General features: G+C 37.1%; 1 protein-coding gene and 1 long non-coding RNA gene across 2 annotated transcripts; one reads left to right on the top strand and one right to left on the bottom strand.

Moving 5' to 3' along the window:
* Positions 21,929-22,753, bottom strand: LOC109842387. Its single transcript, XR_002247316.1, has 2 exons — positions 22,715-22,753; positions 21,929-22,157 (listed from the first exon to the last, which is right to left on the bottom strand). It is a non-coding gene; the product is annotated as an uncharacterized LOC109842387 (long non-coding RNA).
* Positions 32,851-35,493, top strand: LOC109834239 (putative receptor-like protein kinase At3g47110). Its single transcript, XM_020402221.1, has one exon. It carries the CDS (start codon positions 32,851-32,853, stop codon positions 35,491-35,493), a length of 2,643 nt encoding a protein of 880 aa, XP_020257810.1.

Consider the following 72,089-nt stretch of genomic DNA (forward strand, 5'->3'; position numbering starts at 1 on the left):
CCGCATGCCATGGACCACTCTGTTCCCTTACTACAGCTGCTTGAGAATGGCGAGTGGGAAGGCCGAGGATTCTCTGATATCAGGAGGCAGCTACAGGTCCACAAGTGCTGGGCGTTCTCTACTTGTTTTCCAAAAGGTTACGTGAAGAAATTTCAGATTTAAATTCCTCTACTTATACTAATTCTCAATTAGTTGAATTAAAAGAAGAAAATTTTTCTTTACTAAAAGAAAATGATAATTTATCTAATGAAAATAAATATTTAAAATCAGAATGTAATAAGTTAAATATTCGAATTAATAGTTTAGATAAAGATATTTCTTCTTTTAAATCAAGATATGAAGATATATGTTTAAATGTAAGCAAATTTAATAAAGGAAAAGAAAATCTTAATAATATTCTTTCTTTTCAAAGAGAATCACAAAAGACAAAAGGATTAGGTTTTCAAATTAATAAAAACAAATCAAAGAATACAATTTTTGTAAAACCTTCTTGTGATTTGCATGATTATAAATATGAAAATTTGTATAAAAAGAAATCAAAATTCTTTTCTATTTGGGTTCCAAAAGAATTATCTTCTTTTAATAAGAATTTTTATATTTCTGATTTTATTAAAAATATTTGTTTATCATCTAATTATTTAAGTAAATCAAACTCTTCATGGGTTTGGTTTCCTAAAGGCTAATTTAAAGGACCCAACATAGTATGGGTACCAAAATGTAAATGTTTATTTTTTCAGGTACCCAAGAAAGATAGGTGGATTTTAGATAGTGGTTGCTCTAAACATATGACTGGAAATATTCAATTGTTGTCATCTTTTCAAAACAAGGATGGAGGTACCGTTACTTTTGGAGATAACAACAAAGGAAAAGTCATCGGTATTGGTTCCGTAGGTAATCCAAACAAACCTATCATTGATAATGTTTTATTAGTTAATGGTCTTAAACATAATTTACTAAGTATTAGTCAACTTTGTGATAAAGGTTATAAAATTGTTTTTGAAAAAGAATCATGCTTAATTTATGATATTGATTTAATAACCATTATTTTTAAAGGTTATAGAAAAAATAACATATATGTGTTATCAATGAATAATATTTCAAATGAACATTGTCTTATTGCATCATCTAATGATTCTATTTTATGGCATAAACGTTTTGGACATGTTAACTTTAAACATATGTCTAAGATTTCTAAAAATGATTCAGTAAATGGTTTGCCTAAGATGTCATTTAAAAATAATTTTTGTGATGCATGTCAACAAGGAAAAATGCACAAATCTTCTTTTAAATCTAAAAACATAATATCTACAAATAGACCATTAGAATTAATTCATATAGATCTTTTTGGTCCATCTAGAGTAGCATCTTTAAATGGAAGTAGATATGCATTTGTTCTTGTTGATGATTTTTCTAGATTCACTTGGGTAATTTTTCTTAAACATAAAAATGATGCTTTTAATGAGTTTTCTATATTTTGCAAGAAAATTCAAAATCAAAAATCAACTTCTATTATCTCTATACGTAGTGATCATGGAGGTGAATTTGAAAATGAATTATTTGCAAATTATTGTGATCAACATGGTATATCACACACATTCTCTTTTCCTCGAGCTGCTCCACAAAATGGAGTTGTAGAAAGGAAAAATAGAACCTTACAAGAATGTGCTAGAACCATGTTATGTGATAGTAATTTACCTAAATATTTTTGGGCAGAAGCCGTATCAACAGCATGTTATGTATTAAATAGAGTTTTATTACGACCTATTTTAAAGAAAACATCTTATGAATTATTTTATAACAAAATTCCTAAAGTATCTTACTTTAAAGTTTTTGGTTGTAAATGTTTTATCTTAAATACAAAGGATAACTTAGATAAATTTGATTCAAAATCCGATGAAGGAATTTTTGTTGGATATTCTAATCACAGTAAAGCATATAGAATTTATAACAAAAGAACACAAGTTATTGAAGAATCTTTACATGTTTCTTTTAATGAAAGTTTTTCAAAAATACCTATTATACTAAATAATGATGATGATGTAATTGATACCATACAAGATACTCCTATGATAGATATTACAAAAGATGATAATCTACAAAATGATTTACCTAAAGATTTTGTAGAAGTTAAAAATCATCCACATGATTTAGTTATAGGAAATATATCTGACAAAGTAACTACTAGATCACATTTTAATTTGATTGCTCATAATGCTTTTATTTCAACTATTGAACCTAAAAATATAAAAGAAGCACTTCTTGATGATTCATGGATAATTGCTATGCAAGATGAACTTAATCAATTTACTAGAAATAATGTTTGGGATCTTATACCTAGACCTCAAAATAAATCCATTATTGGAACAAAATGGATTTTTAGAAACAAATTAGATGAATTTGGTCAAGTTGTTAGAAACAAAGCTAGATTAGTTGCTCAAGGTTATAATCAAGAAGAAGGAATTGATTATGATGAAACTTATGCACCAGTTGCACGATTAGAATCAATTAGGATTTTACTTGCATTTGCATGTTTTATGAATTTTAAATTATTTCAAATGGATGTTAAAAGTGCTTTTTTAAATGGTTTTATAAATGAAGAAGTTTTTGTAGAACAACCTCCAGGTTTTGAACATGAAAGTTTTCCAAATCATGTTTTTAAACTTAAGAAAGCATTATATGGTCTTAAACAAGCACCTCGTGCATGGTATGATAGATTAAAGAAATTTCTTTTAACTTCAGGTTTTGATATTGGAAAAGTTGATTCAACATTGTTTATTAAGAAAATAAATAAAGATATTTTACTAATTCAAATATATGTAGATGATATTATTTTTGGTTCTACTAACAATAATCTTTGTCAAGAATTTGCTAAGAATATGCAGGATGAATTTGAAATGAGTCACATGGGTGAACTAAATTTCTTTCTTGGACTTCAAATTAAACAATTGAAAGAAGGAATTTTCATCAATCAAAGCAAGTACGCAAAAGATTTACTTAAAAGATTCGGATTGGAAAATTCAACAAGCAAACCAACACCTATGAGCACTACAACATCTCTTGACAAAGATGAAAATGGTAAGAATGTTGATCAAAAGCTCTATCGAGGTATGATTGGATCACTTCTTTACATTACTGCTAGTAGACCTGATATTATGTTTAGTGTATGTTTATGTGCAAGATTTCAATCAAATCCTAAAGTTTCACATCTTAAAGCAGTAAAAAGAATATTTAGATATATTAAAGATACTACAAATTATGGTTTATTTTATCCAAAACATAGTTCTTTTGATTTAATATCATATAGTGATGCTGATTTTGCCGGATGTAAATCTGATAGAAAAAGTACAAGTGGAACATGTCATTTCTTAGGACATTCACTTGTATCTTGGTTTAGTAAGAAACAAAATTCAGTATCATTATCAACAACTGAAGCTGAATATATTGCTGCAAGTCTTGCATGTGCACAAATATTATGGATGAAACAAACTTTAACTGATTATGGCATAAATTGTCCCATATCATCTATTATGTGTGATAATTCTAGTGCAATTAATTTATCTAAAAATCCTATTCAACACTCACGTACAAAACACATTGATATTAGACATCATTTTTTACGTGATCATGTTCTTAAAGGTGACATATCATTAGAGTTTATACCTACAGATAAACAAATTGCAGATATATTAACAAAACCACTAAAAGAAGAAGTTTATGTTAAATTAAGAAGGGAATTAGGTATATGTTCAATTGAAGATTTAAATTAATTTTTAAAACAAAAATACATAAATTTAAACCTTAAGTAGTCGATTAATCTAACTTATAGTCGACTACATGCACAATTCTTACAAACTATTTTTCTGAAAAATCAGATTATAGTCGACTACTTACCTTTATAGTCGACTACTCAATGTAAAATCTTAAAAATACTCTCTGTTGATTACAGTGTAGTCGACTAATTCACATATTGGTCGACTACTCAGAGTTAAAAACTAAAACTTAACCTTCTATCTTTTACAGTATAGTCGACTATTTTGACTATTAGTCGACTACTAATTCTGAACCTTTAGTTTATTAAGAAAAGTGGATTTTTTATGTTTTAAACCCAATATCCAATAACCCTACCCGTTTTACTTTAGTAAAAATCATCTAAACCATTCATTTTTAACTGCACCAATCCTAACCATTCATCTAAAATTTAATCTTGACCCTACATTCTATTTACCATCTAATCTAAACCTTACATTATTAAAAGATAAATTAAAAAGCAAAAATAACCCACTAACTCTACCCAAAACCGAAAACCCATCTTCCCCATCTTCTTCTCTTCAGTTTCACCGATTCCAGGTTAGGGCTTTTCTTGTTTCTAAAATTTCCTCATCAATTTCTTTATTTGTCTTTCAATCTTGTCAAGCTATCAGGCTCATTAGTCGACTAATCCAGGCTATAGTCGGCTATTCTAGGGTTTCTACTGTTTGGGGTATACTTCTAAACTTGATCTTTCATTCTCTTGTTATTTATCTAGTTCATCATGTTTAGATCTAAGAAAGCTAAGCAAACTCACAGTTCTCTCAATGATGAAATCATTGTTTATTTAAGAAGTCCTGAATTATTGGAAGAATTTAACAGACTTTCAACTTTAGAAATTCTTACAGGACGATTTGTGAAGTTCGATGATTTCATCCCATGGAACTTTAGTTCTTATTTTGAAAATGTGGGCTTGCTTGAGTTATTTTCTGCTGAAAATAAGAAACCATCATACCCATTTCTTGTGCAACTGTTCTATACCAATATAGAACGTGTGGGTACAATTGGTGGTTCTGAAAAAATTAAAACCCTTGTTAAAGGAATGGAGATTGAATTAACTACTAAAACAATTGGTAAAATATTCAACATTCCTTATCAAGGAGTTTCTCTTAGCTCTGTTAGGATGAATGATTCAGACTTGCTATCCAATCACATATTTCTTCCAGGACATGGAAAACCTTTGAACAATTCAAACAAACTTCGTCCATTTCCTAGGTTCATTGCTCGTATCCTAGCCTATAACTTATTTCCAAAAACTGGAAGTTTTCATTTCATTTCCCTAGAATTAGCAAAAGCTATATATGCTATTATGGGAAATATTCAAGTTAATTGGGCTGAGGTTTATTTTGATAATTTTCTGACCATTCCTAGAGGATTTCTTCCTTATGGTGCATTCCTGACTAAGATCTTTGATAAATTCCATGTTGATCTCAAATCTGAAAAATCTGTTGTCCGTTCAATTGAATTTTTTGATTCAAATGCCCTAACTAGGATGAAATTGACAAATTTTGAAATCCAAGATCACAATCCTCAAAATGAACCTGTTCAAAATGAACCTGAACTTCAACAAGAAGATATTCCACAAACCTCAACTCAAGCTGGAGCCTCTTCAAGTCAACCACCACCATTTCCTACTGAACCTTCATGTTTTTCAGACGTGCAATACAATACTTTGAGTGCACGTATCCTAGAACTGGAAACTGGTCAAAGAGCTATATATGCACAGAACAGATATATCATCAGTAATCAAGAAGACTTAATCAAAAAGTTTGAAGACTTGGACTCAAAGCTTAATTCATATTTTCAAGGCCATCAACCTCCTCCAGCACCTTAGGTTTTGTTTCTGTTTTTTTGTTAAAACAATTATGTTATTATGTTTAAAACTATGTGGTTGTCATTATGTTTAAAACTATGTGGTTTTGTTGCTATTATGTCAAGTTTGCTACAATATGACTGTATGTTAAGTTTGCTATTATGTCAAGATTGCTATTATGTGTTAAGTTTTCTACTATTTTGGTTAGTTAATATAACTGCTATATATATTTTAAACAGATCATGGTGATGAACATTATGGAACTTGTGGTCTTTATGGCAAGTCTTTGCCTACCAATTTGGATGGGTGAAGTTATGGACTATGTTCATAACCTTGATGATTTGTTTGAAGTGTTAACTCATGTTGACGAAATTATGTTATGTTTAGGTTCTTCTTCTTTTTGTTGATAACAAAGGGGGAGAAATAGTTAAGTTTTATATTATTTATTATGTATGTTAAAAAACTTTGCATATATGCAGGGGGAGTAAGTATTACATGTTTTAAAATTTAATATGATGCATAAATTATTTGTTATCATCAAAAAGGGGGAGAATGTTGAATATCATTTCTCCATGATAATGTTTTGATGATAACAATTTATATTGTGTGTATACTAACTTTCATATGCAGATTTCAATATCAGAATATGTACAAGTGCAAGTGAATATCAAGGCATTTTGAAGTGAAGAAAATGAAGAACAAAAGATAATGTATTTGAATTTTTCTTTGCTTAGAATATTTGTACAAGCCTTGATCACACACACGCACACACACACATTTTTAGAATACACTAACACAGGCTTAGTGTGTTGGTTAACTATAGAAATCCCCTATGTTAACCATTAGAATAATAGTTAAAACTTAATTATAAAAACTCATTATTTCTGAATTTTTGATCTTAATAGTCGACTAATTAGGATAGTAGTCGATTACTCATGTATATAACTCAAATACAAGTTTCTGTCTTTTTACAGTATAGTCGACTAATAGAGATTATAGTCGACTACTGAGATGTTTGACAGAAACATAAGTTTCTGTCTTTTTACAGTGTAGTCGACTAATGACTACAGTAGTCGACTACTGAAGAAAAATATAAATTTTCAAGTTTCTGTCTGAACTCAGTGTAGTCGACTAATTATCATTATAGTCGACTACTGAGAACATTTTCCGAAAACACAGAGTCTGTCTGAACTCAGTGTAGTCGACTAATGACTACAGTAGTCGACTACAAGAGACAGTTTTTCAGTTTTCAGAATTTGAATATCTGACAGTTTTTGGCCGTTTTTAAACGTTTTCAAACTTTAAAAACTTGTCTTTTCAAGGGGTATATATAGGTTATTTGTTCAGAAAAATTGGAAAAATATACATACCCATAAGCTTTGATTCCACTCCGCATGTAAGCCCGATTCAAACGGTAATCGGTAAAAGCATGTCAAATCCGTTGAGGGCTGAGGATTTGCCAAAAATCCTAAGTCAACGTCTGATACACGTTGCTGTTTAGTCTTTTCACAGGAGAAAGACGAAGCTACGTATTCAATATCATAGCACTAAAATGGTTAACTCTTTTAGCACAACGTCACATGCAGAACGGATTTAGACAATCTGTATGCTAGCCCGATTCAAACGGTAGTCAGTAAAGGCTTATCAAACCTGTTGAAGGCTGGGGGTTAGCCAAAAATCCTAAAGTCAACGCCTAACACGCGTCGCCGGGTAGTCTATTCCCGTGAGAAAGACGAAGTCTACGTATTCAATATCGTAGCACTAAGAGCGTTAACTCTCTTAGCACAACGTCACATGCGGAACGGATTTAGATAATCCGCATGCTAGCCCGACTCAAACGGTAGTCGGTAAAGGCTCATCAAACCCGTTGATGGCTGAGGGTTTGCCAAAAATCCTATAAATACGAGAGTCACTGACGTATCAGCTTCATTAGTTGGTCTCGTGACTTGAGCATCCAACGACATTCGAAACCCTAGGGTCAACGCCGGTCAACGCGTAACCCTAGGTCAACGCCGATCAATGCGTTGCAACGAAAGAATCAATACTCCGAAAAGTATACGAGTATAAACTGCTTCTTAATACTCCGATCACTTGGGACCACCATGCTCCAATACCTTAAGAGCTTAAACTGTGTATACTCCAATAAGGTATACGAGTATAAACTATTCCTTATTTTTGCTTGAGAAGTTTCTGGAGAATATTTTTCTAAAAATATTCTTAAGGATAACTCAACAACACTACGCCGGACAACGCGTCGCAAATAAAGACTCAGAGCCAACAATCGATGGTCAGTTCTATGTTGAACCAGCAAACACGAGCTAAAAGATAAAAAAAATCAGGAATCAACTTCAAGTTCAAATTTCCGACAACGGTCAGATAATAAATGCAGCACCGGAACTCTTACAGACATTCGACAAAGCACCGAATAGCCTGAAGGATTGAAGGAATCAAGAACAGAAGCCATTCTAAAGTCCCGTTACACCGACTGAAGGTTGGGACAATCATATCCAAAGCATTCCAGACTCTTCTATAAAAGAACGAGACTGAAATACTTTGGAGGGGGTATCTGTAGGCGTATAAAATTACTTATAGGTCCCTTAGCTCAGCTCGACACAAACCGACGAACCATCGGGTGACATATCCAAACACGAGCGTCAGTCCACAACGCCAAAGCCAAGTGACACGCAACGAAGCGGATTAACGAGGCGACGAGGCTAACGAACCGCACGCAAACAATGGAATACATCCATTCGCATGTGGAATCAAGCAAACAGTTCGGTGAGTCAACGAGTCATCCAACCATAGAACGGATTTGAACTCAAATACCGAGGCGGATTTACTGCCATATTGGGATTCGGACTGTCAAATCAGAGTCCGGATCAACAACGAAGCGGGTTTACTGCCAAATCAGGATTCAGATTAACAAATCAGAGTCCAAATCAACCACGAGACCAGAAAAAACGTCAAAAACCCAAACACCAAGGGGACTCGGCCAAAACCGAGCCACCTATAGGTGGCTCGGCCAAAGCCTAGCCACCTATAGGTGGCTAGGTGGTCGAGCCACCTATGGGTGGCCGGCCAGATCTGTGCCCGGGCACAGTGAGGGTAGCCTATAAATAGGCCCCCCTTGGTTCATTTTCAGAGGTTGGAATTTTTGGAGGCGAAGCTCTGCTGGATTCAAGGCTCAGAACTCAGAAAGATTTAAGCTTTGGGACTTTGAGGACTTGCTCTTCCAGATCCGGTGCTCGGCGATTGTCAACGCCAAATAAGGCAAGAGTTCGAGAGGAACCGGATCTCAGATCTACGTAGTCATCCTCCGGATCAAAGCTTGGCCTTTGATCCCGAGAACTAGGACGATTATTTCCTTGGTGAATTAATCCCCCCGGCTATTATTTCCTTTGCGAAATAATACCCGTCATACTGCGTAGATCCGATCGGATCTAGATCATGCGGTGGTCCACGGATTAACCCCGGCGCAGGCAAAGAACCCACACAAGCGAGTGACCGCAAAACAGGAGGTCGCGATTCGTTCGACAAATAAGGAAAGAATTGTAATTTTCTTTTTCTTTTGATCTCGTTGTAACCAGATCTTATAAAAAGACCGGATTTTTTGTAATCGATAAACTATTACAAGAGTGTGCAATGGAATCAATGAAATCTACGATTTTTCCTGCGAACAACCGACATTGCCATTTCTCAGGAGACTGAGACCACCATATTTCAAAGGAGCAAAAAGGCAAACTTTAAAGCAGGACAATCACAATAATAACAACATAGTTCTTGTCAGAAGGGACCACAACAAGATCAGAGAGCGCCGCAGCAGTGCAGGATTTAGGGTGCTTGCCATAACTGTAACAAGATCAGTCATAGAGCAAAGGATTGCTGCAAAGCACCACTAAGAGGCCAGTAGGGCAGAGGCCAGGGCCAGCAGCAGGGTCGTGGGCATGGCCAGTAGCAGAGAATTTAGGCACCACCATCATTTCCGAGGATCGAGGGTCAGGTGCATGCTATTTAGGAGTTACCACAAGCATAGATGGTTCCATTTGTTCCAGAGCACACAGTGGTCTACCGTTACAAGTAGAGTGTATGTAGTGGTACCACGAGATCATTATGTTAATGGGGCTACGATGGAAGGTACGTTCCTTGTGAACTCCTTCCCAGCCTAGATTCTTTTTAATTCAGGAGCTTCACATTCATTCATATCTCTTGCATTCATGGATAGGCTTCATCTAGTTGCAGAGCCTCTAGATATTTCTTTGTTAGTTTCTACTCCTTTAGGTGATGTGTCCTTATTAGAGAATATCTGAAAGAGGTGTGTTGTCAGCCTAGATGGGTCTGAGTTCATAGTTGATTTGATCATCTTGTGCATGTCTGAGTTTGATGTGATCCTTGGTATAAATTGGTTATCTTCCTACCATGTCAGCATCGACTGTTTTACAAAAAATAGTCAGTTTGCGAGCATCCGATGAGACTGTGTTGGTTGTAGCAACCCCACAGGGGAACCAGTTTGCAGAGTCATTTCTAGCACATATCGAGGAGGCATTGTAGCGGGATCAGGGTGTCGTTTTGTACAAGAGAAGAGTAGTCTCAGAGTATCAGGATGTCTTTCAGGATATATTTGGATTGCCTCCAGTGAGAGAGGTAGAGTTCTGCATAGAGTTGTAGTTGGGCACTGTACCGATATCTCATGAACCCTATCGTATGCTACCTGCCGAGATAAAGGAGTTACAGACTCAGTTAGAGGAGCTCAATCCTCAGGGATTTATTCGCCAGAGCCATTCTCTGTGTGAAGCACCGGTCCTTTTAATGAAGAAGAAGGATGATAGTCTTCACCTTTGTATTGATTACCGTGAGTTGAATAAGGTCATCATCCGTAACAGGTATCTATTGCCGAGGATTGATGGCTTATTCGACTAGTTACAGGGAGCAAGATATTTCTTGAAGATTGATCTTCGATCTGGTTATCAGGAGTTACACGTTTGGGAGATGGATATTCCCAAAACCGTATTTTTGACTCGATATGGGTCCTTTAAGTTTCTTGTCATACCATTTGGTTTGACTAATGCACCTGCAGTGTTCATGGATTTGATGAACCGGGTTTTTCATCTGTAACCAGACCAGTTCATGATTGTTTCCATCGATGACATCCTTATCTACTTGAGATCAGAGGCCGAGCATGAACAGCATCTTTGTTTGGCATTGCAGACTTTGTGAGAGCATCGGTTGTATGTGAAGTTTAGCAAATGTGAGTTTTGGCTTACAGAGGTCAAATTCTTGGGTCACATTTTTACCAAGGAGGGTATTGCAATTGATCCATCTAAGGTTGACGTAGTTCTTGATTGGGAGCCAACGAAGGCAGTTACAGAGATTCGTAGCTTCTTGGGGCTTGCCGGTTACTACAGGAAATTTATCTAAGATTTTTCAAAGATAACTATCCCACTGACACGCCCTACGAAGATGGGTGTTCAATTTGTTTGTAGGTTGGAGTGTCAAAATACCTTTGAGATTCTAAAGGCCAAGTTGACTACAGCACCAGTGTTGATTATTCCGATCAGTGATAAGACTTTTGTTGTATGCACGGATGCATCATTGTCGGGATTAGGAGGTGTTTTGATGTCTACTCAGTGAGTGGTTGCTTATATACCATGACAATTGAGGACTCATGAGCAGAATTATCTCACTTATGACTTAGAGTTGGTAGCGGTGGTCTTCGCACTTAAAGTGTGGAGGTATTATCTTTATGGAGTTCAATTTTAGTTGTTTACAGATCATCAGAGCCTGAAATATCTCTTTTCTCAGACGGAACTCAACCAGAGGCATAGGTGATGGGTGGAATTCATTAAAGATAATGAGTTCACACTTCAGTACTATTCAGGGAAGGTGAACGTTGTAACAGATGCTTTGAGCAAGAAGCGTTGTTACAAGCTTACAGCTTTGAGGTGCTCGTTGTATCGAGACCTTGTTACCCTTAGTCAGTTTGATTTCAGACCAGAGGTTGGTGTACGCAGTGCATTCTTGGGAGCATTGGTAGTACAACCATCATAGGTTGATAGACTGGTCAGTGCTCAATTGGAGGACTCTTGGATTCAAACTCGAAAGGAGGATATTTCCAAAGATCTTGTGATGTCCCAGGGTTCCACAAGGTTGCAGTCTAAGGTGAAACCCAGATTGTCAAACCTACCATGCACCAACACCGTGTAATAACATGTTTCACCATCATAATTACTATCTCTCTAGTAGACTCAACAAACAGGTGAAGGTATAAACATGCAAGATTCAAAAGAAAAAAAATAATCACAGAGGAATTATAGATAAACAACATCATCAGGGCCCAACTATAAATAGATAAGGTATCTTCGAAACTAAAATAAATGTAGTGTGTCTCATCACAAGATTCAAATAAAATCTCTCTAAGGAACTCAACCTCTACAAAATAGAATAACAATCTCTAGAGTCTGAAAATAAACAATTAACTATAGAGCTCTGAAATAACTACAAATGTAAATAACTAGATGGAATCTAAGATACAATCCCATCAACCTACGACTCTTCGCGCACCAGACTCACTACCAGAAAGGGGGGAAACAACGAGCGTCAAAGCAAACGCAAGCGTTATCATCTCCATCGCCCCTAGGGGGAACGGGTAGGAGTATATAAGAAAATACTGTTAGTGCATTGTAAAACCCCGATAATTTATGAATAATATAATTAATATGTGATAAATTATGATATGTGGATATTTAGTATGATAAATATCATTTAATGGTATATGAGTATAATACCATGTGTTTTGAGTATGAACGAGTTCATACATGAGAGAGAGAAGAGTTGAAACATACACAAATGGCAAAACACATGAGTATTTGGAAATGCCCAGTCCGGTCGACCGCCACGGTTGATCGTAGTCCGCTCAAGCTGCACGTCTACGCAAACCTGGCAGAGTGTTTTGTCCTGTTTTGAGTTTGTTTCGGATTTCTAAAACCCATATTCGTTTTCCCCTGATATATAATATATATATATTAATATAAGATATATATATTGAGTTTTTATGATTTTCTCAGTATTCCAAAGAAACCCTAACAGCGCCCACCAACGTTCCCCAAAACCCTAATTTGATTCTTAGAGAAGATTGAAGGCTTTTAGCAGGATTTCTCGTCCCTACAACCTCAGGCGAGTATCGTCTCTGCTAATCCCCCTCCTAGTTTTCAAAACGTTTTTTTAAAGAGTTTTAAACATGTTTTGTAGAGCCTAAATGACTAATTTATGAATAAAGTCAAATTCTTTTGTATTATATGTATAAAGACTAGGTCTTTGCATGCTAAAAATGTTAAGAACAATTTTACAGATGTATTTAAGATCTATAAATGATTTTAAAACATGATTAATATAAAGAAATAAGTTTGATTCATTGTTTTGAGCTTTTATGCATGTTTTAGGGTTTTGAATATAAATCTAATGCATAAAATCATGGTTATACATGTTAAGTTTGTTTCCAGATGTTCCTATCTGCTGTGGCATGTTTGCATACAAGTTTCATGAAGTTTTAAATATGTTTATATCAAGAAAACACAACGTGAACACGACACACACACAAATCTGTGAAAAACTAGAATTTGGGTTCACGGTCAACCGCCACGGTTGACCGCGTGCAGGACAGAGACTTGGGTACACGGTCGACCGCCAGTCTGTTTCGGCTTGTGCATGTTTAATTGGTTTAGTTTTTGTTTTTCGAGCGAATCTCTCAACCTTATGATGATAGACTACGAGATTAGTGGTTGTTAAATAGCTGGATTGATGGTGAATATCAGATGTGGTCACGCACACCGAGATTGGTGCATGTATGCTTAGATTGTGTTAGATTGACACACTTTTGACACAAGTTAAATTGATAAACACATATGAATAGTGTTGTTTTAGATGTACCCGGAAATAGAGAGATGAAACCTATTTGCCGCAGAACGATTGAGTAAGAGTATTATAAAAGTATCGTTATTACACGTATCAGGAATAGGGAGATAATAAATCCTATTGCTGCAGAGTGATTGAGTAAGAGCATTACAAGAGTATCGCTATAGCACAAGATGATGCACACATAGATGATAGATTACCTATGAGTAGGGTATTTACTTTGAGATTTTGGTACACCCGTTATGGACGACAAGTATATTTCGTTTTGGTTTGGTTGGCATCCTCTTATATTAGAGCAGGCTATTCGGATGTACTTTAAGATGAGATATTTATTCTTTATGTTGGAGATTGGAGTATGTTTCCTTGACTATTTGTTTTTCATTCATAGAGAGCTATATGAATGATTTGATATATGTATGTACTGACTCTATTTTCTTATATACTCCTACCCCTTCCCCTGGGAAGAGGTAGTGATGATCTTGCTAGCGCTTTGATGCTCGTTGTTTCCCCTCTTTCAGGCAGCGAGTCTGGCGCACGGAGAGTCAGACATCTTAGTTGTCTGTTTAGCTATTTATTATATTTTGTAGTTATTGCATAACTCCACATGTAGTTGATTATTTTCAGACTCTAGATTGGTATTTTACTTCATAGAGTTGAGAGCTATTGTGAGACTTTGTTTATTTGACTCGTTGTATTTGAGATTTAGTTTAGACTCAGAGATATATCTACTTCATTCCAGTTAGGCTCATTATTAATATTTCTTATGTTTCTTCTGTGTATATTTTCAGTGTTGTTCGATTTTGATTATTTACATGTCTGTACCTTCATCTATTTATTGTTTCCACTAGAGAGATAGTAATTGTGATGGTGAAACATGTCGTAGTATGGTGTTTGGTATTTGGTAGGTTTGACAATATGGGTTTCACCTAGGACTACAGCCTTGTGTGAACCCTACGGCGTCACATACATATAGCTATAAAAATTATTCATATAACTCCAAATGGAGATTGGTATTTAGAAATACGTAACACGAGAATTAGTACGTCGAGCGAAATAATCCAAACAAGTAAACCCTCATGCATATACTATGTCTCAAATTGTGAATCGCTAAATACCAATCCCGAACATCTACCATAATGAACCAATGTCACATCTCGAACTACCTTAGGGTAGTTGGCGCACTCATAAGGAAATATCATCTAGCTCAAATATCACCATAGGCCATATCATGTACGTCATGTATCCAAAATATACCCCACACTTGGGTAATCTAACATGGGAGCAAACTATAACTGTGTGAATATGTCTTTATCACATAATGATACTTTTGTAAGGTTCTCACATTCACATGTGGATTCAACGCCCTTACTCAATAAACAATTTTCTTAGTTACCCTCAGAAGTTAGAGCGTATGGGGTATATATAGATACCCCAAGAAACCAAAGAAAAACACCAAAAATCGAAAAGAAAACAAAGCAGGAAAATAGTCGTTACTGTGCAACGGACACTTTATGGGTCGACTCATAAAAATCTTGGGTCGACTCATAACCTAGCCGTTATAGGCTAAAAACAGCTTATGGGTCGACTCATAAAATTCATGAGTCGACTCATCATGCATGGGTCAACTCATGAAGTCATGGGTCGACTCATCAGAAACAAAACACACTTTCCAGCACAGTTTATGAGTTATCTTATGATAGGCATGTGTCACTCAATCTGTCTGGGTCGAGTCATGATGTTATGAGTCGATTCATCAGAAATAAAATGTAAACTACACAACAGTTTATGAGTCGACTCAACACTGTTCATGAGTCGACTCAAGACATGCACACAGCATGTTTTAAACAGTACATGTCAACTTAAAACAGGGTTTAAAAATATCAAATAAATTCCAAAAAATATAAAACTTTGGGAAATAATTATAGACATGATAATAAACATGCTACAAAAACAGGTTTTCCAAAAAGTATCTCCCAAATGTGAAATCTCATCATTTAGAAAAATCACATAAGTATATTAAAAACTTGATTTTGCCAAAATAACTTAAACAAAACTTTAAAACACTTTAGGATGGATTTAGAGACTTATACAAGATATGAAAATAGTGTAAATAAGTCTTCAATTCATAAACATAACATTTTACAAATTTAATAGAATATGAAACACATAAATGTGAAAATAAAGATATATATTGTTTCATATCTATATAGCTAAACCAAAATAACTTATCCACATAAAAAACAAAAAAGTATTATATATCTATTTGTTTGCAAAAACTTTTATGGATAAAACACATAAACCATTAAATTATGTGTGTGTAATATTAAGCTTAAGATATTAACACACAAGTATAAACCTATACTACAAATACTATATACCCAAGCTTGAAGGTCTTCAATATAGTTCGACTTGGTAAACTTGCGGATGAAGCTTAAACTTGAATTTTTAACTTGAATTGCATTGCTTCACTCCACTATTTCCGCCAACCTCCATTTGATATGATCGTTATGGCGCAATTCCATTCAACCTTCAATACATTGTTTGTCTAGAATACCAAATAAGAAAACATAAATAGTAGATAAAAAATATTAGGAATTGTTTGTAATTATCAAAACAAGATTAGAAGATGTAGGCTCATAACATGAGACCTAACAATCTCCCCCTTTTTGATGATGATAAACAATCTACACAGAGAGTATATAAGATATGCAATAAGGCACAATACTTTTAAAATATACTCATAATCCACTTGTTTTTCCCCCTTTGGCAACATCAAAAATAGGGAAACACAAAAATAAGAGAGCGAAAGCTCTTCCTATCATAAAGCATAGGTGAGTATAAACAAAAAATATGGGGAATGCTCTCCCTATCAAAAAGCCATATAGAAAATATGCAATAATGAACATGGCAAACAAATGTGAATAAACATGGATTTAGAATATCCTAAACACAACTCACATTAAAGAAGACTAAGTGAACACATATGCATTTATCATGAAGATAAGGTGCCACTAGAGTCTAAAACATAAAACCTAAAAGATTTAAAAAAGATTAAAAGAAAATCAAACAATAAATGATTTAAAAAAAATTCAAATTACCCATCATAAAACATGATTGATTGAGAGCACAAATAGACATATCAAATGTGTCTTAATATCCAATCATAAAACATTATTTGGATATAAACAAAAGTAGATCATGAAATCAAATAAAGTGAAATTATGAACCTCGTGAATGTTCAGATAAAAGCCTCAAATGATACTAAAAGAAATTCTAAGTGTATATATTGTATCATTTTCGACAAAAGCAAGAGAGGTGAGCATAACAAGCTCTTGAAACAAGTTTCAACCCAAGTAAAGCTTTTAGCATCCGGTAAACCTCCCGAAGGTTGCTCAAATATATAACCTCTCATATGAAAATACAAAACAAAAGTATATATCTAAAAAGTGTTTGATCAATAGAAGAAATCCTTTTTGCAAAAACTTGATCAAACCACATAAGGAATATATTATAAACCACAATTAGATGATCCAAAAGCTTAAACACATAAATGTCATCATAAGAGTGATTTAAAATGATCCCATAAACATAAACACATTGTTAAAATAATTGAAAACATGGTATATTACCAAAAAATCATCTTGATAAAAATTGTATCAATTCATAAAGGATGAGTACATGAAAATCTATAAAAGAGAATGAAAATTTTGCAAATCAAATACCAAGAATGAAATTGTTTTTAGTTTTGTTTATAAAACCTTAAATAAAAACATCTTTAAGAACATGAAAAACTAAAAAGCTAAAGAATTCGTTCTTAAAGATTAAACATGTTTTGGTACCTAATTACTCTTAGTACCTAAGAGTCTAGGGACATGACCCCTATCATTAAAGCTTAAAGCCCTAGGGTTGTGATCCCTTTTGAGCACATTTTGTGTACGAATGCGATCATAGCAATAATTATACAAATGACCCATTCGATTGCAATAAGTGCAATGAAGAGGATGCATTTATTTATGTTGACCATGTGGATGTGCACGTGGAACATTTGCAAACAAGGGTGAATTATTTGAAGCTTTTTGCAAATGTGAAATAATTTCAAACATGGGTCTATTAGGAACATTTCTCAACATAGAAGATTTTTGCAAATCATAACAAAATTTTGCAATATGTCCAAATCTACCACAAATATTACACAAACACATGTGGTTCTTTAGAAACATTTGGCAAAAGTGAATTCCTTTTTAAATCAAAACAATACTTGGCCAAATGACCAAAATGACCATAAAATTCACACTTATACACTTGAGCATGTTTATGATTATCACTATGTGTGTGTACATGTGTATGGGATGGAGAAGCTTGATGGAATGCACAAACATGATTAGGCTTGTTAGTCTTTTGTGCATTATAACAAAATTTAATAATATGGCATTTACGGCCGCAAATTGAACACTTATAAATTTTGTTATACTTGTGTGCATAGTGAAATAGGTTTCTTAAAAATATTTTTGTGGGACTTTACACACAAGTCTATAAGCTTGTTATTATTAACAATATAAGTTTTTAATGTTGAATCTAAAAAGGATATTCTATTTTTAACATGATTCAACTCATTATTATCCACATAAGCATTGTTGTTAGAAGTAGAACATACATGATCAATTTTGAAGGAATTAAGCTTTTTTCTAATGTTCTCAACTTCTAATATAGCATCACATTTTTTATGAAACAAACTAGCATTTTCCAATTTTAATTTTTTATTATAATTTTTGAGATTTACATTTTTATTTGCAATGAGATCAAACTTGGTGGCTAGTGTTTCATGAGAGGATTTAATTTCGACATGCTTGCTTTTTAAGTCAATGTAGCTACGTTGCAATTTCTTATAATCATGCATTAATAATTCATAGCCATATGCGAGTTCATCATTAGTAAGATCATTTTCGTTATCGGACTCGCATACCTCACTAGGGCTATCGCCTAGTGGCCGTGTGCATGATGAGGCTCCTTGTGAACTTGTAGAGGGAGCCACCAAAGATCGTCAGATTACCTCCAAGTTCCCTTGATGTGCTTCAAATAATTTCCAAATTGTATAAGCACTATCAAAATGAGCAAGTTCGTTAGAAATACATGGACCAAAAGCTTCATTCATAAAGTCTAACACTAATTTGTTCATAGTAAATATTTTCTTATCATGTTTGCTCCACTTGGATTTCTCCGAAGTGGGCACAATATAAGCATTGTCAATAACTTCCCATAAGTCTATATTTCTAGATTCAACAAAAATTTTGAATCTACAACACCATTGTTCATAAGGGAAGTTACTATATTTGGGAGCAACATTCATATCGTAGCCTACACCAAACATATCCATAATATATGAGCAAGCGAATTAAATAATATCAAAACAAGATTAGCAACAATATGGAAGCTTAGACCGTTAACTCAAGGCGGTTAAACCTTAAATCAAGAGCACCAAGCTCTGATACTAATTAAAAGTACCCTAGAGGGGGGGTGAATAGAGTTATTGCTAATCTTATTAGATATTAATACCGATTAAAACTTATTAACAAATTATTCTTGTAAGATAGATATACAATGTGATATGAGCAAGAATAAACAATATAAACTAAGTGCAATATCCTAACAATGAGATACACAATGAGTTATATGCAAGGATAAGCAAAAACAAATGTGATAGGGCAATGTAAACAATGAGCAATGGCGAATAAAATAGACTAAGCAATAGACACAAAAGATACGCCAATGCAAACTCTAACACACAAAGATGATCATGGAGTTCGGACCTTCGGTCTTACCTCTCAGTTCCCTACTCCCGAGGAGAAATCCACTATTACAACCGTTTTTTCTACACTCACCGAACAACGTTTACACCTCACAATTCGGTTTTCTAGTTCACCGAAAACTTTACAACACACACAATTGCACTCACACTCTACACCCTCTAAGTGTTGGTCTCTAGCCCGTGTTTCCCTCAAGTGCTCGGAATTACGACCTATATCTAGGCATTACTACTGACGCCACTCCTCTTGGGATAACCCCGTCTCTCACCACACACTCCTCTCGGTGTACAAGCATGATACAACGTGTAACTCACAATTAAGTACAATACAATAAAATATTCTCTACAATAGGTGAGAACTCAATGTAAGCTCACTCTCAATTGTTACAACTCCCCACAATCCAAATTATACTAAGTATGAAAATACAATAAGCTTAATGGTTGTGTGTGTAAACAATGAGAAAATCAATCATAAACTCAATGTAAACCCTATCTTAATGAAAATGATAAACAACGAATAATTAAAGCAACGCTAGTATTAAGTTTAGAAATTCTTCTCTGAAATAACAAGATGGAGAGATAGAGATTGAAGCTCAAATGAACATGATCTCCTCCACTTGTGAAAACTACTTCACAAACCAAAAACAAAAACTAAAACAAACTTAAACCCTTGTTAAACTTTTCTAAACTTGTATAAACAATTTTCTTAGTTACCCTTAGAAGTTAGAGGGTATGGGGTATATATAGGTACCCCAAGAAACCAAAGAAAAAGACCAAAAACCTAAAAGAAAACAAAGCTGGAAAATAGATGTTATTGTGCAACGGACACTTTATGGGTTGACTCATAAAAGTCATGGGTCGACTCATAACCTAGCCGTTATAGGCTAAAAACAGCTTATGGGTCGACTCATAAAATTCATGTGTTGACTCATCATGCATGGATCAACTCATAAAGTCATGGATCGACTTATCAGAAACAAAACACACTTTCCAGCACAGTTTATGAGTCGACTTATGACAGGCTTGAGTCAACTCAACCTATCTGGGTCGACTTATGATGTTATGAGTCGACTCATCAGAAACAAAATGTAAACTACACAACAGTTTCTGAGTCGCGACTTATGATGTTATGAGTCGACTCATCAGAAACAAAATGTAAACTACACAACAGTTTCTGAGTCGACTTATGATGTTATGAGTCGACTCATCAGAAACAAAATGTAAACTACACAACAGTTTCTGAGTCGACTCAACACTGTTCATGAGTCGACTCAAGACATGCACACAGCCTGTTTTAAGCAGTATATGCCAACTTAAAATAAGGTTTAAAAATATCAAATAAATTTTAAAAATATAAAACTTTGAAAAATGATTGTAGATATGATAATAAATATGTTACAAAAACTGGTTATTAAAAAAGCATCTCCCAAATGTGAAATCTCATCATTTTACAAAATCACATAAGTATGATAAAAACTTGATTTTGCCAAAATGACTTAAACAAAACTTTGAAACACTTTAGGATAGATTCAGAGACTTATACAAGATATGAAAATAGTGTAAATAAGTCTTCAATCTATAAACATAATATTTTGCAAATTCAATAGAATATGAAACACATAAATGTGAAAATAAAGATATATATTGTTTCATACCTATATAGCTAAACTAAAATAACTTATCCACATATAAAACAAATAAGTATTATATATCTATTTGTTTGTAAAAACTTTTGTGGATAAAATAACTTATCCACATATAAAACAAATAAGTATTATATATCTATTTGTTTGTAAAAACTTTTGTGGATAAAACATATAAACCATTAAATTGTGTGTAAAGTATTATATATCTATTTGTTTGTAAAAACTTTTGTGGATAAAACATATAAACCATTAAATTGTGTGTATAATATTGTGCTTAAGATATTAACACACAAGTGTAAACCTATACTACAAATACTATAAACTATATGCCCAAGCTTGAAAGTCTTCAATATAGTTCGACTTGGTAAACTTGCGGATGAAGCTTGAACTTGAATCTTTAGGGGGGGATTATTCATTGGGTTAATTTGGGCCAAATTGGGGTAATTTGTTCCAATGGGGTAATTTTACCCAATGAGATAATTTTACCCAATGGGATAATTTGAGTGGGATAAATTGGGGTAAAATGGGATAATGAGACAATTTGAGTGGGACAATTGGTATGACATTTTTTATAATATTATATTTATAGCTTAATTAAGTTCAAGTTTAACTTAATATAACATCAAAAAATAAATAATAGTTATAATATACAATAATATTATTTTTAAGATTAATTTAATATTAATAATGTTAATATAAATCAATCTTTGAATATTTGATGTTTATTTTAATATTTATGCTATATTAACAAATTTTTTAATTGTAATAATTGTTCAAACACACAACCCCAAAATCTTTAATAACACACAAAATTTTCCAACTGTCATACAAATCACCAGAGCATAGTTTCAACATCAAATTATCACAAGTACATAGTTTCAATATCAAATTATCACAACAATACAAGAAAATTCACAAGTACATAGTTTTAACGTCAAATTATCACAACAATACAAGATAAATGGTTTTAACCTTCATGTTCATAATTATCACAACAAGATAAATGGGTCTTTTTGGAACAATTCAAATAACAGCTCGAATTGTGGCCGTCGTTGTGCCACCCCCAGATCTCCACTATACGACGCGCCCAGCTCCTCCTTGAGCTCCGCCCTCCACATTGTGTTTTCCATTTGTTCTCTCCACTTACATTGTATGTGATCTGTAGTTGTTATACTGGTTCCTACACGAGAATTAGCTTTCTAAACATCATAAGTTTGTAAGGAACTGGGAAAGCATTTATGTTTTTGATTTATGTTAACCAGGAAAATAAGCTGCCTGTAATAGAGATTCATGTTAACCAAGAAGAACAAAGGAATGAGATTTATGTTTCTGATTATCTTGTGTAAATCACAAATATGACAGGTTTCACTTTGGGATGGTATCATACCATCAAAAGAACATGCAAAGTTCCAGATTCACACAACAAACAAGTATCGCTTGATTGATCAGGCAAGCAGCTTACCCATCTATGATTTCTTTCTATTTTTTCCCCTTCTAGCATAGAATAGAAAGGAAATAAATAAAGTAACAAAGAGTGCATCAAATGAAAACTATTTATGATAGAATCTTGGCCGAATTCTTCGTTCAGTTCCCCTCCATCGACCTCGTCATCGTCATCTTCAAGCAACCCCAAACGCTAGGAACCTCCCAAAACAACACTCATTTATCCAACATTCAATTTGTTTTCACTATAAATTTTAGTTTTGATAGCGGAGGAGATGGATCCAGAGATTGTACCTAGGTTGGGAGGCGGTGCTGCGGAGGAGGCGGCGGAGGTGATGGTGGTGGTGACCGAGCCCGAGAACGACGGCGGCGAAGCGGGCGTTCGAGCTCGAGAACGACGTACGAGCTCGAGGCGGCGAACGGCGTTCGGCGGCGAACGACGTACGACCTCGAGGCGGAGAGAGGATGCGAAGGAGGCGGACGTCGACCTAGAGACCGGCGCCGTTCGAAGTCGAGGCGGAGAGACGAGGTTGGAATTTGGGGGCGTCGGTTCTCCAGCTGGGTTTTTTGGTTCCAGCGATAGAATTGGGGCAAATTTTGGGGCTTGGACTTAACTTTGCTTTTATAGGTGGGGTAAATTGGGGGAAAGTGGGGAAGTTGTCCCAGAGTTACCCCATCAAACCAATAACACCATAAAGACGGCAGATGAGCTAGTGATAGTGCCGCACGAGCTCGAGTTGGAGAGAGGAGGCGGAGGAGGCGGCCGACGAGCTAGAGACCGGCACCGTTCAAACTCGAGGCGGAGAGACGAGGTCAGATCTGGGGGCGTCGGGTCTCTAACTGGGTTTTTTGGTTCCAGCGAAAGAATTGGCGCAAAATTTAGGGGCAGGGCTGAACTTTGCTTTTATAGCTAGGATAAATTAGGGAAAAGTGGGGTATTTGTCCCAGAATTACCCCAACAAACCAATAACACCATAAAGATTACCCCAGTTCTAATTACCCCAATGAATAACACCAAACATTGTTGTTCTAAAAATTATCCCATTACCCCAACAATTACCCCAATGAATAACCCCCCTTTAACTTAAATTGCATTGTTTCACTCCACTATTTTCGCCAACCTACATTTGATATGATCGTTATGGCGCAATTCTACCTAACCTCCATTACATTGTTTGTCTAGAATACCTAATAAGAAAATATAAACACTAGACAAACAATATTAGAAATTATTTGTAATCATCAAAACAAGATTAGAAGATGTAGGATCATAACATGAGACCAAACATTGTTTATTATGAATGTTCGTTGTTGGGTCGATTGATGGGATATCAATCGACTGATCGAGTGTCAGTCGACTAATTCCCAAGGGCCAGTCGACTGATTTGATGTTGTTTTTGCGTGTGTTGATCTTCTATGCACGTTTGATAGTAAACATGATATACGAGCTCACACGTCAATACACATGTGTAGCCATGGGAGTGTATGTGTTATGTTAGTTATAACAAGCACCCTGGAATTTACGCTATTGTGGTGCTCTCTGATCATGCTCTGATCCCTTCTTATGGGGACCCTGCTACTATGAACCCTTTTCCTGCTGCCTAGCGGCTCCTCACAGATCCTAAAAAATGGTCTCACTTTCCCTTTCCCTTCTCCGGACTGCCCTGCTTTAGAATTTCCTTCCTTGCCCTTCTAGTACATAGATGTCTCGGTCTCCTGTGATATGGCAGCATCGGTAACCTCCTGCACTGAATGAAATCGTTGAGACACTAAGCAGCGATGTAAGCTTGGGCGAAGTCCCATAAAGAACATCTGAGCCTGATGCTCCCCAGTCTGTCACATGCCCGTGAACCTGAACAAACCCACAAACTTACTCTCATAATCAGCTATAGTTATACCTTCCTGCTCCAACCGGGCTAGCTCCAATTCCTTCTCAGCTTTCACCGCCACTGATACATACTACTCGTCAAAGAAAAAGATGAATTCCTCCCAGGTGAGTATCATATGCTGCTCTGGAGTGAACTGAAGTCAGTACCACCCTCCTGCGTTACCCTTAAGACTGAATGCTACTAGCCTCTGCTTCTGTACTGTGTCCACATTAAGCATATCCATAATATTCCCCACATCTTCCTTCCACTTATATGCTACAAGTGAATCCGATGTGCCATGAAACTCTGGTACCCTCATCTTCTAGTACCTCTCCACTAAAAGGAGTTAAGCCATCGCTCTGCGGCCCTATCAATAGCTAGTGATGGTGTGACTGCTGGGGACTCCTCTACAATAAGTACATAAGCTGCTGGTGACGGCACCACTGGAGGTGGTGTCATTGGTGGAACCTAATTCACCATTTGCTCCTCAATCGTCGCTAACCGGGCTACAAGCGTTGCTATGAGATCAATCAGATATTGTGGAACCTTCTGTGACTCGGGCTGTGGATCAGCTTGCCCAGCTCCATGAGCACGGGTTCCTCTACAAGCACGTCCTCTTCCTGACATCTAAAATTCAGGAGTAGAGTTTATAAGACACAGTAAATGAGACCTCTAGCAATATAATGTAACATATAACAATAGGTAAATCATATCACATATCATTCACGCAAATAGTTTTCAATCAAGTAAGATTTATCATAAAAAATTTCGTAATTTTCGAGGTACACGTATAATGTCCTCACTCAATCTAGGAATTCCTAGTGGACTCTATACATGAATCCTAAGAAACTATATCCTAGATCCATGACTCGACACAGGATGATCTTAAGGATGCTGGAAATAGAGCTCTAATACTAACTGTGACGCTCCTGGTTTCACACAAGGCTATAGTCCAAGGTGAACCCAATGATGTCAAACCTATCATGCACCCACATCGTGCAACAATACGTTTCACCATCATAGTAATATCTTTCTAGTAGAATCAATAATAAACAAGTATATGTGTAGGCTGTCTAAAAATCACTGCAGATAGTTGATTCCCATCAAACACCGATGATGGAAGTTACAATTTGACGGCTTCCAGAAGACTACAATTTGAAGACTTTCATGTAGATCGATGAAGGTTACAATCTGACGATCTTGACGGCTTCCAGAAGACTACAATTTGAAGACTTTCATGTAGATCGATGAAGGTTACAATCTGACGATCTTCACAACAACTGATGAAAGCTCTAATCAATAACCTTCACAATTAACATCGGGAGTTACAATCTGATGAGTCTCACATATCAAACAGCTAAAGCAAAGATTACAAAATAACGATCTTTGTAACGATTTGATAGAAAGAGACTATAAATCGACGGTCTCTTCAAATCAAGATGCGGAAGTCCTCCCCGCGTACCAGCATCAAGACGCATTATTTTTAGCCGTTGACGCAACTCAAGCTCGGCCACTAATGCAGCGCAAACATAGCTCAAACCTGGCCACAAACACAGCTCACATTCAGCTCCAAACGCCACAAATACAGCTCAGATCTAGCTGCCAACACAGCTCATGTTCGGCCACATGTGCAGCCTCCGAAAGCTGCCAATGCAGCTTCCATTTGCTACAAACACAGCTCTTAAATGCTACCAAACTACTGCCAACGCAGCTTCCAGACGTTGCGTTTGAACACAGAATTCACACCAGAACGCGGATTTTACGTTTGACTTATTCAAACATGAGCTGAACGGTTTCAAAACCATTTCCCATGATCTGAGTGGATCACAACTCCACTCAGGAGTGATTTAAGGGGGCAGTTACATCCCATTAGCCCCACAAAGGAGCGAATTAAGGGGACAGTTACACCCCTTAATCCCTTATAAATAACTAAGAAATCAGCTTAGTTCAGATCCTCTTTTTGGCTTGGGTAGATCAAGAGAGATTTTTGGATCCTTGAGCATTTTCAGATCTAGTGATCAACAAAGGGCATTCTTCGGCAACAGGAGCTATCTTCGTGCTTGGCTTGTCTAACCAATTATGGTTAAGATCAATCAACTCTTTTACAAGAGTTTAAACTCGCTCTGAGTTATCAATTCGTTCAGAGTTTCAAACTTGCCACACAAGTCCTCCACAACGTTAAATCGTGAGGAGAAGATCATGTTCCAGTGAAACAAGACGTTTGGATCATCAACGAGAAGCAAACTCGACGCAAGCATTCGAGGAAGGCATCTCATCACTATCGTGAAAAACCCAGAATTAAACAAAGGGGAGAATCCAGATCAATTCTCTTCTCTTTTGTAATCAGAAAATCCAATTGTAATTAAGATCAAAGGAATAAAAATCAATTTTTCTTCATTTTTTTTACTACAAATTTTCTACCAAACAATAGGTACAAAGCAGATAAGATAAAGATGATAGTAATATGAACATAATAAAGGAAATAAGAGAATCCAATAATAATATAATCATGTTCTAATTGAATAAAATGAAGAACAACTGATAATCGGAAATGAATATGAAGTATCTCAATACATAGAGTCAAGTGAACATAATACTAAGGCACTCAGCCTTTACAAAGTAAAATACAACTCTAAATGTTCGAAAGTAAATCATAACAACTGTGGAGCTCTAAACAACCACTAAAAATAAATAATGATGGAAGCTAATCTGAAACTCCATCAATCTGCGAGTCTCCATGCACCTGACTCGCTACGTGAAAAGAGTGAAAACAACGAGCGTCAAAAGCACTAGCGAGAATATCTCCACTGGCCTAGAGGAAGGGGGGCAGGAGTATATGAAAATACAGTTAGTACATACATATATAGAAATCATCTATCCTAAACTAAGTGAAAATTGATATTTAGAAATCCACAATACGAAAATGGGTACGTCGAGCGAAATAATCCAAACAATAAAACCCTCATGTATATACCTCGTATCTCAAATTGTGAATCGCTAAATACCAACTTCAAAACCTATGAAATAAATAATAAACAAAGGAATTACAACTCCAAACCTCAACCAAAATCAAGTCATGTCAAATCCTCACAATACCCTCGGGTAGTTGACGTTGTCACAAGAAATTATTGACCTTCTTGTTTTGATGATGATTTACAAACAATTTACATCTAATATTGTTTGTATAGTATTTGTGTTTTATATTTTTCTAGGCAAACAATATGTTGGAGGTTGGATGGATTGCGCCATAACGATCATATCAAATAGAGGTTGGTGGAATAGTGGTTGAAGCCTTGCTATTCAAGTTAAAGATACAAGTTCAAGCTTTATCCACAAGTGTACCAAGATAGAGCTTCGTTGAAGATCAATATTGCTTGGGTAACATTTAGTTTAGGTGTTATATTATGTGTGTTGGTACTTTAAGCTCAATCATATACACACATACACGCTTTGGTTTTATATATATATATATATATATATATAGTTATATATATACATATATGTTTTGGTTTGATAGTTTTCAAGTTTTAATATGAAACAATTAAATATAATTAGAAAACATATTTTTGTTTCATACTTATATGCATATATATGATTTCATCAATATCAATTTTATTCAGTTCAATGAAATCATGTTTTAGTGCATTATATTTTTATTAGTGAAAATACTATATTCATTGTTTATAGACTTCATAACAATAGTTTACATCTTTCTTCAAGTCTATAAAGAAAATACTATATTCATTGTTTATAGACTTCATAACAATAGTTTACATCTTTCTTCAAGTCTATAAAATAATTTTGTATTATTTTAAAACATGGTTAAGCTAAAATGTCAAAACTCATATGTTCACATTTTTATGTTTTGGACTATTTTGCAAAATAATGACATTTTTCATTTGGGAGGTATTTTTTAAAAACCAAATTTTGTAGCATGTGTATTATCATGTATACAATCATTTTCCAAAGTTTTATATTTTTCTGAATTTGTTTGATATTTTTAAATAAGGTTTTAAATTCAGAAATCTGTATTTTAGCTGTGTGTTAGTTTGCGGTTGACCATCACGGTCAACCGTCTTGAGTTCAGAAACTCAATAAGATCTTTTGTGGCTCACGATCGACCGTGACGGTCGACCGTATGCAATATAGAGACTTTCGCGGTCGACCGCCATGGTCGACCGTCAGTTTTTCCAGAGCCCAGTTCTGCCTTTTTGTTGCTCGTGGTCGACCGTGAGATTTCCACGGTCGACCGCCGCACTGTCTTTTCACTACCAACGGCTATTTTTCTGCAGCTGTTTTTGTGGGCTTTTTGGTCATTTTGATTGGGTTTTTTGGCTGAGTTTTTGGGAGGCTATAAATACCCCCTTGCTCTCATCCTTCATAAAATAATAAGAGAGTGTTTTTAAAATAAGTTTAAAGAGTTTTAAACAAGGGTTTAAGTTTGGTTTAAGTTTGTTTAAGAAGCTTTTAAGCATTTGGAAGTTTGAGTTTATAAAATCAATTTCACTAGAGCTTAAGGAGATCATCTATTGGTGTTTGGGCATCCAACTATTCCCCCTCTACCTCTTAATCTATTGAGAAGTTTTCTAAACTCTATTTCTAGCTTTACATCTATTTATTTGATTATCATTTTATTAAACCTAGTTTTATATTGAGTTTAGTTGATTTGATTTCACTCATTGTTTACACACACCCACTTGAGCTTATTGTATTTGCATACATTGTATATTTGGGTTGGTGAGAGTTGTAACAATTGAGTGTGAGCTTTCATTATGTTCTCATCCATATTAGAGAATAATCATTTATTGTAATTGTGCTTATTGTGAGATTCACTTTGTAATACACTTGTACACCGAGAGAAGTGTGTGGCGAGAGTCGGGGATCGTCCCAAGAGGAGTGGCGTCAGTTGACGAACCTAGGGAGAGGTTGTATCCGAGCACTTGAGGGAGACACGTCTAGTTCAACACTTGAGAGGATGTAGAGTGGGATTACAAGAGTGTGTTAGTTGTAGAGTTTTCGGTAAACTAGAAAACCGTATTGTGCTGTGTAAACGTTGTTCGGGTAAACATAGAAAACACGGTTGTGATAGTGGAGATCTCCTCGAGGTGAGGATCGGAGACGTAGGTCAAGTGGTTATACCGAACTCCGTAATCATATCGTTTTGTTTGTGATTGCATTGGCGTTCTTATTCTTATATTCATATCTTATATTGCCTTTGTGTATTGCACTTCATATTACCCTATCACAATTGTATCTTTAGTTTAAATTATTTATCCTTATGTTAATTTATATATCCTTGCATATATTTCATCATATACCTCTTTGCTAGGATATATCTCTTTGTTCATATTGTATATTCTTGCTCATAACATATTGTATATCTATCTTGTAAGAATAATTTATCAATAAGTTTTAATTGGTAAAAAAATCGGATTAGATTAGCATAAGACCCTAATCACCCCCCTCTAGGGTCTAACAGAAGTAACATCCGATAAAAGGAACTCGCATCGAATATGTCATGTATGATAACCTCAGTATTATACCCTACTCTCGGGTATCTAACATGGGAGCATAAATGAAATCTGCGCAATCCTCTAACTGTAACAATGCGATGCTTTTGTAAGATGCTTACAATATCCTTTGGTATCACCACCATACTCAATCGCTCTACAAAAATAGGCATATCATGCTATTCTAGAAAACAATGATGCAAAACGGAGTGTAGTCTGCTACGGTCTCATTGCAGCATACCAACTAACCACCCTGAGTGTAATCCCCCGCGATCTCATTGCGGAGTGCCAACTAACCCACTCAGGCATCCACAATTATGAAATGCAATATATGTGTCACTATCTATTATGACAACGACCACAAAAATATATGTTACGCACCTCAACAGCTCGTACGAATGCAACCCCAAAATGTGTACTCCAGTGTTCAAGTATGTGTCTCGATGCGCGGACCCGAACTTCGTGTTCACCATCATCTCACATAATAAAAGGATCAAGTTCACTAATTTGCAAGGTAACACAGACCGGTCGACTGATGTATCTTCATCGGTCGACCGACGATATACACAAATAATGTACAAGGCAACTCAACCTTGATCGGTCGACCGATGCTTGTGCTTTGGTCGACCGACCCGAGGTAAGTCCTCTATTTTCCTATAAATTATTTTGGGTGACATGTGGATTTGCTTCTATCTCATAAAAATTTATATTATTCAAATAAAACACATATATAAAATGTTATTTAATATTATTAGGGTTCACTTAACACCATGAAACGCAATTACAAGGTTTTAAGGAAATCTAGTAATCACTTAACACCATGAAACACAATTATAAGGTTTTAAGGAAATCTAGTAATCTTGGTGTGATCAAATTTGTATAAATCATCGTGAAAACAATTATCTTTCAAAAAAACTCAGGTTAAATCAAATTCAGATCTAAAACCCACATTAGAGAATCCAATTTACAACTTTTTAAATCACAAAGATCGAATTTTTAAACCATACACTTTAAAGGTTTGATCTTTTATCATAAAATAGGTTTTTAAAATCTAATGAAACCAAATAAAACCAATTAAACACAAGGGATGAGATTAGAGGAGATGAAACTCGCCTCAAAACTCGCTGGAATCCCCAAAAGTGCAAGAAAACACGATCTCTTTTGACAAACGCCGACGATCTCACACTCTTCTCGGTACTTGCTTCACAAAGCTCTTCAAAATCACCAAAATATGATATAGGTTTTTTAAGGGGAGAGGGTGTCTGCTAGGGTTCAGAAATATGATGTAGAAGAGAGATTTTCGTGAAATATATCCATATATTTATAGGCAAACCCAAAACAAAACAAACAAACCCGAAATCAAAACAGACTGGGAAAACCTCCCATCGGTCGACTGATGGCTTGTAATCAGTCGACTGATAAGCTCCTATCGGTCGACTGATTGGCAAGCATCAGTTGACCGACCCGAGGCATTTTCCAGCCTACAAGTTTTTGCTTGCATGCATGTTTTCACTTGTTTTGTGCATGTTTAACACTTGTATACTCTCATATATATAATTGATCTCAAATCAATTACTAACATACTCATTCATTAATAAATGATATTTATCATAATATAACTCATTTATTACTATTTACCATAGTATTTTCAAAAATTTCTGGGTTTTACAACACGATTTCATGATCTAGTACTAAGGTAGAATATCATGCTATATCTAACACTGCTCTTGAGATTCATTACCTATGCCATCTTCTTCAGGATCTCATTGTCTCTATGTCTTCTCCTGTCCCTTTGTATTGTGACAACAAGACTACTATCCAAATTGCTTGTAATTTGGTATTTCATGGGCACACCAAACACATTGAGGTGGACTTTCGCATTGTCTGATAGGATTATAGTGCTTACAGTATCTCTTTTATTTACATAGCATCAAAACATCAAGTTGGAGACATGTTCACTAATGCACAAACTACTGCTCAGCTCTAATTTTTTGTCCAAAGTTTTGGTGTTTAATACGCCTTAAGTTTGAGAGGGTTGTTAAGATAGTGTATATACATATGTGTATACAGGCCCAATATTGGCCCACTCAGGCGCCCATGCAATGCCTATATATTTGCATTATATTCTAATATCAATACAACATAAATAATATTTTCCCAATTATCAAATTGTATACTTTCTCTTACGCTGTGCAATCTACAAGTTAGGTAATAACTATGTGTAACCTAAAGGTTGCTGGTACAGTGTATGATGATCCCCAGGTAGAAACGATACACATATAGTTGGTAAAATTATGCTTTACACTTGTTGATAAAGTTTGGATACAATTTATTTTTGACAAGCTAGACATGCGTGGTGTTTGAAGTGTTACGTTATGTGATGTACGAAGTACCACGTTGATTAAATACATAGACTACTTATTGTATTCTCATATATGACGGTAGGTCTATCATGGAAATAAGATATTTTCTTTTCCTAGATTCCAAGATGATCAAGATACCTTGACTTAAAAGACAAAATTCCATCTTTTCTCATTTGAAAGAAGAATGAAAAAAGGGTTGGTCAATGAACATGCAACATTATCAAGAGACGTACCATGGACAACTGACAGCGTATTTTATCTTTAATTTACTTAATAAATATAAGTCATAATCAAGAAACCTTGGAAGAACATGGCAAACTTTTATTGAGAAATCGTTATGGAAGATAATTCAAGACAACACCAATTTCAGTCACTTTCATAGAGGATTGGAAAAAGAGAGAGAGAGAGAGAGAGAGAGAGAGAGAGAGAGAGAGAGAGAGAGAAGAAAAGTCATTATGAAGAAACCTTCAACAAAATGCCTCGAAGAGAAAAGGCCAAGCGAATGGTCTTCAACTAGATAATTTTTCTGCCCTGTCCTCGTCCTGGCCAAACGCAGAAGTAGCTTTCTAGGGACCACACACCAGTTCTCAACTCTTTTGGTAAGTCCCATATATAATCCAGTGTTCTTCTAAAATGTATATATGCTAAGAACTTGTATTCCTCTGAAGGTACTCCCCCCCCAGCTTTTAATGGAGTTTTCTCCCTTCCTCTTCTCAACCATTCAGTTAGTCCTCTTCTTCTTTCCCTCAACCTCATCGTTAGAGCATAATAACCTCACTGATCTCTCAGCGTTGCTGGCCTTTAAGTCCCAGGTCGGAGATCCTTACAACATTCTCTCTGGCAACTGGACCACTAACACCCCCTTCTGCAATTGGATGGGCGTCTCATGCAGCCGTCGAAGGCCAAGAGTTGTTTCCCTTCACCTTGCAGACTTACCCCTCCACGGCACGATCTCCCCTCACATCGCAAACCTCTCCTTCCTGTCCTATCTTAACCTTACCAACAACAGCCTCGCTGGCGAAATACCTGAGACTGTTGCACATTTGCCTCGTCTTAAATCACTTACCCTCAATAGGAATCAACTTTCTGGTTCAATACCGCCTCCTATCTTCAACATGTCTTTGCTGACTGAACTTTTCCTCGAGAGAAACAACCTTTCAGGGGCCCTCCCTCCGGATAATGGCTTCTTTCAGATGCTTCCTCGTATTCAAAACCTCAGCTTGCAAATTAACGAGCTCAGTGGAAACATACCGTCTTCACTTTCTAATTGCTCTCACCTTCAAAGGCTCTCTTTATCACACAGCGCTTTTAGTGGAAACATACCAGCGGAGCTTGGAAAATTGAAGAAGCTTACTATTCTGGACATTTGGGATAATGATATCTCAGGTGGTATACCGAGAACTTTGGGAAACCTTACGAGTTTGACTGAGTTAGAGATCGGAGCAAACAACATCGACGGGCGAATTCCTGAGGAGTTGGGTGATCTTGTGAACCTGCAAATTTTATATCTAGGTCCTAGCGATACCCTAACAGGTCCTATACCGGTTTCATTCTCGAACATGTCATCGCTCCAAGTTATAAATTTGTCCGAGTGCAAACTTACTGGATCATTACGTGTGAACTTTGGAAACATGCCTCGACTTCGGAAGTTGTATCTAGGATGGAATGAGTTAAGTGGAGGGTTAAATTTCCTCAAATCGCTTTCGAATTGTGAGTTCTTAGAGTTTGTTGGATTGTGGAAAAATCATCTGGATGGTCCTCTCCCAAATTCCATAGGTAATCTCTCCACAAATCTTCAAACTCTCGCTGCTAGCTCAAACCATATCAAGGGTAAAATTCCAGTTGGAATCGGTAATTTGTCTAGCTTGACAGTTCTTGATTTTGGTGATAACAAGATAACTGGAACAATACCATCAGAGATCACAATTCTAGAAAGCCTTCAATGGCTAAGCTTGGGTGAGAACAAATTATACGGCTCCGTCCCACATGAAATTGGCCGATTAAGAAGTTTAATTAAACTGTTTCTCGGTGGAAATTCTCTCTTTGGATCCATACCTGACTCACTGGGAAATCTAAGTGCACTAGAACACTTGTCGCTGCATACCAATGAACTATCTTCAGAAATTCCTCGAAGTATATGGAATTTAAATCGCCTAATTGAATTGGATCTATCACAAAACTTTGTCAATGGATCCCTGTCTTCAGCAGTGAGGAACATGGTAGCCCTAGCCTCACTAAATATATCAATTAATCAACTATCAGGAAACATTCCAAGTGTTTTCAAAGAGCTCCAAATGCTAAGTATTTTGGATCTTTCAAACAACTCATTTGATGGGCAAATTCCTGAATCATTTGGCGATCTTATTAATGTGGCAGTTTTGAATCTTTCATGCAATAATCTCTCAGGTGTTATACCCGATTCCTTAGCCAATCTCCGGCATGTCAGCAGCATGAATCTATCTTTCAACAAATTGGAAGGACAAGTTCCAAATGGGGGTGCGTTTTTGAATCACACAGTTACAAGTTTGGTAGGCAATGCAGCACTATGTGGAGCAATCAAGCAAGGTTTTCCACCCTGCCCTAAAGAACATGTTTCTAATTCGAGCTTAGGAGTGCAGTTGCTCAAGTATCTCCTACCTGCTATTGCTCTCATTGCAATCCTTGTTGCTTGCGTTTGCCTTTTCTTGAAATTTTATCCAAAGAAAGCCAAGAATCCAGACACTGGAAGCAAACTATCTCGTAATAACTACAGATTGGTTCCATTCCATGAACTTGTTCGCGCTACGGAAAATTTTAATGAGACAAACTTATTGGGAAGGGGAAGCTTTGGGTCTGTCTATAGAGGATGTCTCGATGACGGACTGCTTGTTGCTATAAAGGTTTTTAATTTGGAAGCTGAGGGAGCTTTGAGGAGTTTCGATGCAGAATGCAGTGCTTTGAGGATCCTTCGTCATCGAAATCTAGTTAAAATCATCACCGTTATTTCCAATTCGGACTTTAGGGCACTCGTGCTTCCTTTCATGTCTAATGGAAGCCTTGAAAAGTGGTTGCACTCATCGGACTATTATTTGAACCTACTGCAAAGGATTAATATAGCGATTGATGTGGCATCAGCACTTGAATATCTTCATCATAATAGTGGTCAGGTTGTGGTGCACTGTGATCTGAAGCCCAGCAATGTGTTGCTGAATGAAGACATGACTGCACTTGTGAGTGACTTTGGCATTGCAAAACTTTTGTTCGGTGAAAGCTGGATGGTCACTTCAACAAGCACACCGGGGACAATTGGCTACATGGCTCCCTTTATAAATTATATAAAACCCCTGAACTGATTGTCTCAAATATGCGTTCATGACAGTTACTTTAACCATCATGTGTCAACTTTTTGAATTAACTTTACCTCAGTCTGCGAAATATACCTCTATATTAATTACCTTTTTTGGTAGAGGTAGGTAAAAAGTAAAAAAGATCAGTTTAGACTTTTTGCTGATCTGCCTATCAACACCATCAATGATAATTTCCACTGGTTCAAGGGTTTTAGTATAGTTTTGAAAGTTCAGCAAGTTCTCTGAAATTTATGCTTTAAATTTATAAGCTTAACTTGAACAAACAATAGTATTAGTATTTCTTAAGACATTCTCTTGGTCTTTTTTTAGAATATGCATCAACGGGAAGGGTCTCTGGAAAAGGGGATGTTTATAGCTTTGGAATATTATTGCTAGAAATGTTTACGCGGAAGAAGCCTACTGATCCTATGTTTTTTGAGGAATCAAGCCTACGGCGATGGGTATGTGAGGCACATTCGTCTTCCGTAATGCACATTGTGGACTGCAATCTGTTACAAGATTGGTATGGGAATGAAAATGCAAGGGAAGATCTCATTCCACTTCATGTTTATCTATCTTCTATAATAGAATCAGGGATAATGTGTTCAAATGAATCGCCTAAAGAAAGACCTACAATGAAAGGAGTTGTTCCAAAATTACGGAAGATAAAAATGGAGTACTTGGCCATGTTTCCTAGTATTTGAAGGACCTGCTTTCCTCTTGGATAACTTTATTGAACCAAGTTTCATATTTGTGGTTTTTGTGTTTAAGAGAAATTTGTGATGGAATTTATAGCTTAATATTTTTCTTGTAAATATATCTGTAAGGATCTTAATGATCCTATTCTCATTTTCTTATTTTCTCTTGTGCTATGTAACCTATGCTGTAAACATCTGCCATTGAATGCTATTGAACAAGTGATGTAAAGCATGATCAGCTTTTTTTTGGTCAATGAAGAATTTATTTCATTTCCCAAATTTGAAAGTTTGTGTATACCTCAATCATTCAGCATATACAAAGCTGAAAAGAAAAACACAAGTAAACAAACTACTCACAAAAGAAAGAGAAAATGCTCAGCTATTTTACAAGTATAATAGCTTTTACAGTGTTAAAAGCCATGCTTTGTGCTCCGCTGAAATGGGGCTATTGAATGCGATTGTTAATGTATCAACTTTGATCTCCCTTGCTATCTGATCAGCACTCCTGATCTCATGCTTGAAAATTCTGTTGTTTCTCTCCCTCCATAAGCAATATATTGTGGCCGAAAAAGCTAATCTCTTCATGTTCTGCTTGAAACCTTTCCCTCTTAACCTATAGCTGAACCGGTGCATCACCAAGTACCAGCTACTAGCCCTCCATTTAAAACATAACCAGTCCATGATTTTATTCCAGATAGTATTTGAATAATTGCATTCAAAAAACAAATGATTCCTGGATTCAATAACAGACTCGTTGCATAAACAGCAATGTCCATCTTGAATGATACCTCTCTTCATCAGTCGGTCTCTTGTGAGCAGTCTATCAAGCACAGCTAGCCATAGGATTGTGACGCCCCTGGGTTCACACAAGACTGCAGTCCAAGGTGAAACCAAGAATGTCAAACCTGCCATGCACCACACCGTGCAATAACATGTTTCACCATTACAATTAACATCTATCTAGTAGAATCAATAACAGGTGTAGGTACAAAAGCAAGTAAAAGATGATACACGAAGGGCTGATGAAATGATAGTGATCAAATAAATATCTCATCATCCAACAAATGGAAATACATAGTCAATGTCTGAATAAATAAACTGGAGTAGTCACAAGTCTCAAATACAAATATCTGACAAGAATAAATAAGGCACTCCGCCTTTACAAATTCTAGAATAATACCCTCAAATGTCTAACCACGCTACAGTGGAGCCTAAAGAAAATAATACATAGCTAGAAAGTAAAGCTGAACACTAAAGTGGTCCGCTATCAACCTGCGACTCTCCGTGCTCCTAGCTCGTGACCTGAAAGGGGGAGGGATAACGAGCGTCAAAGCGCTAGAGAGTAACATCACAACCAACCCCAAGGGAAAAGGGCTCGTTGTATATGAAAGTACAGATAATATATAATAGATCTAAAATCATTGGTCTTACAAAAGAGGGTTTTAGTATTTAGAAATTTTACATCACGAGAATAGGTACGTCGAGCGAAATAATCCAAACAAGGAAACCCTCATGTATATACCTTATATCTCAAATTTGTAAACTCCTAAATACCAAACCAAAGGTTCTAGTGCAGTAACAATAATAAAAGAAATACCACTAATCTCAGAACACAAGCGCAGTGCCACATCATAGCCTACATGAATATCATGTTAAAATTTGCATAAGTGTCATGTCAAAATCATGTCGTGAACTTCTGCGAGAAGGTCATATGCAGGGTTAAGAACTATGTCCGAAAACAGGAACTATATATATATGGTAGTATCCCACTCATAGAGAAAGTGGCAAATGTCCAACACGAGGACGTCCAACACGAGGACTTCTATGGATTATAGTCCAACACGAGGACTGTGAAATAGTAAAAATATCGCTATGATATATATAGTGAAGTCTACTTATATCAATCCACACTAAATCAGTGTATAAGTCCCCAAATTATACCCTCAGGTCATCTATCCTGCGTGGATACATAGTGAGACTAAATACCAAAGTCAGATAGTCCAGGCAAACCCTCGAACATGAGTAAAACACCCAAAAATATCCAGAACAGGAAATCACAACAGACAGTGCGGCGGTCGACCGCACTCTGATATGCGACTGGCGGTCGACCGGAAGAACGTCGCGGTTGATCAAAATAATTTGCGGTCGACCGAAAGAACATCGCGGTCGACCGAAATAATTCACGGTCGACCGAAGCCTTAAAACGAGCTCAGCGGTCGACCGCTCCGGTCGACCGCCAAGCGGACAGAAACCCAAATCTGGGTTTCTGTCAGCTCAAAACCTGGAACAAAAATTTGTTATTCTATGCTAACAAGGGTTTTAACGATTCAAAAGAAAAATGCTGAAGATAAACAACGAATCCAAAGTCTGAAAACTACCTTTTCATTGTTTTAAATCCATAAGAACAAACCCAAAACGTTCTTAATGACTGTAAAAATGATATAACTCTCGTTTAGGAAATTTTCAGATCTAGATCTTAAATAAACGGAACATTTGTGAGATTTTATAAACTGAAACGTTTGAGACTTGGAAACCATATTATAAAGAATCCATCTTTATACAAAAGTACGTTTTTGGCTCATCAAAACTCATGAAAATCCAAAAGAAAACCATATAAAACAGGGGTGAGGGATTAGGCGAGATGATACTCGCCTTGGGTGTTGACGAAAGCCCTAGATCTGCAGGAGGTTGATTCTCTACGCTGCCAATCCAAAATCCTACTGAAAAATCCTCCAGATCTCCTCCTAAGCACCAAATCTAGCTAGGGTTTGAGATTTGAGGGATGGGGGCTAGGGTTTTGAGCCTGAGGTGAAGAGAGGCTCTCCTGGGTTGAGTTAGTATAAATACTAACTCCCTAACCTGACCCGAAACCCAAAAGACCCGAAACAAAACCGCAAAGAAAACAAAACCTGGAAGCTCTCTGACCGCTGTGCGGTCGACCGCTGTGCGGTCGACCGCGTCGGTCGACCGCGCAGCACAAAAATGCCTGCTGCTGGACATTTTATACGCTGGCCATAACACTCGATTTCTCTCACTTAAAATCACTTGTTGGGTTCTCAAACACAGATAATTACATTCATATGACATATATATGTGTATATATATGATTATTCATCACAAGGAAAATATTTACTATTAATAATTCACATATATTTATTGTAGAAATTTTTCGGGGTTTTACATTCTTCCCCCCTTAAAAGAATTTCGTCCTCGAAATTCGGAAATCATGCGAACTTGAAATATGAACTCTTAGATAACCTTATAGAAATATTTACACTTAACGATTTAAAATGATAATATTCTCGCTCAAATCCTAATCTAGTGGAACTAGTACATCGAGCGAAAAATCCAAACAAGGAACCCCCCATACATATACCATGTGTTCCAAAAGATTAAAAATTAAGCGAAAGTATTCTCATTATAGCGTTAAATGGAAACATAACCAAAGATATGCACATAAGTTAGGATATGTAATCATAATGAGAATTTATTTACCTGCTCAACCAAGTGTGGGTAGTCACGACGCATGTCCTCTTCGCGCTCCCAAGAAATCTCCTCAATGCCTCCTCGGTTCCACTGAACTTTCACCAAGGGAATTACCTTGTTTCTAAGCCTCTTGTCCTCCCTGGCAAGAATACGAACCGGAATCTCAATAGTAGTCAAATCATCCTGAAGCTCGATCTCCGGTGCATCCAATACTTGCTGCTGCTCCTCATCATGCAAGTGCTTCTTAAGCATAGAAATATGGAACACGTTGTGTATACTAGACATTGATGCTGGAAGATCTAGTCTGTATGACACAGCTCCAATGCGCTCTAGGATCTGAAAAGGCCCAATATATCTCGGTGCAAGCTTCCCTCGCCTTCCGAATTGCTGTACTCCTTTCATAGGTGATACCTTAAGCATAACCAAATCTCCAACCTGAAACTCTAGGGGTCTTCGCCTCTTATCTGCATAGCTCTTCTGACGACTCTGAGCGGCTAAAATCCGCTCCCTGATCAAAGCTACCTTCTCAGTGGTCTGCCTCACTAGCTCGGGCCCAAGCATCAAGCTATCCTCCGGCTCGGCCCAACATATCGGTGATCTACAAGGTCTCCCATACAATGCTTCATACGGGGCCATACCGATCGTCGCTTGATAACTATTGTTATAAGCGAACTCTACTAGTGGAATATGATCCTCCCAACTACCTTGGAAGTCAATGACACATGCCCGTAACATGTCCTCCAATACCTGATTCACCCTCTCCGTCTGGCCATCCGTCTGGGGGTGAAATACACTGCTATAAGATAGCGTGCTGCCAAATGAGTCCTGAAAACTCCTCCAAAAATGTGAAGTGAAAACCGATCCTCGATCTGACACGATTGTGTCCGGTACTCCGTGAAGTCGAACTATCTCCCGAATGAAGATTCTCGCATAAGTCTCGGCTGTATTCGTCAACCGGTCCACTATCACCCAAACTGAATCATTGCCCTTCTTCGACTTCGGCAACCCCACAATAAAATCCATGGAAATATCTGCCCACTTCCACTCTGGAATGGGTAAAGGCTGCAGTGTCCCTGCTGGTCTCTGATGCTTTGCCTTCACCTGCTGCACAGGTAAAACATCTAGCTACATAGTCTGCAATCTCTATCCGCATACCACTCCATCAGAAATGCCTCTTCAGGTCTTTGTACATCTTGGTAGTCCCTGGATGTACTATGTACCGAGTACGGTGCGCCTCATACAATAACTCCCTCTTCAACTCTGCACTGGCTGGCATAACCAATCTACCATTCATCCGTAATCCTCCATCTGTTCCAATGGTCCAGTCCGCCTTAGGCTCTTTGGAAATCTCCCCCTTACGGGTTTGAATCCAAGAGTCCTCCAACTGAGCTCTGACAACCCTGTCACTCCAAGATGGCTGCACTGACATAGCTCCCAAGAATGCACTGGTTCCTCCAATCTCAGGTCTAATATCAAACTGGCTAAGAGTGATAAGATCTCTGTAAAAAGAACACCTCAAAGCCACAACCCGATGCCGACGCATCCTACTCAAAGCATCTGCTACGACGTTCGCCTTCCCTGGATGATACTGAATCGCGAACTCGTAGTCCTTGATAAACTCAATCCACCTCCTCTACCTCTGATTGAGTTCCTTCTGACAAAAGAGGTACTTCAGACTCTGATGGTCTGTGAATAGCTCAAACTGCACTCCATACAAGTAGTGCCTCCATGACTTCAGTGCAAACACTACTGCTGCTAACTCCAAGTCATGAGTGGGGTAGTTCTGCTCATGCACCCTCAACTGCCGTGAGATGTAGGCTACTACCCTCTGAGTCTGCATCAGTACGCCTCCTAAGCCTGCCAACGACGCATCTGTATACACAACGAATGTCCTGTCGCTGCTCGAAATAGTCAAAACTGGCGCTGTAGTCAACTTAGCCTTAGGCCTCCTGGCACTCCATGCTCCATATGAACTGTACACCCTTCTTCGTAAGGCGTATAATCGGCGTCGCAATCTTCGAGAAGTCCTGAATGAACTTCCTGTAATATCCAGCTAAACCCAAAAAGCTACGAATCTCTGACACCGTCTTCGGTGGCTCCCAATCAAGAATTGCCGTGACCTTAGTCGGATCCACCGCTATACCCTTTCGACTGATAATATGACCAAGAAATCTAACTTCTGAAAGCTAAAACTCACACTTGCTGAACTTGGCATACAACTGGTGCTCCTGAAGGGTCCTCAACGCTATCCGTAGATGCTCCTCATGATCTGCCTCCGATCTCGAGTAAATGAGAATATCGTCGATGAACACGATCACAAACTGATCTAAGAATGGACGGAAAACCCGGTTCATCAAATCCATAAATACCGCGGGTGCATTGGTCAACCCAAATGGCATGACCAGGAACACGAAGGATCCATATCGAGTAAGAAAGGCAGTCTTGGAAATATCCATCTCCCGAACCCGCAACTGATGATAGCCAGAACGAAGATCAATCTTCAAGAAATACTGCGCTCCCTGCAACTGGTCAAACAAGTCATCAATCCTAGGTAGTGGGTACCTATTCCGGATAGTGACCTTGTTCAACTCTCTATAATCTATGCATAATCTCATACTACCATCCTTCTTCTTCACGAAGAGGACCGGCGCGCCCCACGGAGAATGACTCCGACGAATAAAGCCCTGAGCTAACAACTCGTCCAACTGGGTCTGCAGCTCTCTCATCTCAGCTGGTGGCATGCGATAGGGTGCGTGGGATATCGGGGCTGTGCCTGGCTGCAACTCAATACAGAACTCAACCTCTCTCACAGGAGGTAACCTAGGTATGTCTTGAAAGACATCCTGGTAATCTAAGACAACTCTAGTCTCCAATAACTCGGCTCCCTGATCTCGTCGCATCACCTCCTCGATGTATGCCAAAAATGACTCCGCAAATCGGTTGCCCTGAGAGGTAGCTACAATCATCTCGGACCCGTCGGACGCTCGCAACTTGACTGTCTTCGCAAAGCAGTCAATACTAATATGGTAGGAAGACAACCAATTCATACCAAGAATAACATCGAACTCGGACATATGCAACACTATCAAATCCACTATGAACTCCGACTCATCTAGACTGACGGTACACCTCCTACAAACGCTCTCCAGAAGCGATACCTCACCTAAAGGGGGTGGAAACTGATAGAGGGGTGTCTAGAGGCTGAGCTACGAGCTGGAGTCTAGTCATAAATGCATGCGAGATGAATGAATGCGAAGCTCCCGAATCGAAAAGAATACGGGCGGGAAGAGAGTTCACAAAGAACGTACCCTCCACAACAGCTCCGCTAGCTCCATGATCACGAGGAACTACCGCATAAACCCTGCCTGTGGCTGAGGACTGCTCTGCTGATGGTGCTGGAGAATAGGGGATAATCTGTCCCTGAGAAATATCCTGGACTGCCCGAATCTGTCCCTCAGTCCTCTGAGCTGCTGGCGGCGCCTCGAGTCGGTTCTGCTGGGCCTGACCTCTGCCCTGCTGTCGCTGCGACTGCTGGTTCGGACCCTTGCCCTGCTGGGCTCCTGCTGGTGCGCTACGGCACTCTGATGCCTTGTGCCCGACCTTGTGACAGTTAAAACAAGACCCCTGGAACTTGCGCTGCTGATGCGCTCTCTGATCCTGCTGGGGTCCCTTCTTATAAGGGCCCTGATGCTGCTGCTGCTGTCCAGAAAAACCTCTCTTGTTCTTGCCCTTGTCACTGCCTTGTCCTGTCTTGGCCTTCCCTTCCTTGTCCTTCTGGAACATAGTGGTCTCGGTCTCCTGAGAAGTGGCAGCCTCGGCCACCTCCCTGACTGAATAAAATCTCCTCGACACGAGGTACCGTCGGAGATTAGGACGAAGCCCGGCCAAGAACATCTGAGCCTGACGCTCTCCTGACTGCCACATGCCCGTGAAGTGCAATAGCTCCATGAACCGGCTCTCAAAGTCAGCCACTGACATGTCCCCCTGAGTCAATCGGGACAACTCAAGCTCCTTCCCAGTCCTCGAGAATGTTGCTCACATCCTCCTTCCACTTATGGGCTGCAAGAGGGTCTGGTGACCCCTGGAACTCCGGTGCCCTCATCTTCTGGTACCTCTCCACCATACGGAGCCAAGCCTCCTGCTCCGTGGCTCTATCTGGGACTGCTAAAGGAATGGCTGTAGGCGTGACCTCTGGGGGTCTCTCTCTGACCAGAACGACAGGTATCCCCTGCTGCTGAGCTACCGGTGGTGGTGGCGGTGTCGGTGGTGCTATATGAGTCGTCACCAACTCCTCAATAGCTATCATCCGAGCGATAAGAGGAGCCATAAGGTCCACCAGATACTGAGGAGCCTGCTACGGCTCCGGGGGAGCCTGCTGGGGCTCGGACTGAGCTGGCTGATGGGACTCTGCCTGGCTAGCTCTCCTGGTATGGGGTCTACCTCGTCCTGCCATCTCTCTCCTGATGGTAGGAAAAAAAATAAAATTCATGAGTCAAATAGGCCTTTATAAATAGCGTATCACAATACAATTTTTCACGAAATATAATATTTGCACAATTACTTTAAACTTATTCAAAAATAGTTATCAGAAAAAAAATTTCAAAATTTTGAGATATACGCATATATCGTCCTCACTCATACTAGGAAATCCTTTCGGACTCTATACATGAATCCTAAGAAACTCTATCCTAGCTCCACGACTCGACACAGGATGATCCTAAGTATATTGGAACTAGAGCTCTGATACCAACTGTGACGCCCCTGGGTTCACACAAGGCTGCAGTCCAAGGTGAAACCAAGAATGTCAAACCTGCTATGCACCACACCGTGCAATAACATGTTTCACCATCACAATTAACATCTATCTAGTAGAATCAACAACTGGTGTAGGTACAAAACAGGTGAGAGGTAATGCAAGGAATACTGATGAAATAATAATAGTCACTTAAATATCTCATCATCCAACCATACAGAAATACATAGTCAATATCTGAGTAGATAAACTGACATACTCAACAAGTCTCAAATACAAACATCTGACGATAAGGATATAAGGCTCACAGCCTTTACAACTTCTAGAATAATACCCTCAAATGTTTAACCTCACTACAGTGGAGCCCAAAGAAAAATAATACATAACTAGAAAGCAAAGCTGGACACTAATGTGGTCCGCTATCAACCTGCGGCTCTCCGTGCTCCTGGCTCGTGACCTGAAAGGGGGAGGGACAACGAGCGTCAAAGCGCTAGCGAGTAACATCACAACCAACCCCAAGGGAACAGGGCTCGTTGTATAAGAAAATACAGATAATATATATTAGATCTAGAATCATTAATCCTACTAAAGAGGGTTTTAGTATTTAGAAATTTACAACACGAGCATAGGTACGTCGAGCGAAATAATCCAAACAAGGAAACCCTCATGTATATACCTTATATCTCAAAGTTGTAAATCCCTAAATACCAAACCCAAAGTCCAATACAGAAACAATAATAAAGAGAAAATAATCCGTCTCAGAACATAAACTACTGTGTCCTGTCATAACCAAATAAGTGACATACTCATAGCTTAATAACTGGTCAACAAATGGTTTAAGCGGTAAATATCCAATGCGAGGGCAAAAATGGATTATAGTCCAACACGAGGACTGAGGTGGATTATAGTCCAACACGAGGACTTTAAGGGATTATAGTCCAACACGAGGACTGAGACAATGTAGTTTTTGCCTGATACTTGGACCAAATAGTGAATATCGATAAGATATGAGAAAAGAATACATATAGGCCAATCACACACGTCCCTCAGTGCGTGATTCTGAACTTAGTACTCTCAAGTCATCTATCATACACAGATGTATGGCAAAAACTAAAATTTAGTATTTATAATCGAGGCAAAACCCCCGAACACTTGAAAAACATACAGCAAAACAAATAGTGCATGAAACTGGACGGCGGTCGACCGACCCGGTCGACCGCATACGGACACAAGCCTCACTGTTCAGCAGAGATATACTCGGTCGACCGGGTCGGTCGACCGCCAAGACATCGCGGTCGACCGCCGCGGTCGACCGCGCAGAGGTCAGGTGCATTCTGACCTTCTGCGCGCCCAGCGGTCGACCGATGCGGTCGACCGCGAGACTGACAGAACCCAGATCTGGGTTTTCTGTCCGCTGAAAACTAAAACAATAAACATGATTTACCCATCGTTAGCAATAAAAACAAGGTTTTTACTCCTTTTTAGATATTTTCAGATCTAGATCTTTAAACAGAAAATCATTGGTGAGTTTTAAAAATAAATAATACCCCAAATTCATACTTTATGCCATAATGATCTATTAGCTATCCAAAATACGAATTTGGCTCGATGAAACCCAATAAAACTCAATTCTTGACATGAAAACAAAAGGGGGTGGGGGTTGGGCGAGAAGTTACTCGCCTTGGGTGTTGACGAAAGCCCTAGATCTGCAGGAGGTTGATTCTCTACGCTGCCTAATCCAAAAGCCCGCTGAAAAATCCTCCAGATCTCCTCCTAAGCACCAAATCCAGCTAGGGTTTGAGATTTGAGGGATGGGGGCTAGGGTTTTGAGCCTGAGGTGAAGAGAGGCTCTCCTGGGTTGAGTTGGTATAAATACTAACTCCCTAACCCGACCCGAAACCCAAAAGACCTGAAACAAAACCGTAAAGAAAACAAAACCTGAAAGCTCTCTGACCGCTGTGCGGTCGACCGCGTCGGTCGACCGTGCAGCACAAAAATACCTGCTGCTGGGCATTTTACACGCTGTCCATAACACTCGATTTCTCTCACTTAAAATCACTTGTTGGGTTCTCAAACACAGATAATTACATTCATATGACATATATATGTGTATATATATGATTATTCATCACAAGGAAAATATTTACTATTAATAATTCACATATATTTATTGTAGAAATTTTTCGGGGTTTTACAAGGATGAAGCTATGCTTTGGGTAATTCAAATTCCCCCATACTGTATTGTACCACTGGACATAGCTAGCTGAAGGGGAAATAGCAGTATAAAGATTAGAGATTTTGACCTTTGATCCTTTGTAGCATGAGCTGATCAGCTTGAGCTTAATCAAATAATAGAATACCATTAAATAGCTCCATGTCCTCGACATCAAATTTATCCTACATCAAATTTAAATCAGAATTTAATTTATAAGAATTAAACACCAATTGAAAAAATTATTTTTTAAAGTACCGTAATGGATGCCCACATATGATCTTTATTTTGTTGTGGTATTTTTGTCCAATTCTCAACAGCTACTAGGCAAATATTTCTATCACGAATAATAATGCCAAGATATCATGAAAATTCTTGTTCAATAGCTCTATTTTGATAAAAATTAATGATCCCCCCCTTCTGTGGCAAATTATTCAACTTTAGACACTTTACCACGTTGTGGATTTTTGTTCTTTTGAAAATTATCATCTGCATACATCATATCATATGTTAGAATCAAGATATAGTTAAAAAATAAATTGATAAAAATATACATTCTTGTAATTAATAAAAGATATATCTTCTTGTCGAGATTCATTTAGTATTGTGTCATCACTTTACACTCGATGATTATTTGATTCTGCAAAAATTGAGCAATTATTAATCCAATCATAAAACATAAATTAAAAGGTAAAATAATAATAATAATAATAATAATTTTTAAGTCCCATAAACCAACACAATCATCATTCTCTTCATTACTAGTATTTGCACTTCTCATACGATTTTGTGTAAAATTCTCCTCTTTAAAGTTTTCTGAATTAGTGCTAAAATTTACAGCAATATTTTGATATTGTATTGGGTTTTGAATATTCAAAATTTTGTTAATACAAGAACGCAGTTGTTCCCTTCTTAATGAACTTCCTACAAGTGCTTGAAGTCATTTCGTAACTAATTAACATCCTGGGTGCTAGAAATTGTGCCCTTTACTTTTGGAAGTGACTTCTTGAGTTTTTATTTTAACTGTTATGAAAATAAATTTAAGTATTATACACTATGTATGAAACAAATGTCAATACAGAAATGAATAAAAGAAAAAGAAATCATGAAGGACAATCATAATAATAAATAGCCTGAGCACTAATGTAGAAGCATTTGTTGCAATATCAAAGCCACATTCGAAATAGGAAGAAAAAACATTATATGGCATAAGTAAGGAATAGTTATAGTAAGATGCAACTTAAAAATTATCTCAATAACGCAATATCATTTGAGTCATATTCTTTGATGAAATCGTTATAATCCTCTGCTTGAGTCTTTTTCCTCTTTTTTTAAGTTGAGGCCGAATTTATAATAATTTGATCAATATCGCTCCTTCTCAAATTGATATCATCATCTACCAATGAAGTAGGTGCAATAGCCTGAGCATCAAATGATTTATCTTGCAAATAAGCTTCAACTCTATCATCTGTTATCTCACAATCATATGCATCTAGTGGCATATCATAGCAATCACGAGGGTGTGCTTTAAGAACTACATGCCAACCTTCATTGGAAATATCCTCAACATAAAAAACTTGTGATGCTTGGCTAGCAAGTATAAAGTGGTCATTCGTCTTTAGCAAGTGTTGGCAGTTAATACTGATAATTCTATATTTATCTACTTTCAAAGCGGTCTCTTTTCCTTTGTCGTGCATATCCCACCACTTACAACGAAATAGAACAACCTTTCTTCCATCAAGATACTCTAATTCGACAACTTCGACCAAAGAACCATACTAATCTATATCTCCACCATCACCATCATCACCAACAACTGCAACCCCGCTATTTTGAGTTGACAAACAATTATCTCAAATTTCTGTATGAAATCGATGTCCATTTATGACAAATCTAGTAAAACATTTGATAATCTTACTTGGGCCATGAGATAATGAAAGTAAGTCATCATCTTCTCTATAACTCTGATAAACCTATACAAAACCAAGATATAATCAAGTCATGGAATATGTAATAGAATGAACCAAAAAGAAAAAAATAAGGCAATATATTTACTAGAGATAGGAACCACTCGATAAAGTTCTTATCCTAATATTTATCATCATAGTGATTTGTGGGTTCTCTCACGAATTCATTGTAGTCCCTACATTAAAATATAATAAATATGATTAACGTTGACTAACTATAGTAAATTATTAATAGAATCTTAAACTTTAGTGACTTACTCAATGTGTGGTTGCACTTCATCATAGTTCTTTAGGACATAAATATGAGATTGCAACCACTCACGTTCATCAAGATAGCGAGTAGTAGCGGCACCCAATGCCCGCCCACTATGTCTGAAAATAGATAGTTGTCCTTCATGACATTCTCTATTGACATCTTCATATTTTCTTTCAAGGTGATTAAACTATGTCTCGAAGCCTTTTAGATACCTTGAGAAAAGAGTCATACGTTCACCTGCTATATATCCTTCGACAATTGACCCTTTTGGACGTGCCATATTTCTGATATATGATTTATAAGTATAAAGCTGATGCTTCACTGGGTACATCCATCGAAATTGAGCAGGCCCTCCAAGTATGGCTTCAGATGCTAAATGAACTACTAAATGCAGCATAACATCAAAAATTAAAGGTGGAAAAATCCTCCCAAGCTTATATAATGTAAGTGGAATCTGCTCATCAATTTGCTTTAGTTCATCCTCCCTTAATGTCTTAGCACATACAATAGTGAAGAATGTGGAAAGTTTAATAATTAGTTCATACATTTTTGTAGGAAAAAGGCCACGAATCAATACAGGAATCAAGCACTACAAAAGAATGTGACAATCATGACTCTTTAACCCCAAAATCTTACACTCTTTAAGGTTTGCACATTGAGAAATATTGGATGAAAATCCATCAGGAACTTTTAACTTCTTCAAAAATCGACAAAATTTACTTTGCTCTTCTTGGGATAAAGTATAACAAGCTGCTAGCTGAAAGCACCCTAATGCCACTAGGAAGGAACCCTATAGGTGGTGATAGGGTTTATGCTAATCTAATCCGATTTATGCCAAATTAAAACTAATTAAAAAATATATCCTAGCAAATATGATATGCAGCAAGATATATATGCAATGATATACAAATATCACAAGGATAAATAATCTAAACTAGATAGTGGGCAATATAAATAACAAGCAATATACAAAAGCGATACAAGAAATGAACATAAGAATGAGTGTGCCAATGCAATCACAAACAAACGATATGTTCACAGAGTTCAGTCCCCACGACCTACGTCACTTCTCCTCACCTCGAGGAGATCTCCACTATCACACCGAGTTTTCTACGCTTACCTGAAAAACGTTTACACCTCACAATGTCGGTTTTTAGTTCACAAACACTCTTTAACCCCAAAATCTTACACTCTTTAAGGTTTGCACATTGAGAAATATTGGATGAAAATCCATCATGAACTTTTAACTTCTTCAAAAATCGACAAAATTTACTTTGCTCTTCTTGGGATAAAGTATAACAAGCTGCTAGCTGAAAGCACCCTAATGCCACTAGGAAGGAACCCTATAGGTGGTGAATAGGGTTTATGCTAATCTAATCCGATTTATGCCAAATTAAAACTAATTAAAAAATATATCCTAGCAAATATGATATGCAACAAGATATATATGCAATGATATACAAATATCACAAGGGTAAATAATCTAAACTAGATAGTGGGCAATATAAATAACAAGCAATATACAAAAGCGATACAAGAAATGAACATAAGAATGAGTGTGCCAATGCAATCACAAACAAACGATATGTTCATAGAGTTCGGTCCCCACGACCTACGTCACTTCTCCTCACCTCGAGGAGATCTCCACTATCACACCGAGTTTTCTACGCTTACCTGAAAAACGTTTACACCTCACAATGTCGGTTTTTAATGCTCACCGATTAACGTTCACAAACACTCATAATATAACTACACTAACAACCATCTCAAGTGTTGGTCTCTAGCCCGTGTCTCCCTGAAGTGTTAGGAATTACAACCTCTTTCTAGGCATTACCACCTACCCCACTCCTCTTGGGACGACCCCGTCTCTCACCACACACTCCTCTTGGTGTACTAGTGTAATACAAAGTGAACTACACAATTAAGGTCATAATACAACAAGTTTCTTCTCTACAATAGATGAGAACTCAACGTAGGCTCACACTCAATTATTACAACTCTCACAACCGTAAATATACTATGTACAAAAATACTAAAAGCTCAATGTGGGTGTGTGTAACAATGAGATAAATCAAAACTAAACTCAAATAAATTCTAGCTTATGGAAATAACATCAAACATATAAAATAGCTAGATTGAGTTTAGGAAAACTTCTCTATATGATAACAAGAGAGGGAGAAGAGTGAATACTCAAACACCAAAGGATGATCTTCACTTGCTCTTGTGAAATTCTCTTCACAAACCGAAACTTAAAAAATACTTAAAAGCTTTTTAAGCAAACTTAAACCAAACTTTAAAACCCTTGTTAAACTCTCTTAAAACATTCTCTTAGTTTTTATAGAACTGAGGATATATGGGGGTATTTATAGGAACCCCAAAGCTAAGAGAAAACAAGGCAAAAAGACCACAAACCCAAATCTGTAAAAGGCTAAAAAAAACTAGTCGTTACAGCATCAGTCGACTAACGGCTTTCATCAGTCAACTGATAGCTTACCGTTAGAGGCGTTTTCCAGCTCATCAGTCGACTGACGGACCTTATCAGTCAACTGATGACCTCATCAGTCGACTGGTCAGTCGACCAAAACAAAACAGAAACTTTTTTGAATTACAGGTATTTTCTTCAGTCGACTGATCGGTCGACTGATTTCATCAGTCGACTAACCTGTTAACTGATAACAGATATACAATATGTCTAAAGCAAAAATCTAATTTTTAAACTGCCTTTAAAAATAGCAAACAAGTTTAAAAAAATATAAAACTTTGAGAAATGATTGTAGACATGATAATACACATGCTAGTTTTCAAAAAGCACTTCCCATTTGATTTACAAAATGATTCAAAACATGAAAATAAAACATACTTGTTTGGACATTTTGACTTCACAGTTTTTGAAACTTCATAAACTGATTCCATAGACTTAATAAAATATGTATATTATACTTGTTAAGCCTATAAACTACAATACACTATTTTCACATATAAACATGAAAAAATATATATGTAAACAAGAATATAGGTTTCATATTTATATAAACTTGTAAACAAAAAACGTGTATATATGATAAACTAATAAAATGTGTGTGTATATGATATTGAACTTAAAGTATCTAACACACATAATATAAAACCTAAACTAAATATACCCAAACTTGAATGTATTCAATATAGCTCTTCTTGGTAAACTTGTGGATGAAGCTTAATGTTGGATCTTTAGCTTGAATTGCGAGGCTTCATACCGATATTCCGCCAACCTCCATTTGATGTGATCGTGAAGGCTCAATCCATCCAACCTCCAACATATTATTTGCCTAGAATAGATACAAAACACAAACACTAGACAAATAATATTAAATGTAAATTATTTGTAAATCATCATCAAAACAAGAGGACCCAACAATCTCCCCGTTTTGATGATGACAAACAATTTACAAAAGGATATATATGCATGAAAGGAATTGAATATACAAATTATAATTATCATGCATATAAAAAAAAGAATATACTAACAATATTTCCCCCATTTGATAACATCAAAAAGGAAAAAACAAAAGAATGAAAAGAGCAAAAGCTCCCCCTACAAATAAGCATGGGTGAGTATAAAATAAGTATAGGCAATGACTCCCCCTATCAAAATGCTTTATAGAATATATGTAATAAAGACCAAGGCAAAAACATAGAAGCCATGTATAAAAAGATTTATTAAATCAAAAGAAAGAAAAACATGATAATCATGAAAAAAGTTTTCAAATGAAAACAAATCACTCAAATGAAAAATCAAAAGAAAGAAAAACATGATAATCATGAAAAAAGTTTTCAAATGAAAACAAATCACTCAAATGAAATCATAAATCAAGATTTTTTTCAAATGAAAACAAATCACTCAAATGAAATCATAAATCAAGATTTAAACCCAAAATGATGTTTGATAGATAAAACTTGATCAAACCATATATATAATACATTATAACGCACAAAATGATGATCCATAAGCACAAACACATAAATATCATCATATTCGTGATTTACAATGAATCCAAAAGAACAACTCAAAACAAATCTTCATAGTTCAAAATTAGATTACAAAACACACAAGAATTACGAACTATGAATTTGAAAAACCAAATACAATCTTTAAGAACATGAAAACAAAAACAAAAAAATCAAAAATATTTGTTCTTAAAGATCAACCAACTTTTGGTACCCAATTACTCTTGGTACCTAAGAGTCTAGGGACATGACCCCTATCATGAAAACTCAATGCCCTAGAGTTATGAACCCTTTTAGGTGCATATGGTGTATGAACACGGTCAAAGCAAAAATTACTCAAATGATCTTTCTGATTGTAATAGGTGCAATGAAAAGGAGTAAATGATTTGTGATGACCAAGTGGGCGTGCACGGGAATAGTTTGCAAAAATAGGTTTTTCTTTTAAATTATTTTACAAATGAGAAACTCTTTTCAAATCAAAACAAAATTTGGCCAAATTACCAAATCTACCACAATAATCACACTTATACACATTAGCATGCTTGTGATGAATAATGTGTGCATATAAATGTGTGTGTAATGAAGAAACTACATGAGATGCACAATGATCATTAGCATTGTTATGTTTGTGTGCATCATAGCAAAATTTAGCTAAATAGCCTTTTCGGCTGCAAATGGAACACTTGTAAAATTTGCTATACATGTCTGCATGATGTATAGTATGTTTAGATGTAGTAGCATGAGACTTAGCAACATGTTCATAAGTTTCTTATGGTTATCAATGCATATTTTCAAAGTTGAATCTAAAGATAAAATGCATTTATTCACAAGATTCAAATCTTCATTATTAATCTAAAGATAAAATGCATTTATTCACAAGATTCAAATCTTCATTATTAGGCACATATGCATTTTTATTAGAAGTAGAACAATTCACAAGATTCAAATCTTCATTATTAGGCACATATGCATTTTTATTAGAAGTAGAACATATATAGTCGTTTATAAAAGAAGCAGTATCATTTTTTATGTTCTCTACTTCTAATATGGTATTATCTCTTTCATGAGTTAAACTAGAAACATTTGAAATCAAGGAATCATGATCCAATTTTATTTTTTCATTATTTTCTTTGAGGATCACATTCTTATTAGAAATAGTTTCAAACTTAGATGCTAATAATTCATGATCGGATTTTAATGCAACATGCTTACTTTATAAATCAATAAAATCTTTATGCAATTTGTTATAGGCATGCAATAATCTCTTAGATGCACAAGCAAGTTCATCACTTGGTAAATCATTAATAGATTCGAACTCGTAAACCTCACTAGGGCTATCGCATAGTGCCCGTGTGCATGATGCTCCAATAGAACTTGAAGAGGAAGCCTCCAAAGCTTGTCGGATCGCCTCCAAGTCCCCTTGATGTGCTTCTATAAATTTTCATAAATTATAAGTAGTATCAAAATGGACAAACTTGTTAGAAAAAGATGAATCAAAAGCATTACACAAAAATTCTAATAAGAGCTTATTCATTGTAAACATCTTATGATCATTTTTACTCCACTTAGATTTCTCTGAAGTAGGTATAATATAAGCACAATCTATAATTTCCCATAAATCAAAATGTCTAGATGTAACAAATATATTAAATCTAGAACACCACCGGTCATTGGGAAAATTATCTATTCTAGGAGCAATATTTGGATCATAGTCTAATCTCATATCCATAATAAAAAAATATGCAAGCAAGATTACAATAAATCTCAAAAATAGATTAGCACAAAAAGATAACTTGGATCTTTAACTCAAGGCGATTAAACCTTAAATCAAGGAGCACCAAGCTCTGATACCAATTGAAAGCACCCCAATGCCTCTAGGAAAGAGCCCTAGAGGGGGGTGAATAAGGTTTATGCTAATCTAATTCGATTTATGCCAATTTAAAACTAATTAACAATATATCCTAGCAAGAATGATATTCAACAAGATATGAGCAACGATATATAACCTAACACAAGGGTAAAAAAATCTAAACTAGATAGTGGGTAATATGAACAACAAGAAATATACAAAAGCGATACAAGATATGAACATAAGAATAAGTGAGCCAATGCAATTACAAACAAATGATATGTTCACAGAGTTTGGTCCCCACGACCTACGTCTCCGCTCCTCACCTCTAGGAGATCTCCACTATCAACCGGGTTTTATACGCTTACCTAAAAAATATTTACATCTCACAATGACGGTTTTCAACCTCACTAGGGCTATCGTAAACCTCACTAGGGCTATCGCCTAGTGCCCGTGTGCATGATGCTCCAATGGAACTTAAAGAGGAAGCCTCCAAAGCTTGTCGGATCGCCTCTAAGTCCCCTTGATGTGCTTCTATAAATTTTCATAAATTGTAAGCACTATCAAGATAAACAAACTTGTTAGAAAAAGATGAATCAAAAGCATTACGTACAAATTCTAACAAGAGCTTATTCATTGTAAATATCTTATGATCATTTTTACTCCACTTGGATTTCTCTGAAGTGGGTACCATATAAGCACAATCTATAATTTTCCATAAATCGAAATGTCTAGATCTAATAAATATATGAAATCTAGAGCACCACTGGTCATAGGGAAAATTATCTATTCTAGGAGCAACATTTGGATCACAGCCTAATCTCATATCCATAATAAAAAAATATACAAGCAAGATTATAATAAATCTCAAAAATAGATTAGCACAAAAAGATAATTTGGATCTTTAACTCAAGGCGATTAAACCTTAAATCAAAAAGCACCAAGCTCTGATATCAATTAAAAGCACCCTAATGCCACTAGGAAAGAACCCTAGAGGGGGGTGAATAGGGTTTATGCTAATCTAATCTGATTTATGCCAATTTAAAACTAATTAACAATATATCCTAGCAAGAATGATATTCAACAAGATATGAACAAGGATATATAACCTAACACAAGGGTAAAAAATCTAAATTAGATAGTGGGCAATATGAACAACAAGAAATATACAAAGGCGATACAAGATATGAACATAAGAATAAGTGCGCCAATGCAATCACAAACAAACGATACGTTCATGGAGAGTTCAGTCCCAAAGACCTACATCTCCGCTCCTCACCTCTAGGAGATCTTCACTATCACACCGGGTTTTATACGCTTACCCGAAAAATGTTTACACCTCACAATATCGGTTTTCAACCTCACTAAGGGTATGGCCTAGTGTCCGTGTGCATGATGCTCCAATGGAACTTGAAGATGAAGCCTCCAAAGCTTGTCGGATCGCCTCCAAGTCCCCTTAATGTGCTTTTATAAATTTCTATAAATTGTAAACACTATCAAAATGAACAAACTTGATAGAAAAAGATAAATCAAAAGCGTTACGTAAAAATTCTAACAAGAGCTTATTCATTGCAAACATCTTATGATCATTTTTACTTCACTTGGATTTCTCCGAAGTGGGTACAATATAAGCACAACCTATAATTTCTCATAAATCGAAATGTCTAGATCTAACAAATATATTAAATCTAGAACACTATTGGTCATGGGGAAATTATCTATTCTAGGAGCAACATTTGGATCATAGCCTAATCTCATATCCATAATAAAAAAATATGCAAGCAAGATTACAATAAATCTCAAAAATAGATTAGCACAAAAAGATAACTTGGATCTTTAACTCAAGGCGATTAAACCTTAAATCAAAGAGCACTAAGCTCTCATACCAAATGAAAGCACCCTAATGCCACTAGGAAGGAGCCCTATAAGGGGGTGAATAGGGTTTATGCTAATCTAATCCAATTTATGCTAAATTAAAACTAATTAACAAATATATCCTAGCAAATATGATATGCACCAAGATATATATGCAAGAATATACAAATATCATAAGGGTAAACAATCTAAACTAGATAGTGGGCAATATAAACAACAAGCAATATACAAAGGCGATACAAGATATGAACATAAGAATAAGTGCGCCAATGCAATCACAAACAAACGATATGTTCACGGAGTTCGGTCCCCACGACCTACGTCTCCGCTCCTCACCTCGAGGAGATCTCTACTATCACACCGGGTTTTTACGCTTACCCAAAAAATATTTACACCTCACAATGTCGGTTTTCAACTCTCACTAATCAACGTTCACAATCACTCTGTCACGCCCCGCTTCCCAAAATACCCAGGAATCAGAATGTGAACAAGTCCATGATGTATTAGATTAAGGAGAAAAATAAAATTAAACATTTCTCCTCAACCTAATACGCTAAGCGTCAAGCAATATAAAAAGCAAAGTCGCAGGTCCTCGATCATAATAGCGAGAATATAATGAACAACATAGAAGAAAATAATACATATCACAATCAATATCATCCCAGACATAATATTCGGGTCAACATGCCCTTATACAAAACTGGACAAATGAATACCAGAGAATATAAAATACAATGATTAAGTGAAAAAGGAAATGCTACAAAAATAAGCTAAGACCATCGAACAACTAGAGGGAATAACTAAGTTTCAACTTCTTCTACTCGGTCTGCAAAACACTCCTGCAGAGGATCCTTTGATTCTGGCATATCTCCAAGCTGGACCTGTCCTTCCTCTAAGTCTGACGTACACCAGAGAAAATAGGTGTACGTCAGCGTGTATGGCACACGGCATGACCCTACAAAATAAATAGAGCAAACAAAAACCCAAGCAGAAAACGATATGATAAGAGAAATGATAAAGAAACATGCAATTGGAAATCCAACAAAATCAACCAAGTAACAAGTCGATCATGTTTCTAGCGATCAGAATAATCATTAAAGTAACATGGTCATACAACTAGATGGAATTAATACTTAAAAATCTACAACAAGAGACGTAGTACATCGAGCGAAATAATCCAAACAAGGAAACCCTCATGTATATACCATATATCTAAAATTGTAGATAATTAAATATTAACCCTGATCTATGTATGAAAAGAAATACAACTGGTCTACATCTCACAGGAAATCATACCTAGCCAAGAAACAATGTCATGTAACTAGCCATCCTATAACAGGTCACTGGTTCACATCTCACACAGAGTTAACGCTCATATTATCGGATAACTGACTGTTCACAAATCCCCTACGTGCATCTAATACCGCTTCACAAACTCGGTCAGAGGACTACACGCAATCTATTTTTAGTCTGGTCCGGACTCAAGCTAAACTTGGGTGAATATCAAACTCACGGACCAAAGTGACTACATAAACTTCACTTTGACCCAACAAACCAACCCCAGTGACTACACGAATTCACTGATGCGAGCCTGGAAGATACATCAATAGCCACATCCGATCACATGAACAAAGACTTTCTCATCCTAACTCTTTTCGTTTTTCTAAGTCAACAATCAAAGTCCACAATATCTCTGGTTCACCACCTAAATTCAGTCAACACACCCACACATGTCACTAGGTCTGTCCATGACGCACGAGGCCACTAAGTCATGAACTACTAATGGTTCTCAAACACAATAGGAACAATAAAAGCAGACATATCAAATACAGTAAAATATTCACAAAACATGAAATGTAATCATGAATCAGTAAAAACATGCATACAATCCGGTTTCATTCAATATCTTGGTATCCAACCCTCTAACTACTCATACAACTTATTAGTAGCTAAATAATATCTAATATGACTATGGTTAAAAATGAAATCGAAAAACTGTGATCGTTTTACACAAAAAATATCACAGTCTACAACTACCAACACAAAATCATAATTTAATTTAAATCCAAAATAAATAATTATTTTTTGAAATAAATTCTTTTAAATCATCATAATTATCAAAATATAATTCTTTTGCCAAAAATAATTTTACAACTAAAAATGACCCCTTTTCCGAAATAAATAATTTTAAATTATCTATTTTAATAACTATTCAAAACTAACCTATTTTCCAAATAAATTCTTTCTCAACATAGTTATTCTAAAAACTAATCTTTAAAAATAATAATCTATTAATTCTTATGCTTACAATATCAGTTATTCTTACCTATCATCAAACAATCCACACAGATAATTATATCACAATTTAAAAACTATAACCAACCACAAATACAGTCAAAATATGCATATAATGTATAATAAATCTTAAATTCAGATTTGAGCAAGAGGAATCTTACCTTAAAATCATGTGCAAGCCTCTGAAATAAACAGCAAACAATCCACAAGTGCAAACAACACATTCTCCATTGCCCCACGTCGATGATCTTGCCATCGTGTCGGTATTGTGGTTCACAAAAATCTCAAAATTTATAAGAAAAAGATCTAGGGTTTTTGAGGGGAGAGGGTGGCTGTTAGGGTTCAGAGATATGATAAAAAATAGGAATTTTCATAAAAAAACATAGGTATTTATAGAGGCAAACCCAAAACAAACCCGTTTGACCCGAACCAAGAAACCTAGTCTGACTGGGAAAATCATCTTTGGTATTTTGCCTGTAACTTTCTCATCCGACCTCAGATTAAGATGATTTAAGATTTGTTTGAAAGCTGTTAAAGAGACCTACAACTTTGATCTTTTGAGTGTTTCTAGATTCCAACTTTATCATGAAAATTTTCAAATTGACGGGGTTTTACACACTCACAATGTAACTACACTAACTACCACCTCAAGTGTTGGTCTCTAGCCCGTGTCTCCCTCAAGTGTTAGGAATTACAACCTCTTTCTAGGCATTACCACCTACCCCACTCCTCTTGGAATGACCCTGTCTCTCACTACACACTCCTCTTGGTGTACTAGTGTAATACAAAATGAACTACACAATTAAGATCACAATACAACAAGTTTCTTCTCTACAATAGATGAGAACTCAATGTAGGCTCATACTCAATTGTTATAACTCTCACAACCATAAATTAACTATGTACAAAAATACTAAAAGCTCAATGTGAGTGTGTGTAACAATGAGATAAATCAAAACTAAACTCAAATAAATTCTAGCTTATGGAAATACAAATCAAACATATAAAATAGCTAGATTGAGTTTAGGAAAACTTCTCTATATGATAACAAGAGAGGGAGAAGAGTGAATGCTCAAACACCAAAGGATGATCTCCACTTGCTCTTGTAAAATTCTCTTCACAAACCGAAACTTGAAAAATACTTAAAAGCTTTTTAAACAAACTTAAACCAAACTTTAAAACCCTTGTTAAATGCTCTTAAAACACTCTCTTAGTCTTTATAGAACTGAGGATATGTGGGGGTAGTTATAGGAACCCCAAAGCTAAGAGAAAACAAGGCAAAAGACCAAAAACCCAAATCGGTAAAAGGCAAAAAAATTTAGCCGTTACAGCATCAGTCGACTGACGGCTTTCATCAGTCGACTAATGAGCTGACCATTAGAGGTGTTTTTGAGCTCATCAGTCGACTGACGGACCTTATTAGTCGACTGATAACCTCATCAGTCGACTGATCAGTCGACTAAAACAAAATAGAAACTTTTTTAAATTGTAGGCACTTTCTTCAGTCAACTGATCGATCGACTGATTTTATCAGTCAACTGATCAGTCAACTGATAACAGATATTCAGCCTGATTAAAGCAGAAATCTAATTTTTAAACTGCCTTTAAAAATAGCGAACAAATTCAAAAAAATGCAAAACTTTGGGAAATGATTGTAGACATGATAAAACACATGCTAATTTTCAAAAAGCACTTCCCATTTGAGAAATCTCTTTATTTTACAAACTTCATAAACTAATTTCATAAACTTAATAAAAGATGTATATTATGTTTGTTAGGTCTATAAACTAGAATACACTATTTTCACCTATAAACATGAAAAATATATATGTAAACAAGAATATAGGTTTCATATTTATATAAACTTGTAAACCAAAAATGTGTATATATATAACTATATATATATATATATATATATATATATATATATATATGAGAAACCAATAAAATGTGTGTGTGTATGATATTCAGCTTAAAGTATCTAACACACTTAATATAAAACCTAAACTAAATATACCCAAGCTTGAAGGTCTTCAATACAGCTCTTCTTGGTAAACTTATGGATGAAGCTTCATGTTGGATCTTTAGCTTGAATTGTGAGGCTTCATACCAATATTCCGCCAACCTCCATTTAATGTGATCGTGAAGGATCAATCCATCCAACCTCCAACATATTGTTTGTCTAGAAAAGATATAAAACACAAACACTAGACAAACAACATTAGATGTAAATTGTTTGTAAATCATCATCAAAACAAAAGGACCCAACACTTGCATCATAAGTTTATCTCATCTCTGGATTGGATGTAACTCTGGTTTTAAACCCATTGCTTGTAAATCGAGACGTGCTTTGATATTATCCTTTGTCTTTCCTTTAGTGTTCATGATTGTTCCCTGTAGACTATCACACATATTCTTCTCAATATGCATGACATCTAAATTATGTCGTAATAAGAGGGTTCTCTAATATGGTAAAGCAAAAAAATACTTTTCTTATTCCAATTATCTCCTCGTCTTTCGTGTGATATTTTTAATTTCTTCTCATGATGGTTAGTCAAGGTGATCCCTATAAGATCTTCCACCTGCTTAAGGATGTCATCTCCAGTCAACTTCAGCGCTCCATACCCTCTCTCCCTAGTGCCATCAAATAATTTCTTATCATTTCTCCAACTGTGATTTTCATCAAGATAGCAACGATGTCCCATATAGCTCTGCTTGCCTCCATTAGATAACCTGATAGAGTGAGTGTGCTTATTACAATAAGGCCATGCTATAAATTTCTTATAAGATCTTATACCTGATAGAGTGATTTCTCTTTTCCATTTGTGACAAACAATTAGGTGAACTTCTGGGTTTACTTCAACTATGACAACAAAGTTATAAGATCCACCCACGGTAATATGCCCTACACAATACAATAATATTTTTCTTTCTACGTATCATTTCGAATTAGATAAAATACAGCAGAAGTATAAATATCAGCAAAAAATAGCTCTAAATTTCTTATAGAAGTTTTTAGATCTGGAATAAATTGCAAAGCTTTACAATCATCTGCTGCCTTATTTCGACGAGCACCATAAACACATCTGTCATAGTGATAGACCATATCAACAAGAGTCATGCCATGATTGAAATATTTTTGTAGATTAGCATTTATACTTTTACTTCCTTGTGTACTTCTGAGGCCTAAGAAAGTATGCCCATGTTGTGGTATCAAAACGATCCATCTTAATTGGTTGTAGAGAAACGCATCTAATTAAGGTAGATAACTTTGATTTGCAAATGATCCCATCAAATTCACTCTACAAAAGAGGGTTTTATTTTCTATATGGGTTCATGTTTTCCAATAGACTCAAGAGTCTATTATTAATTACTCTTTCAAAAGAAACCTTCAATTAAGAGCCAATAAATATCATCAAGATAAAAGAAAACTCACAAGGCAAGAAACAACTATAATTTTATTAAAAAACTGATCATATACATGGCTTAACCAAGGGCATACCCCAAGTGTGCAATTTTCATAACAAATCTTATACTAAAGATGTGTCGATTGAATTTAGAATTGGGTACGCCTCAGAGAAGTGAAATGGAATTTAGATTTTGAGCCCAGATTAGCCATATAGAGGTCAAATTTAGAATTTGGCTCAGTGACATAGAAGTAAAATTCTGAATTTTTTTCAGTTTACTAGCATGGAGGTCAATTTTCTAATTTGGCCTACTTTAGCAACATAGAGGTCAATTTTAGAATTTTTCCAAGTTTAACGATGTGGAGGAAATTTTGAGATTTGCTCAGTTTAACGATGTAGATGTCAATTTTAGAATTTTGCCTAATTTAATGATCTTCATATTTTATTACACTTTTATACCCTCATTATCTATTTATTTGAATAAATATATCGACTAATATTGAACTTTTATCTTAATTTGTGGGTAATAGAGAAATAATGAATAAGAGCCCAAAATAATAAAATTTTCTTAATTTTCTACCATTTATTGAAGCCCAAGATAAAGCCAAGAGGAGGCCCACAAAGCGTAAGATATCAAGAAAAATTTTTGTTAATAAGTTAACAAAAGAATCAATTCTGCTAGGAACCAATCGATTAATCAACTGATTGGCCAATCGATTGGCCTTCATAACAGAATTAGTTAATGGCTGAAATTTATTTCTTAGAGCTCGAGACAAATTCAATGACTCTTATTAATTGATGTAGGCTATAAATAAGGGTAGAGAGTGAGGGATATGGGATCAAAAACTTTTGTAAACTTCATTTAAAGAGAAAGATTGCTTTTAATTAAGAAGACTTTTTAAAAATCATAAATATTTTGTTTGCAATAAATAAAACTTCTTCTCTTAAATTTTTCTTCTTCTTCTTTGATGATGAGATGAAGATTTACCTTTAAGGGGTCAACCCCTTGTAATGTAAGGTTTTATTTTCCTCTTTTATTTTTATATTTTAGAAATACATGTTTTATGGTTTTATTTTCTTATTTTTATTTCATGTTTAGTAGATTAGATTTATTTCATGGTTGTAGTGTAATTGTTTTCATGCTTTATAGAGTGGATTTATTTTCTTGGTCTTTATTGCTTTGATTTTTCTATTTTTTATTTTATAATTTATAGTTTAGATTTACTTCTTGCTCTTTTATGCTTATTAATCTAGATTTTATTTCTTTATTTTCTTTATTTTGAAAAATGAGTATCTAATTCTTATAGAAAATCTAGCTAGGATCTAGTTTAATTTCTTTTAAGGTTTGTAGATTGCTCTTTTTATGCTTAAATTGATCATGTTTAGGATAAACAACTAGGTGTTACTTGGTAGAGAAAACATTTGATAATTTATGCTTATTCATTTCTAGAATTATTATCTCGTTGCTTGTTCTTTTCATGAATGGAAATATTCACTTAGATGATAATTTCATAGATTATGCTTTCTTTAAGTGGTTTGATAATCTATGCTTAGTAAATTTAAAGTAAAATATGATTAAAAAAAGAATAGTTCATAAATCCTAACTGTAATTAACTAATGGATTTCATTCTAGATTCCTAACTTTTCTCTCTTCTTGATTTTATTTTGTTGATTTTTTCTTCCTAGTTCCTGCTCTTTTCATATTTTCATTATTTTTTATTTTCCTTTTTGTTTTCCTATTTGTTTTCTTTTCTTTTTAGTAGTTTTCTCCTTATTTCTCTCTTCCCTCTCTTTTTTTTGGTTGTTGGCAAATTTTTAGGCTGTCTAAAAATCACAACACATAGCTGACCCCTATCAAAGTTCAATCAACATTCCGACAATGAATGTTACAATCAGACGACTTTCACGTCAACAAATGAAAGCTGCAATTGGAGGATCTTCACATAGATCAAGAAAGGTTACAATTCAATGACCTTTACGATGACTGATGAAAGATCTGATTCAATAGCCTTCACAATCAACTGTAAGAGTTACAATCTGAAGACTCCCACATCCTAAAGAGCTAAAGCAAAGATTACAGAACAACAGTCTTTTGAAACGCTCCAATAGAGGAGGTTACAAGTCAACAACCACTTCTAAACGCAGAGTTCACCTCTGCGTTCAATTTTCAAAACACAGGCGGCCCCTGCGTTTTCAATCTTCAGCAGACGCCCAACTCTGCGTCTCAAACCTAAGACGTAGAGTTAGGGCCCAGAATGCCGATCTAGGCATTTGACTCAAGCAAACACGAGCTGAACAGTTTCAAAATCATTTTCCCCATGATTTGAGGGAATCTCGCCCACATAGGAGCGGATTAAGGGGTCAGTTACACCCCTTATCTTCTTATAAATCTTAATAAATTCAACAGAGTTAGGGGCTGGCTTTTTGTATCGGATCATCCAGGAGATCATACTTCGGCAGATTGAGTTTAGTTTTGGGGGAATTATTATCTTCTGAAGATCAGATCTTTGCAACAAGGAGATCATATCTTAAAGCATCACTCAGCAACAAAAAGTTTGAACACTCGGCTATTAACCGAATTCTTGGTTCAAACAACTCTTTTCACAGAGTTTAAAACTCACTCTGAAGTTCACAAAATCGTTAAGAGTTCTTTTTATACTTGCCACGCAAGTTTATTATTCCAGTAAAAGGAGACATTCAGATCGTCAACCGCTCAGTGACCCAGTTCTTTGAGTCCAGCCAAAGCTAAGTAGTTTGGCTAAGCTTCATGGCATTTATAGGGCTCTGTAGCCAGAATAGAAAGTAAGGTTACCAGAATAAATTAGTTTGTGTTCCCACGAGAAAAGCACTGCAATCGATCAAGGAGAATCTTTAACAAAGCGACTAGTCTTAATGTCCCAAAGAGACAGACGAAAAACTGCTAAGGTTGTACATTTCAGTAGCAGAAGAATCGATTGGAGCTGTAAATCTTTGGTTTGAATATGCTAAATACCCAAGATCGAAGACAAGACCATTCAATAAAATCTTTCATCCCTTCAAGATCAACAAGCTCGTCAGGGAATAAGATTAACTCTCTTGGCCGCATCTCCTTCCTCAAGAACTCAACCATAACTCTTCTAAGGTAAGGCTTCAAGGAAAGACCCCTTCCCAACCATAAAGGGAAGGCCATTTCATCATGATGTGCTGAATACGGCTTTTTATAACTCATAGGAATTGGAATTCCCGGAAGAGCCATCTTACTCAGTGAGGCTACAACTGCGGCGTCAATAGCTCTTTGCAGGCCTTCTGGTGACATAAACAGTCCTCCTTGTGATAGGCCAGTTGCTGAAGCTCCTCTTTCTTTTCGTTCAGGTATAGCCGTAGATGAAGATGCTCTATTAGGGTCAGACTGTGGTGTGACAGGCGGGTTCTCAACTCTCACTTATTATATTTCCTCTCCCTTCTTAGAAGGAACAAAATCCCAATAATAAAGAAGGGTAATCACATGATTCTATCGCCAAATTAGGTCAAATTCCCCAACCAGCAAACATCATCATCTGGCTGGGTCTTACTGGTATCAACAACAAGAAAAAACAACCAAATGGAAATAAAACTCGACGTGAGCATTCGAGGGAGGCACTCCATCGTCATCGTGAAGATCCTAGAATTAAACAAAGGGGAGGATTTATATTTATCCTCTTCTCTTTTATAAATAAAAATTCAAATTGTAATCAGTTAGAGATCGAGAGAGTTGTAAACATTCTTTTACTAATCAGTGAGAGGGAATAAATCAAATTCAATTCTTTCAATTATCTTCTTACAAATTTCCCACCAAACAAAAGATGGCGACTCTGTTGGGGACTAGCTTCTCTGATGAAGAAGTGGTGGCGCAATCTGACGTCAACCTCACTGGAACAACTGTCAAAACTCTCGTCGTAGAGCTCAATCAAGCTAAGCACGAGGAAGTTCTTTCCTCTGGATCGCTTAGCCCCAATGGTAGGCGCAATATCCGTAAAATCTCCAAAGAGATTAAAACTCCAACTATTGCTACAATGCCGAAGAAAGTCATCTCCTTTGGTCAAGATTACTTAAACAGCCCCTCCTCTGAAGGAATGGGCTCCGACTCTGCCAAACTCATTCAACGAGTTAAAAGCTCCACACCCGAGTCGATGCGGCATATAATGGGTCATAAAAGTTCCATGATAGAGGAATGTTCAACCAACACCTACGACATCGTTGCCAAGGCCTTGAAACAGGCCAAAAAGAATACCGCTCGATGAAGGAGAAGATCCATACGACGAGCGCACCTACGAAATAGCCGATCCCTTGACCAACGCGAAGGTCGCGTTTATGAGCCTGTGCCTGAGCACTGCGTTTCTGCTCCAGAATGCACACTTTTGGGGTAATGAGCCCAAATACGAGTCCCGTGTGATCCAGCTTAAACGCAACCCTCAATGGCGTGTTGTTCAACCAAAACGCAACCCTCAGGAGAGCGTTTCTAAAACCCAACACAACTCACACGAGTGCGTTTCTGAATTAGAACATATGTCTTCGAACCACGTTAATCAGCATGAACGTAATCCCCAGGGATGCGTTTCCCAAATCAAACGTAGCTCTCAGATTTGCTTTTCAACATCAAAACGTGACCCCCAAGGACACGTTACAGCAATTAAACACATACCTTAGGAGTGGGTTCAACCACAACGTGACCCTAAAGGGCATATTCCATCAGCAAAATACAGACCTTGGTCTGGCATTAATAAAACAAAATACGACCCTCGTGTTCCTCACTTAGAACATGATGTGACTCGTCGTGTTAGAAAAGATCCACATTGATTCAAACTTCATGTTCGTCAAGTATCAGCCCCACCCATTGACGGGCTGGGGGTTCAATCTCCATCTTCACACTCTGTGAAAGACTCACCCCAAGTCTCCGACTTGTGAGAATTATTGTCAAAAGAAAGACTGAAACAACAAGCATCCCACTCATGTCAATGTGAGCGGCTTATTTCTGTAGTCCTCTCAAAATACCAATGTTGTAATTTTGCACCCCAGCGATCGGTATTCGACTAGTTGACAAATATCGCTAGGCCTGCCAAGCAACAAAGTCATCATAAGAAAAAGACTTCGGAGGTCGAATATCCTGAAGTCACTATCAACGTGATCAGCAGAGGGAAAGCCTCAGTTCCTAGTTCTGACGATTCAGAAAGAAGTCATTCCCCGACAATGTGAGAAATCTGTGATGAGTTCAAAGGGGTATATCAGCGCACTCGGACTCATACGAGATCCATTCGTTTGGTTAACTATCAGAGGCTAGCCAAGGGGATCACGTCAAATGATGAACATTTACCAATTGTGGATTCTTAATCCTCAAGCTCATTCATAGCACATGAGAAACCTATTTATATGACTGGAAGCTCTGATGACTTGGTGAAGATAGTTAGTGAAGATCAAGTTATGATCTAGACACAGCAGGAGACACTCGTCCAAATGAAGAATATGTTGGCTTAGTTCCTTACGGAGAAAGTCCAAAAACCTTAATCTTTCCGAAGGACATACTCAAAGGGAAAGCAAATGGTGCACGAGAATTCAGATCGTGAAGCTCAATACATAGAATTTTCCTCTGAAAATGAGAAAGAAGCCGAAAAGGATCAAAATCCTCAGTCATCTAAGATGGATGAATTAGAGGCTCGCCTCAATGCAATTGCCAACAAGAGTGAGCTTCATGAGGAAGGAGTAGTACGGCCTTATCCTGCGGAATGGGACACCGTTCCCTATCCTCCGAAATTTAAGGCTCCAACCATGCAACCTTTTAATGGCACAGGATCGTCGAACCAGCACATGTACTATTTCAAGTTGCAAATGGGAGACGTGGTAGCAAACGAGCTACCTTCGAGTGGATCATGAAGATGCCCGCTGGGTCAATTCAAAAATGGGTAGATCTAGAAAGGCTCTTCTTAGTCAGATTTTTCGAGGATGATACGAAAGTGTCCATCCTGACCCTTCTCACCACCAAGCAGAGGAATGAAGAGCCTATCAAGACTTATGTTAAAAGATTCTACAGTATGGCATTACGATGCCCATCAGGTATGACCCAATCTACTTTGGTCAAAACTTGTAGGCATAACTTACAGACCCAGCTCCTTACTCAAATGGGGGTAGCAGAATGTCGCTGTAGGCGTATAAAACTACTTATAGGTCCCTTAACATAGCTCGGCACGGTGATTCAACAAACCAACGAACCATCGGGTGACATATCCAAACACGAGCGTCAGTCCACAACGCCGAAGCCAAGTGACACGCAACGAAGCGGATTAACGAGGCGACGAGGTTAACGAATCGCACGCGAGCAACGGAATGCATCCATTCGCGTGCGGAATCAAGCCAACGGTTCGTGGAGTCAACGAGTTATCCAACCATAGGACGGATTCGAACTCAAACACCAAGGCGGATTTACTGCCAAATCGGGATCCGGACTTCAAATCAGAGTCCAGATCAACAGTAAAACTTGGAGGAGGACTCGGCCAAGGCCATGGCCGAGCCACCCCATGGGGTGGCCGAGCCACCCATGGGTGGCCGGCCACCTGTGCCAAGGCACAGGTTTGAGTGCCTATAAATAGGCTCAGGGGGGCTCATTTGTTAAAGGTTGGAATTTTTTGACGGCGAAGCTCTGCTGAATTGAGATCTGAACCTTGGAGATTTGAAGCTTTGAAGACTTGCTCTTTCAGATCCGGTGCTCGACGATCGTCCACATCAAATAAGGCAGGAGTTCGAGAGGGATCAAATCTGAGATCTACGCGGTTATCCTCCGGATCAAAGCTTGGCCTTTGATCCCGAGAAGGCTACTATTTCCTTGGTGAAATAGTATCCCCCGGCTGTTATTTCCTTCGTGAGATAACACCCGTTATACCGTGTAGATCCGACCGGATCAAGATCACGCGGTGGTCCACGGATTAACCCCGGCGCAGGCGAAGAACCCACAAAAGCGAGTGACCGCAAAACAGGAGCTCGTGATTCGTTCAAGGAAAGTTGTAATTTTTATTTTCTTTTTTGATCTCGTTGTAACCGGATCTTATAAAAAGACCGGATCTTTGTAATCGATGGAATCAACGAAGAACGCAATTTTTCCCGCGAACAATCTGGCGACCACAGGGGGAGCCACCAATCTCGCTGCCGAGATCGTTACGTCGCAGCCGCGGATCTCAATCCCGGTCGAGGAGGAGGTCGAGTATGAATTCGACCAACAAAAGTTCGAGGAGTATCTGTCATCCTCGTCCGGATCCACCTCCCCCCGCAAGTCCAAGAAGTTCTCCTCCAAGAGAAAAGTCCATTGGTATGAAGAAGTGCAGAATGCCAACGAAGCTCTCACCCCAACTGACGCCAAAGTTGCGTCGGGTGAAGTTCCGCCAACCTCCAACCAGGTCAACCCTGTTCTCGCCGATGCCTCCACCGTTGAAGGCGTTGTGACTCTCTCGAAGAGAGCCCGCCAGAGGCGACGTCAACGCCTAGCGCGGCAACTCGCAAAGGCGATGGAGTCCACTGACGGAGTCCGCTATCATGCGGATCTGAAGAACAGGAGAGGCAAACAGCCTCAACCACTGATGAATGGCAGCTCTTCTAAGCCGCCAACGAACGAATGGGTCCGTGTCAAACGAAATCGTTCGACACTCGACGAGCGTATTCACAAGCGCCGCGCAATGTCAGCGCAAGCACGGGCTCAAGTCCAGGAAGCCCGTAGAAGGCTACAGAAGGAAGTGGCCAAGCACGGGCTCAAGATCCAGGCGTTAATTGACGTAGGCGTCATAACCCCGAAGCCGTCCAAGAATGTTGGAGCAAATGCGGTGTCAATTAGCTTTGGATCGGTGCCCACAACATGGTTCAAACCAGAGCGCATTACCAAAGTAGGAATGAAGACAGTAAACGATGACCCACACATGGACAGCGCCAAAAAGGACTTGTGCCACACACAACCCCAAACGACAAAATTCTCTGGGTTCATCCCGATCTCATTGAAGATGAACAATGGGCGACTTCCTCGAGAAGAAAGGGCAAAGGCAAGTCCTGCAATGCTACATCCGTAATCTTCGAGGAGGATGGCGATGAAGCTCCTACTTTCTCACTCTCTGAAGAAGAACAAGAAGTCTTCGCCACTAGAAGCGGAAATGAGTATCACTACAATTATCCACCACCTAGTGAGCAGGGGGTGACTAAACGGGGACCAGCCAAAACTCTCATGGAGATGGGGGTGATTACGAGTCCTACACCGGGCGAAGAGGCTCGAAGACAATCGGTGAATAAACCGAAAGAGAAGAATCCCCAGGAGGTTCAGAATCCGAAGCAGTTTCGTTTAAATCGTCCGATTGGAAGAGACAAACCGGAAAGCTCGAAAACTCCGCAAGTCTTCGATATATTGGCTCAACTAGCCAACATTCCAGCACGGATAACGCTGTATGAGTTGCTGCGGTTGTCCAAGGAAACTAGGGAGGCCTTGCAAGAAGCTTTGGCCAATTCAGAGGTTTTTCTGACTCAAATCAAGCCGGTGCCTGAAGAGCCAGAACCGCTGGGTCAACAATGCAATATAGCGACTAAGAACCTTCCCTGCATTACTTTCACCAAAGAGGATATGCAGACGAAGAATTCGAACCACGATCGACCGCTATACTTCATCGGGTACATTGGCTCCAGCAAAGTCAACCGAATCCAAGTGGATCCGGGTTCTGCTGTGAGTATTATGCCGCTTCGCTTGATGCATTTCCTCGGTATTCCAGTCCGAATCCAAGTGGATCCGGGTTCTGCTGTGAGTATTATGCCGCTTCGCTTGATGCATTTCCTCGACATTCCAGTTAGTAAATTGGCGTCCACAGGCACTGTTATCTACAGATTCAACACTAGCGGGTCAAGACCCTTGGGTAAGATCCGGGTAAAGTGTCAAATGGGAGATTTGAGGACAGAAGTCACATGTTATGTGATCGATGCCGAAACTTCATATAACTTACTTTTGGTCGGCCTTGGATCCATAGTAACGTTATAATCCCCTCCACTCTCTATCAGTGTTTGAAATATGTCAACACTGATAATAAGGTTAGGACGGTGGTCGCGGATAAGCAACCATTCAAAGGGTATGAGAATTATTTCACTGATTCTCTCCTTTATGGTAACGAATCCGATACTGAACCATCGGCCCATACCGAAGCCGGATTTGATTACAATGGAGGTTATGTTTTAAACGACATTGTACCCTTTGTAATCAACCTTGACGATGAACAATCGTCAGAGGGCAGTTGTAACTGGCAACTTGCCAATAGTGAAATAAATAACGATTTAGAGTACTCCCTGTCTCTTGATGATGTGATAAAAGAGTTGTATGATAATACTGATTTGTATATGCCGCTTCGATCGTCCTATGTAACAAAGGAACGCCTCCAGCATTCTTTCGGAACAACCCTGGTCGTCCCGAACAAAATAAGAGGCGCAAAAGAAGTTATTTACGGTAAAGGAAAAAATCTCCCATTACCAGACTATTTCTTAAGCGAAGATGAAGATGATGACACATTTATCTAAGTATAGTCCGGAAGCGCGCAAGCTCATGGAAAAACAGGGATATGATTTTACACTCGGAGAAGGTCTATACTTCGATCGAGGCCCTCGTATTCCAGCCAAGGCGGCATATGTAACAAAGGGGAAACCCGAGGATTATTATAAGTACAGACGAGGGTTAGGGTATGAATCTTCTTCAGAAGATGAATGTTGCTGGTTAATCAATAACCAATCATCTAAGCAATACAAAGATGGAAATTCGTCAGATTCCTCGGAATGGGATTCCGATACAAGTCTGGGG

Source organism: Asparagus officinalis, chromosome 1, assembly GCF_001876935.1.
Source record: "Asparagus officinalis chromosome 1, Aspof.V1, whole genome shotgun sequence".
In the NCBI taxonomy this organism is placed as follows: Eukaryota; Viridiplantae; Streptophyta; class Magnoliopsida; order Asparagales; family Asparagaceae; genus Asparagus; species Asparagus officinalis.

Bases quoted from the DNA above. Each gene is read 5' to 3' on its own strand.
- LOC109834239 (XM_020402221.1), top strand. From the start codon at position 32,851: ATGGAGTTTTCTCCCTTCCTCTTCTCAACCATTCAGTTAGTCCTCTTC.